Raw genomic sequence first — 68,637 nt, forward strand, 5'->3', positions numbered from 1 at the left:
TGCATTGTGTGCCCACCACCCACAGTCAAATCATCCTCCATCACCATATATTTAGCCCCCTCGCCCCTTTATTACACCCTACTCCCTTCCCTCTGGTACCCACCATACAGTTGTCTGTGTCTGAGTTTCAATTTTATATCCCACATATAAGAATCATATGGTTCTTAGTTTTTTCTGACTGACTTATTTTGCTTAGCCTAGTATTCTTAAGGTCCATCCATGTTATCACTAATGGCAATATTTCATCTTTTCTTATGGCTAAGTAGTATTCCATCGTATAATATGTAGCACATCTTCTTTATCCAATCATCTATCAGAGGTCACTGCAGTGGTTTCTATGTCTTGGCCACCATGTATAATACTGCAATGAACATAGGGGTGCATATATCTTTGCAAATAAATATCTTCAAATTTTTCAGGTAGATACCCAGAAGAGGGATTACTGGGTCATATAGTAATTCTATTCTTAATTTTCTGAAGAGCCTCCATACTGTTTTCCATAGAGGCTGTACCAGTTTACATTCCTACTAGCAGTGAATGAGGGTTCCTTTTTCTCTACAACCTCTCCAATACTTATTACTTGTCTTACTGGTAATAGCCATTCCAACATGTGTGAGGTGGTGTCTCATTGTAGTTTTGATTTGCATTTACCTAATAGTTAGTGAAGTTGAACATCTTTTCATATATCTGTTGGCCACTGTCTTCTTGGAAGTGTCTATTCAGCTCTCCTGCCCATTTTTTAATTGGACTATTTATTTGTTTGGTGTTGCGTTGCAAGAGTTCTTTATATATTTTGGATATTAACCGCCCCCTTAAAAAAATTTTTTTTTCTTTACTGATTTGAGAGAGAGGAAGGGAGAGGGGGAGAGATAGAAATATCGATGAGTGAGAACATTGATTGGCCGCCTCCTGCATGCCCCGAGCTGTTGTTTGCAAATACCTTCTCCCATTCGGTTGTTTGTCTTTTAGTTCTGTTGGCAGTTTCTTTTGCTATGCAGAAGCTTTTTGAGACTAAGTTTTTGTTTTTGTTTTTTTAAATAAGAAAACCCACTCATTAGTTTAAAAAAGTTCTCTGTACTTTGACCATTACTGCCAGTCTCAGCTTCAGTGAAGTGCAGAGCAAGTAACCACTGGAGAACACGTTACCCTTCCCTCCAATTTTGGGGAGATCTGTGAAGAGCTAGCCTCACCATTTACCTTAATGGACAACGCATAGAGATGGTTCAGCATAACATGATTGGGCTCGGGGAGCAAGGCTGGGTCACACTAAGAGAGAAGAAAAAAAAGTCACTGAATGCGGTAAAATGCACAGTCTTAAAACCAAGCAGTTTACTCTTCTTCCAAGCCCTTTGGGATTGTTGAGAAACTCAAAACTGGTATGTATTGTTTCTTTTAAATACTGCACTCACCCTTGTATATATTAATAATGCATTCTCATTTCAGGAAAATTCTGAGTCCAGTGCAGAAACCCTATGCTTCAGCATCTATTCCTCTTCCTAAATAGAGCTAAGACAAAAATCTTGCCCACAACACATATAGAAGATTCGGGTTAAGAGGTAACAGCAATCTAAAAGGGAATCAAGTGAATTGACTAGAGACGTAAATTATACGGGGAAAAAACCCATAACCCTTATACTTCTTTTCTATATCCTCAAATGATAAATACTCTTTATCTTATGTTGGAATATAAGTCCCTAAAACTGGTTCTAGTAATCCATATTTCTGGGCCTGAATTATTTGGAGCAGAAGACAACTATAAATTTTGATATCAGTACCTGGAAAAATCACAACTCAGCCCTAGTTTTTAAAAAAGAATCGGTAATAATAATTTATATATATATATATATATATATATACACACATACATACATATACATATATACATGATACCTATATCTATATCTATAACAATATGAAAAGATTAGATTTCTTCTTTCTTTCTCTCTACATATATATATATATATATATATATATATACACACATATGTGTGTGTGTATGTATATTATTTATACTCTCAACACACCTTTGTAATGATCCCAACCTCTAGGATTACTAAACTTTAGCTCAAATGGTCTGAGTGACCCCAAGATGCCCCAGCAATGCTCTCAGGATACTCACAGAAATATTAGTGTCTTTGTTAAGAATAACTTGGAGAAGGTGAGGAGGCAAGATGGGTGGGGATTTGAATCTCTCCTCAGATCGAAACACATACATTTCTTGACCATAAGGCCCTGGGGGTGAGCTGGAAAGGTCTGGAAGACATTTATACAAATACAAGTGAAAGTTAGAGAACTAGTAAAAATACATGAAAAAAATGTCATTAACATGGCAGCTAATAATAAATACATAGAAGCCATGGATCATGAACTTGTGACGTGTTGGGCTACAGCTGTAAGGCAGACAAAAACATCTAAGTTATCCTGAACATATATCAGGAAGTTCCTCAACATGGCAACATGATACGGAGGACAGAGGCGTGAGGGGTAAAAGATGTAGATTTTGGGAAGGAGTACTCCATTTATCAGTTGTGTGACGTGGACAAATCGGGCCACTATGGTCAGTTTCCTCATTCATAAAATAAAAAGAATCTCTGCTCTATTTCACAATATTTTTCAAGGAATCAAATAAGATAACAGATGTGACAATGCCCTGTAAACTGTTAAACAATATGACAAGATTAGATTTCTTTTTTCCACCTAAGCAACAAACAAGATTATAAACTCTAAGATTTATAACTCTAAGATTACTTATACAACCATGTCTACAACAATGAGTACAAGCTTACTAATAATATAGTAGTCATTAGGAAAATGCAAATAAAAACCATAATATACCACTCAGTTAGATGGCTATAATAAAAAGGACTGGCAATAACAATAATTGTTGGCAAGTATGCGGAGAAACTAGAACCTCTGTACTATTCCCACTGCTGGAGGGTATGTGAAATGGTGCAGCTGCTTTGAAGAATAGTTTGGCAGTTCCTTCAAAAGTTAAACATAACGTTAACAATATGACCCAGAAATTACATTTGTTGGTATATAACCAAGAGAAATGAAAACATATGTCCACACAAAATGTTGAACACAAATGTTCAAAACAGCATCATTTATAATAAACAAAACCAGTAGCAATCAGCTAATGATGGATTAATAATATAGTATATCCATATAGAATTTTATTCAGCTATAAAAAAGAATAAAATACTGATGCATATTATAACATGGATGACCATATTAAGTGAAAGAAGCCAGACACAAAACGAAAAAATGAGCCCTGGCCGGTCTGGCTCAGGGCGGCCTGTATGGTCATGCGGGTGGCAGCCACTCGATGTGTCCCTTTCACATCGATGTTTCCCTCTCTCTCTCTCTTCCTCTCTCTCCCTCCCACTCTATCTGAACAAAAAATGGAAAAAATGTTCTCGGGTGAGGATAAAAAACAGACAAAAAAACGGAAAAATGTATGCAGACAATAGAAGTAAATATACAAAAATGAAGAGAACTATAACTTTTTGCTTAACAAATTTTAATAGTTTTTAATAGTCTCTAGTAAAAAAGATTTTAGTAATCACTTCAGTATAAGAACTCAGATTTCGCCCTGGCCGGTTTGGCTCAGCGGTTGGAGCGTTGGCCGGCGGTACAGAGAGACCCGGGTTCGGTTCCCGCTAAGGGCATGTTCCTCGGTTGCAGTTTGTTCCTGGCCCTGGTTGGTCGTGCGGGTGGCAGCCACTCGATGTGTCCCTTCACGTCGATGTTTCTCTCTCTCTCTCTCTCTCTCTCTCTCCCACTCTATCTGAACAAAAAATGGAAAAAATGTCCTCGGGTGAGGATAAAAAAAAAAAAAAAAGAACTCAGATTTCAGTTGAATATATGAGGTACAAGAGAAGAGTAGCAGTAATACTGCTATATTAAATAACATCTTAAAAATATATAAAACTTGAAATTACTCAAAATACTGTTACTTTGTCATGTGATTCACAAAACACCCCTAGGAAGTATTTAGAAAGTTTTTATTTCCTTTTCATCCAAAATTTTAAAAAACAAATTGGTTAAGTGATTTGCCCAAAGTCATATTACCAAGATGGTCATTGAGTGCAGATTAAAACCCACTGTCTGCTAATTCCTAATAAAATGCATTCTAAACCTTACCTCAGTGGATCAGGAAATTGGGTAAAAGAGGGAAGAAAGACATAGCAAAAGTATGGTAGTCCTCTCTCTACATAATTATGATTATATATCTATTATTTATTGGCTGCTTTGTCAGAATCATGTAATATACAAATTTCATCACATGTGGCCTCATGATTTAGTTCAGTATTTTTAAACCTCTTTTATTCACTGCCCCACCAGCCAAGAAGAATGTCCAGCTTTACTTTCTGAGCTTATAGATTGAAAACAGTATTTTTACAATTTTCCTAAACAGACAGTTATACTATTGATTATTCTTTTAGGAATTGCTTCTTTTAGTAAGCAACTCTTCGTGTCCTGAGATTCTAACATGCCCCATTTAAGGTACTGTGTCTTCTCGGCTGAGAATCATTGACAGTCTAAGCCTCCAATTTTACTGAACTGAGAACCAAAAAGGTTGAAGGACTTGTCCACCGTAGCAAAGCTAAGTGGCAGAGACAGGCTTTGAACCCACAAGGGAGAAGTGTGAGCACTAGGAACACTGTGCACACAGTTCTGTAGACAGTCACAGCCTTTACTGTAAAGTAAGAAAACGGTAACTGTGAGTGTGGTTAGCAAAGCACTCTTTCTGGTGCTGCAGCAAATGTACATGGAGATGAAGGCCTTGGAAAAAGTAATATTGGGAGAAACTAAAGGATACAGGCCTTTTATTCGCTCATGGAATTTTTTTTTTTAATTAAAAACTTCAGTTAGAATACACACAAAAGAACTGTGGGGTTCTGTAACCCCTCTTTCCCCAAAGACTGCCATACCTGTAGGATCCTATACCACTGTAGACTGTAGGCAAACCAGACAACATCTAGCCTCTGGGGGATGATGTCACCAAATGTCAATGGAAAACTTAAAATATTATTAAAAATAGCTTTCTAAACTATAGGCCATAGCCCATTAGTGGCTTAAAAAAGAAAGGATAAAACAAAAAATAGAGTGCATCACATGTAATAAAGGCAAACACTGTTCTCTAAGACTTGTGTTACAGTTGTGTGTGTGTGTGTGCGTGTGTGTATTGGGTTACAATGTAAAACAAAAGTCTTACCTTAGATCCTGGATAAAGTTTAAAATCAAATACTCTAAACTGAGATTTGTTTTAGTTTCAGAGAAGGAGACCTAAATGCTTACAGAATTATACAGGGTGGGGCAAAAAGTATGTTTACAATGGTTTGTATGGAAAATAATTAATAAATAATACAAGAATAAACTCTGTTTCATGTACTCAAAGCTATAAACCCATTTTTGCCTCACCCTGTATTTAATTCAGAAGATTCCCAAAGAGAAAATGAAAAAAGCAAATGAAACCAACTCTTGGGAAGGAACATACATTGTAAGAAAAATACATCAAGAAAGAGCAAATACTACAAAAATTACCTCGACAGGACATCTCCGAGCTTTCCATTGAATCTAGTTTTAAAGCATCAAACACCTCAAAATCAGACTTTTTGACATGGATCAAATTGTTAATCGTGCCAAGCTGGCTGGTAACCACAGGCTGAAACAGTGAATGGAAAAAAATGTATGAGTTCCTGTTTCAAATCCATCTCATCCACTCAAACGATCCTCTTTTTAAAAATGATCATACCCACCACCTCCATCTTTTATCAACAGAAAAACCCTCCAGAGCAAGAGAGTTGCTGCCCATCAGTCCTAATAGCAATGAAGTTTGACACCAAGGGGAATATAGCTAGAAGACTGTTAAGTCAGTGGCTGCCCTAGGAGATCAAGACCTTACCTCTGACGGATCATGAACCCACTGTCCATCCACAAAGAACTTGTACTGGTGTTCTCCCTCAGGGAGGTCCAGGATGGCCACAAAGTCATTATGGCTACAGAAGAAAACAAAAAGTTAAACAGGCCAAGTTCCCATCAGAAGATGGAATGTAAATGTCAAAACCATGAGGCAATCAAAATATCATACCAATTATTTCCCACATTGCTAAGTGAACATAGCCACTGAAGTAACAAATAATTTATAAACTCAGTTTGCTTTCCTATATCATGTTTGGCATGTATTTGCCAGCCCCTCTCAATAACTTTAGTTCTTAACTAATGTTTGGAAAATAATAATAAAAATGTTAATCTCCCAAATGGTTCATCTTAGTACAATTATTTTGCTTTAGCAGAACAGATCCCTCATAAATGCAAATAAGATAGCAGGTAGATGCAGGATACAGAAGTGGCTCAAGGTACCCTTGCCATATTTTGGTGAGCATCTTCTGAAAATTACATACTAATAGATAAGCCTTTCTGATAACCAGTTAATTCATTATTGCTCTGCACGCAACAAATAACATTACTACCTAGAATTTCACAATGTGATTTGTTTTGGTGCAGAAGTCAGAGGAACTGGACTCAGCTAGTTATAGAACACTTCTTACAACCAAAGAAAGGACTTAATTAACACAGTCCTACAGAATGTATCCACAAAGCTATAAATCCCTCTGCGTAGTAAAACACTCAAGTGGTAAAACACCTCTGACTCACTATGAGGTTAAAAAAAGTCACAGATATATAGTAGTCGCTGGTCACACAAAATGTTCAAGAGACCCTAGCACGTGGAGAGGAATAGTCCAGCCAGGTCTCTACTCCTGGATTCTACAGACTCAATCAAGACACTTGTCTTCACCTCTTAATCAGTGGAATCTTGGTGCTCCAATTGTTGAAGGACCCAGAGATGAAGACCTCCTTGCCTCCTTCAGACCAGCGGATAACAGTGGGTCGGGCCTGCTGTGTGGGCTTTACGGAGTCCTCCAAATCCTGCTGCCATGATACAAACTCTTTGTCCCCAGGGAGCTGTAAGAAGGATTAGGTCATCCCTAAATTGTGACCCAGGAATTCGTAAAGGTCAATCTCCTTCCTAGAGCTAGGTATCTGCTAAGGATCAATAAACCCTGAAATTAGCAACTAAATCAGGTTTTGAACACACTATCGGAAAATAACTCAGCTAGGACCCAAATGGTCAAATGGTTTATGCTTAAGGGCTGCCCAGATCACATCCTAACCTCCAAGTCCATTTCCTCTTATCACATTAACTCACCCAGGCAACTATGATATGCTTCTGAGTGCCCCTTAAGATGAAAAAGTGTGAAAACAAAGTATGATTCTATAAAAAATAATTAAGCTAGCCATGTATTTTTCACATGCAAGTATGAAGAGCTTTCAATTATAAGTTGTAATAGAAGATAGAGATACTGAAATTCATAAATAATTCATAAACTCCATTTTAGCTAATAGGTTACTAAGGGTATTAAAAATATAAAAACCAGATCACTGGTTTCTTAAATTTTGAGAAGTGGTTATTTGCTCACCTATGTCAGGTTTATACTAATTATTTTAGGAGGAGGAATGAAAATTCTGGAGGCTCAAGGAACAACAGGCCAAAAACACAGCTTCCTTCAACAAAAGCAGTTCCAATATCAAATGAGGTCTGTAGGATTCTGAAAAACATTGACCTCTTACTTAGTTTCTTTTTACTACCATGTTGGGAAATTTTCCTGAGACTGAAGAAAGAGTCTGACAACATCATTACATCAAGAGTTTATTAAGGGAACTTACATGAGACTCATCTTGGGCTTCAGCAAGATAATGTGGATATACTCCAAGCCCTGTAGCAGGTACTAAAGAACTATATAGAACAGAGCAGAATGGATAGGGGTACTGGGACAAGAGCTGCCCCAGATAAGGGGAATAGCCTTAGTGCCTGCCAGGAGATGGGCAGGGCAAGGGCCAGTTCCAGGAACCAGCACATCTGGGGCATAGGGGAGGGATTGATCAGTCTCTGAGGGGAAGTAATCTCTGTTCTGGCTGGGATCTACCTGGATGTAGGTAGACAGTCAGGCAGAGGTCATGTCTTGGAATAGTCTCTCTACATACCATCCTTTAGAAGAAGAGTTGGCAAACTATTGCCAGTGAGCCAGATGCTTTTAAAAATAAAGTTTTACTGGAAAATAGCACACTTATTCATATACTTAGTATCTACAGCTATTTTCACACTACAGTAGCAGAAATGGGTAGTTGTGAGAGATGATATGGTCTTCAAAGTCTAAAATATTTACTATCTGGCCCTTTACAGAAAGTATGCTGAGCCCCAATTTACATTGGCTTAAATGATGTTGGTAAATAGGTAAATAAGACTGTACAATATCAAGTCAAAAGATTATCAAATAGCCCTTGCAGGGTAGTTCAATTGGTTGGGCATTGTCCCATGCACCTAAAGGTTGCCTGTTCGATTCCTGGTCAGGGCACATGACTTGGTTCGATCCTGAGTCGGGGTTTGTGCAAGAGGTAATCAATCGATGTTTCTCTCTCCCTCTCCCTTCTGCTCTCTCTAGAACCAATAAAAACATATTTTAAAAAAGATTATCAAATAATGTGGGTTTTTTTTTTTTTTTTTAAAGGACTAACTTATTCATTTGGACTTTATTTCAAAATGGCTGGGCTAGTCTACCTTCCATACTACCTCTCGATATTCCTCAAAACTGCACTGAGACACCAGTAACAGCATAATCTGAAGAAAACAGAGAAACAGAATTGAAGGGACTTTCACATTATATATGTGGCTTAAGAGAAAACCTAATCTCCATATTCTTAAAGCAATGCACTCTTGTCTGACAGGCTGCATCAGAATTACAAAAGTTCTACATATGCCTACAAATAATCCTCAGATTCTGATTCAGATATAGGGCCTGGGAATCTCTTTAAGTTTCACATATAATAATGCTATGACATGTTAAACAAAGGAAAAAAACCTCATCTTTAGAGATATGTCCTAAAATATTTAGATAAAATAATATATAGCATGTCTGGAATTTGCTTCAAAATAATTGGTGGGGAGAGTGAATTGGTATAAATGATATAAATGCAGTCATGATTTTATCATTCTTTTTTTTTTTTTTTAATCCTCACTCGAGGGTATTTTTCCATTTATCTGCAGAAGGGGTGGGGGGACATTGATGTGAGAGAGACACATCAATTGGCGGCCTCTCGCATGATTCCAACTAGGGCCAGGGACTGAACCGCAACTGAGGTACGTGACCTTGACTGGAATTGAACTTGCGACTCTTGGTCTGAGGGCCAACACTCCAACCGCTGAGCCAAACCAGCCAGGGCTGATCTGATCATTCTTTAAACTGGGTGACAGGTATTTAACAGTTCATTACACTGTTCTTTCTACACTTTGAAACATGGAAAATGCATGAAGTTTTTAAACAAATCTTAAGTGATTATAATGTGCAAACAGAATTGAGAACTGAAAAAGGTTGGCATTCAAAGCAATGTAGGCCCCACTACCACTGTTTCTATCAGTTACTGTTGCAATTTAGGGTTTTCGATTTAGAGTACGAAAGCTACAAACTATTAATATGCCTAGCTTTGGAAGAAAGCCCTTTCACTTATGACATGACATTTCTGTGGTAAACATGAGTGCAGCTGACTAGCAGAAAGACTGTTTACACCAAGTTAAATAGTCAGCAAAGTCATCAGGAAAAGAGATAAAACAATTAGAATTCCATTTGGAAATATTTAAGTAAAACATTGAGGGAAGAAGTAGAGACAATAGTTTGAGAACTATAAAATCTTAGATTTGGAAGAGACCTTAGGAGTGATCTGAACCAATTTTCTTATTTCACAAATGGCAAGACTGCGGTAAGGGAAAGAATGATCTAAAATAGGCTCCATTTCAGACAAAGCAACCTGGCTTTTATCCAGGACACCAATGACCCCGGTCACAGTTTGACAAATACCCTGTTCTTAAATCCTGAGTCATCAATGAAGCACAATGGTAAAAATACAGTGAGGAAGATCACCTTGAGAAAGCCTCCAAGTAAATTCAGATGGCTGGAGGGACAGCTCAAATGATGAGGAAAAAGTCCTGAAGTGGGAGAAGAAAGGAACAGAGAGGAAACCCCAAGAAATGGTCCTTTTAATCACCCTCACTCCTCCTTTCTCTGATTATGTTCTCAGCTGGGATCCAAGAAAATAACCAAATCCCATGTGCTGCCTACGTGGCAAATCATTCCCTGTGAACTTCGTTGAAGAGAGAAGAAACATCACACACCCTCAAACCTCCTCAAGCCCTCCGTTTTTCTACTTCCTCCCCGTGGGCCTTAATGCGCGTGACGCTGACAGCTCTAAACGTGATTAGGGACATTTGGGTGGTAATCACATGGCCTTCGACTCCATCTGTCACTTTGGTGGAGTGAACACAAGTGGCTGCTTTCCCGAAAGTCTCTGGAACCGAGAGCAAGGTCTTCGGAGCGACTGCGGGTGGTCGTTTTTAGCCAAGAGAACCTCATGCAGGACTACCGGGAAACGGAGAAACCCTGGAATGCTTTGCTCTGCCGGCCGTGAAAGAGCATAACCTCGGCCACCACAGCCACAGAGTCTGGGACAGAAACACCAGCGACGTCCTTTATCGAGCCCCACGGCTAGGGGAAAGTATTCAGATAAGCAAGTGGATGCTGCTCGCAGCCAAGCCACAGGGAAAAGGATCAGAAGCGCTGCGCTCCAAGAGGGGCGAAAATGATACCAGTTGTCAGGAAAAACATCCCTTTGCCCACCTCGGGGCACGAGTGAGAAACCGTGACATTTCCCACCAGCGCTTACAACTTACATACCCATCCACACTCTAGGAGAGGACGCCCTGCCTGCTAGAACCAAAGATTCTGGGCGGGTGGGGGTCCCCTTGTCCTCATCCTGAGAATGTGGCCAACCAACTGGGCGGAAAACAGGAACTCTCAATTCTCTTTGGAGGCAGTTCTGCAAGAGGAATCGCCATCCAGCATCTCGGTTCCCGAGAAATCCCGTTACCCGAAGAAACCGTAACCTAGGTCGGTGTGATAAGAAGTGAGAGCGGGAGGCGGAGACCTGACACCCAGGCCGCGGCAGAACCGCCAGCCCCGGGGGCGTGGGACGCTCACCTTGGAGTCCGGCAGGCTGAAGACGCCGGGGTCCTCAGTGCTGCCCACCATGATCTTGTGCTCCTTGCCCAGGCCGTGGCCGCCGGCGCCCTCCGCGCGCGCAGCCCTGGCGCCGTGCCGCTCCCCGGCCGCCCGGTCGCTGGCGGTGTTTCCCATGGCTGTAGTTCGAGTCGGGGGCCACCTGCCGTGGGGAACACCACCGGGCGAGGAACGCCCGGGTGGCCGCGTCAGGGCACCTCCGGCCCCGCCCCTTCGCCTGGGGACCCCGTTAAGGGAATCCCCGCCGCAGGGAAGCCGTCTCTGGCGTCCCTTCCCTCCCGGGCCTCCAGGAACGCCCGGGAGCCCCCGCACCCCTCGCCGTCCGCAGCTCAGGAAACCCGCTTTCGGGAACTCCCCTGCGTCCCCGCGCTCACGCCCGCACCCCGATCACCTCCCGCGCTGCGCTCCCTCCTTCCTGGCCGCCGGCGCGCCGGTTGTTCTAAGGATAAGGCCTCCAATAAAGTTATTGAAATTGAGGCTGCGCCCCGGTAGCGACCCAGGTTTCCTCCTAAAATGGATACAAGGCCGGCGGTGCGCGCCACGTTCCCTGCGGCCGCGCTGCGCTGCTCCCCGGCCCACCGGCCTCTCTAGCCGCCACCGCCTCGATGGTGCACAGTCGCGCGCGGCCTCCTGGGCGCCGCTGGGGCTGGACCGGGCCACCCGCCTTTGGGACTGCAGCGGGGAACGGGTCGCTGAGCCCTCCGGCCTGCCGTGCGGAGGACACGGCCCCCGAATGACACTAGGGCCGCCACCCTGTCGCCGTATCCGGAGGAACGATGCTTTCTTCCCAGCCCCCTCACCTGGCCCGATTTGCCAAAACCGTTTCTTTGTCATAGGCGACCGGAGAGGTGGGTTCCCAGAAGGAATGAGAAATCGGACTTCCCACGGATCGCTCAGGAACCAGCCTGGAGAGCAGAGTCCCTGAGGTCGAGTGGTGGGAATGAAGACAAAGACACGGGTATGGGATGGGGAAGACTGTCCTCAGCAGGATCAGCCTCAATATGCTTTATTATATGTCTTTTCTACCTTACAGCAAAAGCTTAGTCATATAAGCAAAGGGAAACTTTTTGATATAATGCCCAGGGCTACAACAATGCTATATAGAGTTTGTTTGCCCTGCAGTTAACAGGAACACCCTGTCTGTTCCTCAGACATCGCAAGTATTTCATGGTACATTGGGTCACACTGAGCCCCAAGCTGTACAAACACAATCCAAGCCTACTTCCTTGAGATTGAGGGAGAGGTCCAGTCTCTGACTCTAGCCCTCCAGGCTCGGTGGACTTTGTCAGACCCGTAGCTGGCTCCACACTGAAGGTATGCCATATGGAACAGTCAGCGGGACTGGGGGCCCAAGGAAGGAGTGATTAGGAGAAAACCTTAACAAATTATTAAAATTTCAGTCTGGAGAGTAGGAGAAAGCTTTTCCAAGCTAAGAAACAGTGTATGCAATGAGCAACCCTAGAAGGAATGAAATGGAAGAAAGAGCAACAACAAAAGCAACAGAAGGACTACTGAGCAGAAAAGGGCCAAGACAGACCTGGGTTTGGGACAAATATGTCCTGGCTTTTTACTGATAATGAATAATGTTTGTGGAGAACAGGGTCTACATGCTAACCTGACAAGCTCCGGGAAGGCCTGAATGGTGGCCTTGCAAACTCAAAGACCTAAAGTAACACAAAGGATGGTGTGGAATTGAACCTTTTTAAACTAAAAGCAGTTTGTGGCTGGTGGTCATGTTGTGGGCTGGCATCTTCCCTGACAAAGGTCAATCTTTACCTTAGCTGAGCCTGTCTGTTGTGTTTTTGCATCTATCATAACCTATCTTTGGAATGTCAAAGAAATTTTTCTTTTTCTGGATCACTCAAAGCACAGGGACCACTGTGAGGAGACAAAAATCCCCTCATTGTTATTGAGTTAATGATTGACTGTTAACTATACTGTACCCACATATGTACAAGATGTATGTGTCTATCATTTTACTTTTCACCCAATCCCAGAAGTCCCGCCCCCTCTTTGCTTTCTCCCACTTCCCTAATCTAGTACCAATGTGTTAGGACTCACACAGACAATATAATTCCTAATAGCCATTTTGCAAGCCTCTCCACCACAGGAGAATTAGCCGGACAAGAAATGCAACTGGACACCAGGAACAAAAGAAGCACCCAATTGCACATCACATTCCTCAAGACCCAACCTCCTGCCCAAACCCACCAACCAAGACACCAAAACCCACTAACTGACAAAAGCTTCCTGCCAGTAGATGCATATCAAGATGAAACTCCAGCTCCTAGGGGCTGCCATCATAGACCCAATACTCTATGGCTCAGTGATATGAAGCCCTTCCCTTTGGATATACCCATTTCCCAGCCCCTTTTCTTCAAATAAACCCAATTTTTCTTTATTCACCATCTGAGATTACTATTTAGCATGCCCGCCTCATGGAACCACTGACTTTCACCTTTCACAATGTTGACAGTTTGGGCTCAAATAAACTCACAAAAATTCTTCACAGGTTTGAATGTTTCTTTAATTGACATATTTAACAATTCATATTTTGTATTTTAATTATATGGGTATCTCCTTCCCTACTAGCAACCCTTGTTGCTCAACATGTGTTATACAGACCAGCAGCACTGGTTCACCTGGGGGCTTGTTCCAAATGTTACGGGACAATGAAAAGCTAAAAAAATTCTGGGGCAAGTGGAATAGGGAAACCGAGAAAGGAAAATTAAACAATAGAGAATGCAGGAGAGAAGAGAGAAGGAAAGGTGGAGAGGAAGAGGAGAAATTCTAATTCAACTTCTTACTAACCAGAGACTACTTAATGGAAATCATCCTGGTGCTATTAAAACAGCAGGGGCGGGGGGTGAGGAGGTTGGGGGGGGGGTGGAGGAGTGCAGTTTTACCTCATCCCACTGTTTAAACAGAAAAGCCAGCAGTCTCAGGATTTAATTGCCAGGTGCTTCTCCTAAATTCTGGAAAAGCCATTACAAAGAAAAAGAGTTAGACTTCATAGTTAATCTGTACCGGGATATCTAGCAGAGGAATTTTTAAAAAGAATTTATAGAGCCATGGCCGGTTTGGCTTAGCGGTTAGAGTGTCGGCCTGCTGTCCCGAGAGACCCCGGTTCAGTTCCTGCTAGGGGCATGTACCTTGGTTGCAGTTTGTCCCTGGCCCTGGTTGGTCGTGCGGGTGGCAGCCACTCGATGTGTCCCTTTCACGTCGATGTTTCTCTCTCTCCCTCCCACTCTATCTGAACAAAAAATGGAAAAATGTCCTCCAGTTAGGATTAAAAAAAAACTCACCCAAGGATATTTTTCCATTAATTTTTTTTTTTTTTTTTCAGATAGAGTGGGAGGGAGGGAGAGAGAAAGAGAGAAACATCGATGTGAGAGAGACACATCAACTGGTTGCCTCTTGCAAGATCCTAACAGGGGCTGGGGATCGAACCTACAACCCAGGTACATGCCCCTGATTGGGAATCAAATCTGTGACCCTTTGGTTCACAGACGGATGCTCTAACAGCTGAGCCAAACCTGGCAGGGCAAAAAGTTCATTTGCATACTAAGTTGAAAACCTACCCACTAAAGCCCAACAAATTCACTGTTCCCCCTTTTATCTGTGCTCTGCTCCTAATAAACTCAATTGTTTTCTGGCTCTTAACCAAAGACAGTTTGCATTAAAAAAGGCACATTTTAATAGCAACCTTTTGCTTACCCCTCGTTACCCCCCACCCCGCCTTCCTTTCATCCTTTCCATAGGACTCTGAAGCAAGGTCCTTGAAAGAATAACACACTAAAGCTTAGCTTGTGTACTATTCAGAACTCCAGGGTGGGTTTCTCATGCCAAATGATATGTCTCTGGTATTTTCCTTACAGTGGTCAAATCAACATAGGAGAAGCAAATCAAGTATGCTAGCCAATGCAAAACTTATTAAGAAGATAAACTTTTTTGTAAAGCTAAATAGAAATTATTTTGGATTATCTGATTTGGGGGTATTAAACAGAAACTTTCATGGCCAAAAGCTTTTCTGAAAGAAAGGGTTTATTGAGTCCAATGCTAGCCAGTAAAGGACCAGGTCCTGGGGCATGCCATCTGAACCACCAGCAGTAGGGCTAGGTGGAAAGCACAGACATGTTCATGCTACTGGAGTTGATGGGGTCCTTTATACCTCAAGTTTGGGGAAGAAAGATATAAGTTTTTTGAAAAAATTTACACTGTTATAGATAAAGGGGGTGGGAAAAGGTGAAGGGGGTAGTTCTGGGATAGGTGTATAGTCTGTAGGGAAGAAGTGTTTGCTTTTTAGAACCGGTTGTGGGCAACAGTCCAGAAAAATGATGCGTAGCAACATGTGAAGATGCAGGTGGTCAGTTGTACCTGGTGTTTGACTACTGGCTATTCTTTTTTTTTAATCCTCACCCAAGGACATTTTTCCATATTTTGTTCAGATAGAGTGGGAGGAAGAGAGAGAGAAAGAGAAACATCGACGTGAAAGGGACACATCGAGTGGTTGCCACCCGCACGACCCAACCAGGGCCGGGGACAAACTGCAACTGAGGTACGCGTCCTTAGTGGGAACCGAACCTGGGTCTCTCTGGACCTCAGGCCGACGCTCCAACCGCTGAGCCAAACCGGCCAGGGCTACTGGCTATACTTTTTAGATAATTGTGGAAAAAGTCACCTAGAAGTTAATTCAAAGTTCCAATATTCATTCAGGAATGTGGCAGTTTTTAATGGTTTTACCCTGTAGTTGTTGACTGATTATCTTTTCTTGTCTCTTCCTTCCAACCGCCAGCCTGGTTAATTTAATTTAGGACAGCTCATATTTTTTTCTTGTTATAGGATTATCCATGACACTATTCAACTCTAATGGCATTTATAAGATAGTCCACAATTAATAATGAAAGTAAACTCTGCATATTGTGTGTTTAGAAATAAGACAAAAATAATTTGACCCTGTAGGGAAGATTAATTGCTGCTCTGTAGTCCCAAATTGTTTTTTCCTTAAACACAGGAACTACTATGTAAAGAAACAACATCTCTTAACCAATACCAGTATAATAGTTTTCTTTGCTGTGCAGAAGTCTTTTACTTTGATGTAGTCTCACTTGTTTATTTTTGCGTTTGTTGCCTTTGTTTTTAGTGTCGAATCTAAAAAAATCATCACCAAGATCAGTGTCAAGGGGTTTATCCCCTATGTTTTCTTCCAGGAGTTTTATTGTTTCAGATCTTACGTTCAAATCTTTAATCCATTTTGAGTTAGTTTTTGTGAGTGGTATAAGATAGGGGTCCAGTTTCATTATTTTGCAGATAGATATTCAGTTTTTCCAGCACCACTTATTAAAAAAGTCTCCTTTCCCCATTTTGTGTTTTTTTTTTTTTTTATCCTCACCCAAGGACATTTTTTGATATTTTGTTCAGATAGAGTGGGAGGGAGAGAGAGAGAGAGAGAGAAACATCGACATGAAAGGGACACATCGAGTGGTTGCCACCCACACAACCCAAGCAGGGCCGGGGACAAACTGCAACCGAGGTACGTGCCCTTAGTGGGAACCGAACCCGGGTCTCTCCAGACCGCAGGCCAGTGCTCTAACCGCTGAGCCAAACTGGCCAGGGCCCCATTTTGTGTTCTTTTTAATCTTTTCAAAAATTAGTTGACTCTATGTGTGTGGATTTATTTTTGAGCTCTCCACTCTCTTCCATTGGTCTGTATGTTTTTTTTTTTTCTTTATTGATTTTAGAGGGAGAGGGGGAGAGACAGAGAAACATCGATGAGAGAGAACATCGATTGGCCCCCTTTTGCATGTCCCCCACTGGGGACCGGGCCCACAACCTGGGCATGACCAGGAATCAAACCGGTGACCTCTTGGTACATGGGTCGACACTCAACCACTGAGCCACACCGCCTGGGCTGTCTGTTTTTTTTTGTTTTTTTTAATAAAAAAAAAATGTTTTCTTTTATTGATTTTAGAGAGTGAGGAAGTGAGAGGGAGAGAGCGATAGAAACAGAAACATCGATGAGAGATAACATTAGTTGGCTGCTTTCACATGCCCCCTCACCAGGGATCAGACCCACAACCTGGGCATGTGCCCTGACCGGGAATCAAACTGGCGACCTCTTGATGCATGGGTCGATGCTCAGCCACTGAGCCACATTGGCTGGGCCTCATTGGTTTTAATTTTTATTTTTTCTGATAATTAGTGACTGACATTGAGCATCTTTTTGTATGTGTCCTCTTTGGAGAAATGTCTGTTCAGGTCCTTTGCCCATTTTTAAGTTGGATTGTTTGTTTTGTTTGATGTTGAGTTTTATAAGTTCTTTATAAAGTTTAGATATTAACCCCTTATCTGGTGTATCAGTGAATATGTTCTTCCATTGAGTGGGTTGTCTTTTCTTTTTGTTAATGGTTTTCTTTGCTGTGCAAAAACTTTCTAGTTTGAAGTAGTTCCATTTGTTTATTTTTTTCCTTTGTTTCCCTTGTCTGAGGAGATATATCAGAAAAAATACTACTACAAGAAATGTCCGACATTTTGCTGTCTATGTTTTCTTTTAGGATTTTTATGGTTTTGAGTCTAACATTTAAATCTTTAATCTAGTTTGAGTTTATTCTTGTATATGGTGTAAGGAGGTGGTCTGCTTTTCTTTTTTACATGTATCTGTTCAGTTTTCCCAGCACCTTTTATTTAATAGACTATCTTTATCCCATTGCATGTTTTTGGCCTACTATTAATTGACTATAAAGGTGTGGGTTTATTTCTGGCCTCTCTATTCTGTTCCATTGATCTACATGTCTGTTTTTATATCAGTACCATGCTGTTTTGATTACTACTGCCTTATAGTATAGTTTGATATCAGGTAGCATGATTCTTCCAACTTTGTTCTTCTTTTTCAAGTTTGCTGTGGCTATTCAGGGCCTTTTGTGGTTCTATATAAATTATTGGAATATTTGTTCCAGTTCTGTGAAATATGCCATTGGTATTTTGATAGGAATTGCATTGAATGTATAGATTGCTTTGGGTAGTATGGATATTTTAATGATGTTAATTCTTCCTATCCATGAACACAGTATATGTTTCCACTTATTTGTATCTTCTTCAGTTTCTTTTTTCAGTGTCATAATTTTCCACAGACAGGTCTAGTGAAACTGAAGTAGTAATAATAATAATAATAATAATAATAATAATAAAACTCCCAACAAACAAAAGTCTTAGACTCTATGGCTTCACAGGTGAATTTTGCCAAACATTCAAAGAAGAACTAACACCTGTTTCTCTCAAATTATTCCAAAGAATTCAGGAGTAGGGAAGACTCGCAAATTCTTTACCAGGCCAGCATAATCCTAATTCCAAAACCAGATAAAGACACTACAAAAAAAGAAAATTGTAGGCCAATATCCCAGATGAACGAAGATGCTAAAACCCTCAACAAAATATTAGCAAATTGTATTCAGCAATACATTAAAAAGATTCTACACCACGATCAAGTGGGATTTATTCTGGGGATGTAAGGTTGGTACAATATCTGCAAATCAATAAATGTGATACACCACATATACAAAATGAAAGATAAAAACCACACGATCATATCAATAGATGCAGAAAAAGCATTTGATAAAAGCCAGCACTCACTTAGGATAAAAATTTGCAACAAAGTAGGAATGGTAGGAATATACCTCAACATAATTAAGGCCATATATGACAAACACACAGCTAACATCATAGTCAATAGGCAAACACTACAAATATTTCACTTAGGATTGGGAACAAGTCACGGGTGTCTTCTTTTACCACTCTTATTCAACATAGTACTGGAAGTTCTAGCTACAGCAGTCAGACAAGAAGAAGAAATAAAATGCATCAAAATTGGAAAAGAAGAAGTAAAACCGTCATTATTACAGATGACATGATAGTGTATATAGAGAACCCTAAAGAGTCCAGCAAAATATTATTAGAACTGATAAATGAATTCAGTAGCTGGATATATATATATTGCATTTTTATTTTTAAAATTAAAAAAAAAATTTTCTTTATTGATTTTAGAGGAGAGGAAGTGAGAGGGAGAGAGACATAGAAACATCAGTGAGAGAGAACATTGATTGGCTGCCTCGTGCATGTCCCCCACTGGGGATCATGTCCACAACCTGGGTATGTGTCCGACTGGGAATCAAATCAGCAACCTCTTGGTGCATGGGTTGACCCTCAACCAGTGAGCCACACAGGCTGGGCCAGTTGCATTGTTATACACCAATAATGAACTATTAGAAGGGGAAACTAAGAAAACAATCTCATTCACAATTACTTCAAGAATAAAATACCTAGAAATAAATTTAACCAAGGATGTAAAATACCTGTACTCAGAAATTTGTTATTTCTTTAATGTTTCCTTAATGTCCTTTTTATGTTCCAGGGTGCCATCCAGGATACATTACATTTAGATGTCAGTTCTCCTTCAACTCCTCTAGACTATGACAGTTTCTTAGAGTTTCCTTATTTTTGATGATCTTGACAGTTTTGAGATGAGTAGCTATTTTATAAAATATTCCTTAGCTTGGGTTTGTCTGATGTTCTAATGTTCTTCTCATGGTTAGACTGGGTTATGGATTTTAGGAGGAAGACCACAGAGGTAAAGTATCTTTCTCATCACATCATATCAAGGATATATACTATCAACATGATTTAACTGTTTTTGTTTATTAATTCTCACCCAAGGATATTTTTTTCATTGATTTTTAGAGAGAGTAGGAGAGAGGGAAGGAGGGCAGGGGTTGGGGTGGGTGGGGGAGAGAGAGAGAGACAGACAGAGAGAGAGAGATTGGGAGGGAGAGAAATAAAATGCATCCGAATGAGAGGCACATAGGTTGCCTCCCACACATGCTCAGACTGGGGCCAGAGATCCAACCTGAAACCTAAGTATGTGCCCTTGACCGGGAATTAAACCTGCAACCCTTCCTTCCTGTGATGCTCTAACCATTGAGCACACTGGCCAGGGCTGACTTCACTGTTTTGTTTTTAATCCTCACCTGAGGACATTTTTGCATTTATCTTCAGATATAGTGGGAGGGAGAGAGGGAGAAAGAGAGAGAGAAACATTGATGTGAGAGAGACACATAGAATTGTTGCCACCCACATAACCCCAGCGGAGGCCGGGGACAAACTGCAACCGAGGTATGTGCCCTTAGCAGGAACTGAACCTGGGACTCTCCGGTCTGCAGGCTGACATTCTAACCACTGAACCAAATCGGCCAGGGCAGTTTACTGTTGGTGTTAATCATTTTTATTTTTTATTTTATATTTGTTACAGATGTTTCTCCTTTTTTACCCCATTGACACCCTCCTCCCATCCCCGTCCCCGGCTTTGTTGTCCAGTCCATTGGTTATGTGTACATGCATATAAGTTCTGTGGTTTATCTCTCCCCGCCCCGCCCTGCTCTTCTGAGGGTTGTCAGTCTGTACCTACTTCCATGTTTCTGGATTTACCCTATTCCTCAGACTGTTATGTTCATTATATTCCACAAATAAGTGAGATCATGTAGTATTTGTCTTTTTCTGCTTGGCTTGTTTCACTTAGGATAATACTTTCCAGGTCCCTCCATGTCGTCTCAAAGGATAAGAGATCTTTCTTTCTTACAGCTGCGTAGTGCTCTATTGTGTGTATGTACCACAGCTTCTTTATCCATTCATCTACTGATGGACACTTGGGCTGTTTCCAGATCTTAGCTATTGTAAATAGTGCTGCTACAAACATGGGGTACATATGTTCTTTCTGATTGGTGTTTCAGGCTTGTTAGGGTATATTCCTAGAAGTGGGATCACTGGGTCAAATGGAAGTTCAATTTTTAATTTTTTGAGGTAACACCATATTGTTTTCCATAGTGGCTGCACCAGTCTGCATTCCCACCAGCAGTGTACTAGAGTCCCCTTTTCTCCACACCCTCGCTAACACTTGTTGTTTGATGATTTGTTGATGGCGGCCATTCTGACAGGTGTGAGGTGATACCTCGTTGTTGTTTTAATTTGCACCTCTCTGATGATTAGTGATGTTAAGCATTTCTTCATATGTCTCTTGGCCATTTGTATGTCCTGTTTGGAGAGGTGTCTATTCAGCTCCTCTGCCCATTTTTTAATTGGGTTCTTTGTCTTCCTTTTGTTGAGTTGTATAAGTACTCTATATATTTTGGAAATTAACCCCTTATCTGATGTATCATTGGCAATGATGTTCTCTCTTACAGTGGGTTGCCTTTCCAATTTGATGATTGTTTCTTTTGCTGTGCAGTAGCTTTTTAGTTTGATGTAGTCCCATGTGTTCATTTATTCCTTTGTTTCTGTTGCCTTAGGTGATGTATCAGTGAAAATTCTGCTGCATATGATGTCTGAAATTTTGTTGCTTACATTTTCTTCTAGAATTTTTATGGATTCACGGGTCACATTTAAGTCTTATATTCATTTTGAGTTTATTTTTGTGTACGGCATAAATTGATGGTCTAGTTTCACTTTTTTACATGTAGCTGTCCAATTTTCCCAACACCATTTATTAAAGAGGCTGTCTTTACTCCATTGTATGCTCTTGCCTCCTTTGTCAAATATTAATTGAGCATAGTGTCTTTGGTCCATTTCTGGGTTCTCTATTCTGTTACACTGGTCTATATGCCTGTTACTGTGCCAGTACCAGGTAGTTTTGACTACAGTCACTTTGTACTATAACCTGGTATCTGGTATTGTGATCCCACCTACTTTGTCCTTCTTTTTCAAGATTGCTATGGCTATTCGGGGTCTTTTTTTGGTTCCAGATGAACTTTTGAAGTATTTGTTCTAGTTCTGTGAAATATGTCATTGGTATTTTGATGGGGATTGCAATGAATCTATAGATTGCTTTGGGTAATATAGACATTTTAATGATGTTAATTCTTCCAATCCATGAACAAGGTATGTGCTTCCACTTTTTTATATCTTCCTCTATTTCTTTTTCAATGACCTGTAGTTTTCTGCGAATAGGTTCTTTATTTCTTTGGTTAAGTGTATTCCTAGGTATCTTAATTTATTTAGCCACGATGGTAAATGGGATTGTTTTTTCAGTTTCTCTTTCTGTGAATTCATCATTGGTGTAAAGAATGTCATCAATTTCTTTCTTTTTTTTTTTTTTTTATAATGCAAAAACAGGTTTATTTGTACATACACTAATGAAGGAAAGCCATCTTCTGTCAAATGGAGACAATTAAGATTCTTAAGTAGCTGATTTTGGGACCTACTACAATGGAAGACCTGCTTTGTTGCCTTCAGACGTCTGTCTCTTTACCTGACACTTGAGCATGCTTTTTAAAAGGGTCTTCCTCCTGGGCCTGCTGTTCTAATCTCTTATGATATGCAAGCTGTTGTTCCAGGTAGTTTGTGTTCCTCTTCTGTTTATCCAGGTACTTTCCCATGAAGTGTAAGAGATCGGTTTCCTCGTTGGCAGAAGCCATGGTCTTCAGGTTTTGCAGGAGGTTGGTTAACTTGTTCTCCAACTCCAGAGCAGACTCTAGAGCTTGTATTCCAGTTCCCCAGTTATCTGTGTCAGGCCTCTTTATCACCGGAAGACAGATTTTACTCTCCCGTTTTCTTAGATATCTTAGGAATTGCTTTGCATGTTCCCTCTTCACCTCAGCTTGGTCTTCAAAGAATGTGGCAAAAAGAGGTGCTCCCATGTCTTGGTTGTAATAACAGGCCATAGATAAATAAGCATCACTGATGTGCAGCTCATAAGATGCCACATGATTAATAGCAACCCTACAGTCTTCAGAGAGGAGGTTGTGCCTCGGGGAGGCCATCTCAGCGTCAGAGAAAACCAGGCAGAAGCAGTGCTCGATTTCTTGATGTTAATTTTGTGCCCTGCTACTTTGCCAAATTTATTTATTAAGTCTAGTAGATTTTTGATGGAGTCTTTAGGGTTGTCTATGTATAATATCATGTCATCTACAAATAATGACAGTTTCACTCCCTCCTTTCCAATTTGGATCCCTTTTATTTTTTCTTCCTGTCTGATTGCTGTGGCTAAGAATTCCAGTACTATGTTAAATAAGAGTAGTGAAAGTGGGCAACCTTGTCTTGTTTCTGTTCTTAAGGGAAATGCTTTTAGTTTCTGCCCATTGAGAATAATGTTGGCTGTAGGTCTTTCATATGTGGCCTTTATTATGTTAAGATATGATCCCTCTATTCCCACATTGCTGAGCATTTTTATCAGAAATGGATGCTGGATTTTGTCAAATGCTTTTTCAGCATCTATTGATATGATCATGTGGTTTTTATTCTTCATTTTGTTTATGTGGTGTACCACATTTATTGATTTGCGAATATTGTACCAGCCTTGCATCTCTGCTATGAATCCTATTTGGTCATGGTGAGTAATTTTTTTGATGTATTGCTGGATTCTATTTGCTAGTATTTTGTTCAGGATTTTGGCATCTATGATCATCAGGGATATTGGCCTGTAGTTTTCTTTCTTTGTAGTGTCTTTTTCTGGATTTGGAATTAGAATTATGCTGGCCTCATAAAACGAGTTTGGAAGTCTTCCTTCTTCTTGAATTTTTTGAAATAGTTTGAGGAGAATGGGTATTAGTTCTTTGAATGTTGGTAAAACTCCCCCATGAAGCCATCCGGGCCTGGGCTTTTGTTTGCTGGGAGAGTCTTGATTACCTCTTCAATTTCCTTAATTGTTATTGGTCTGTTCAAGTTTTCTATCTCCTCCCAATCCAGTTTGGGAGACTCTGTGTTTCTAGAAATTTGTCCATTTCACTTAGATTGTCGAATTTGTTGCCATGTAATTGTTCATAGTAGGTGTTAACGATCTTTTGTATTTCTGTGGTGTCTTTTTTTTTTTTTTTTAATCCTCACCTGAGGACATTTTTCCATTTTTTGTTCAGGTAGAGTGGGAGGGAGAGAGAGGAACAGAGAGAGAGAAACATCGATGTGAAGGGACACATCGAGTGGTTGCCACCCGCACAACCGACCAGGGCCGGGGACAAACTGCAACCGAGGTACGTGCCCTTAGCGGGAACCGAACCCAGGTCTCTCAGGACCGCAGGCCGACGCTCTAACCGCTGAGCCAAACCGGCCAGGGTATCTGTGGTGTCTTTTATTTTTGATTTTGTGTATTTGGGTTCTCTCTCTTTGTTTCTTGGTGAGTCTAGCTAAAAGTCTAACAATCTTGTTTATCATTTTGAAAAACCAGCTCTTGGTTTCATTGATCTTTTGAATTGTTTTTTTGGTCTCTATGTCTTTGATTTCTGCTCTGATCTTTACTATTTCCTTCCTTCTACTTGCTCTGGGGTTTTCTTTTTGTTTGCTTTCTAATTCTTTAAGTTGTGAGGTTAGACAGTGAATTAGAAATTTTTTTTTGTTTCTTGAGGTAGACCTGTAGTGCTATGAACTTGCCTTTCAGAACTGCTTTTGCTGCGTCCCATAGATTTTTTGTTGTTGTGTGTTCATTTTCATTGATTTCCAGGAAGTTTTTAATTTCTTTCTTGATCTCCATGGTAACCCATTGATTGTTCAATAACATGCTATTTTGCCTCCATGTGTTCAAATGTCTTTGCATGTTCTTGTTGCAATTGATTTCTAGTTTCATGCCGTTGTGATCTGAGAAGATGCTTGATATGATTTCAATCTTCTTGAACTTGTAGAGATTTAGTTTGTGTCCTATTATGTGGTCTATCTTTGAGAATGTCCCATGTGCACTTGAGAAGAATGTGAATTCTGTAGTTTTGGTGTGTAATTCTCTGTAGATATCTATTAAATCCATTTGGTCTAGTGCTTCATTTAGAGTCTCTGTGTCCTTGCTAATTTTTTGTCTAGAAGATCTATCCAGTGGTGTCAGCGGGGTGTTGAAGTCCCCTGCTATGATTGTATTGCTGTTGATTTCTCCTTTGAAGTCCTCCAGAAGATATTTAATATATTTTGGTGCTCCTATATTGGGTGCATATATGTTTATCAAGGTTATATCTTCCTGTTGGATAGATCCTTTCAATATTATGTAGTGACCTTCTTTGTCTCTGGTTATGGCCCTCATTTTGAAATCTATTTGATCAAATATGGGTATTGCTAGCCCAGCTTTTTTTTCCTTTCCGTTTGCTTGGAAGATTTTTTTCCATCCCTTCACTTTCAACCTATGTGAGTCTTTTGTTGTGAGGTGGGTCTCTTGTAAACAACCTATATGTGAGTCATGCTTTCTTATCCAATTAGCTACTCTGTGTCTTTTAATTGGAGCATTTAGTCCATTTACATTTATGGTGATTATTGATATGTACTTATTTATTGCCATTTTTGTTTAGTTTGGTTCTATTTTTCTTCCTATTTCTTCTACTAATTACAGCAGTCCTTTTAGCATATCTTGCAGTGCTGGTTTGGGGTTAATATATTCCCTTAGCCTTTTTTTTTTGTCTGGAAAGCTCTTTATTTGATCTTATTTTGAATGATAGCCTTGCTGGGTAGAGTAGTCTTGGATTCAGATCCTTGTTTTTCATGACCTTGATTACTTCGTGCCATTCCATTCTGACCTGTAGTGTTTCTTTAGAGATGTCAGCTGATAGCCTTATGGGGTTTCTTTTGTAGGTAACCTATTGCTTATCTCTTGGTGCTTTTAGGATTCTCTCTTTGTCTTTAATTTTTGGCATTTTAATTACTATGTGTCTTGCTGTGGGCTTGTTTGGGTTCTTTTTACTTGGGGCTCTCTGTGCTACTTGAACTTTAATGCCTTCTTCCTTCACCAAATTAGGGAAGTTTTCTGTCACTATTTCTTCAAATATATTCTCTAACCCTTTCTCATTTTCTTCCTCTTCGGGGACTCCTATGATGTGAATATTATTACGTTTCAAGTTGTCCCAGAGTTCTCTTAAGCTGTCTTTTTGTTTTTTAATCATTTTTTCCTTTTGGTTTTCTGATTGGTTGATTTTTTTCTACCCTATCTTCTAATTCACTGATCCAGTCCTCAGCTTCCTCTACTCTGCTGCTTAGACCTTCTAATGTGTTCTTTAGTTCTGATATGTCATTCTTGTTTTTCTCTTGGTGGTTTTTAATTTCCAATTGGTTGATTTTCAACATCTCTATGCCCTTACTGTTGAGCTTCCTCAAGATCATGGCTGTGAATTCTAGCTCTGTTATCTTGCTTAACTGCTCATTTATCTCATCTTTGGTAGAGGTCTCTTGTTCTTTCATTTGGCTTTAGTTTCTGTGTTTCACCATTTTGGCTATCACAGTGGGCTTTGGAGCCTGCCAAATTTTCCCTGTGGGTGTTGGTGTTGTGCTGTTTGTGGCTCCCTCTACTGGGTTTGGATGAGAGACGGAGGACCCATGTTAAATACCATTGTCAAGTCTTACTTTCCTGGTTGGAGTTGCTAGCCCAGGAATGATATAGTTATGCTCTAGCTTTTTGCCTGGAGGCTATCAGTAGGGGTTACTTGAAGAGCCTTGGGTTCTCAGTTGAATGAAAAACTCCCTCAGGTGCTCAGTGTAAGAGGATTTCCCTAGGGTGGGGCAGATGCTGGTTGTTAGTGAGCCTCAATTTGCATTTCAATGGCCCACCTGGGTGGGGTTGAATCTCCAAGGGAGGGGCAGCTGCCTCTCCCCAGAGCCCTGGGAAGGAGTAAATTGGCCGCTGTCCTGTGTGGCTGCAACTCAGCAAAAGCTCTGGGCACTCTCCAAATCCTAAGTGTCCCCACACAGTTCCAGTCCAGTCCACCCTCCCTCTGCTGGAGCCCAAGGTGTGTGGCTGTGGCTATTTTAGCATCTGTCTCGGCTCTGTGCTGTGGAGCCCCTTGGGAGTGTAACCCGAGGGTGCTGCTCACAGCTAAGGCCACTGCTGTCTGTGGGCTCTCAGTCCCCCTCTTGCACCTCCACAATCCTACTAGGATAGAGTCAGTGTCCCTGATGATATGATCTTTGCAAGTTGCTTTTCTGTTGCTTTTTCCCGTCGATTTGTCTTTATTTTAGTTTTAATTCCAGTTTGGTCCTGGGAGACAGTCTGTGTAGCTTCCATTCACTCTGCCGCCATTTTGGAAACTGTTGATGTTAATCTTGATCACCCAGCTGAAGTAGTATTTGTCAGATTTCTCCACTGTAAAATTATTTTTCTCCTTCTCCATGTTGTTTTCTTTGGTAGGAAGTCATTACATACTTTGTTTAAGGCAGAGTATCTACATAAATTATTTGGAATTCTGTGCAGGATATCTGTGTATTCTTCCCCTCTTATTAATTTATTCAATCATTTATATCAATACGGACTCATGGGTATTTTTATATTTTATGTTATAATCCAATACCAGGTAATTTATTTTATTGTTCAAATTGTTACATCTTTGATTACCGGGTCCACCTTCAGTTGACTCCTATGTGTCTTTGACATACCCCAATCAGTTTGTTTTATGAGCACATCCATACTTTTTGGCACTATACAGATGCATTGTATTGTATAATTTAGTTGAGAAAATGATATAACCTTTTAATATAATTACAAAAGCAAGATATGATACATTGATTAATGTTAGTACTTATTTATCTGTTACTATAGGTTTGTACCTTGAATTGTTTTGAGTTCAACTTCCTATTCATATCTTACTTTTAGCTTAGTTTAGAAGTTAACCAATGATTTTTTTTGTAACTTTGCATATTATAAGGAGAATGAGACAGTCAATGAATTTAGAATGAAAAAATTCTTAAGAAAACTAGAGTACTTGTTGCTGATAATTAGGAATTATATTAGGAAAGGATTGTTAATTCAAAAACTTACCCACAAGATGAGGTAAATTTATATGTTGAAAGAAAGAAATAAAAAATAGCAAGCAACCTTCATTTACTTTTGAACTAATCTGCAGATTAAAAGATACTAGGTCCATTTTAATAGATTATAAATCCCCAGCATCATAAGGATTAGGGAAGGAAAAAGGCCTAAGGAGTAATATTGGTTGTCAGTTCTCTGATTCTCAAGAGGCATTTCCATAGGTACATTAGGCCAAAGGACAGGAAATTGTCCAAATAGTTATATGATTAGGAAGAAGTTGTAGTCTCACATTTCTGGTTCTCTTATGTATATTTATATTGGGAAAGATAATAATTTATAATGTTCTTTCAGTTTTTTGAGTTTATCATTTTGCTGAGTAATAGGCATCAATTCCAAAATGTATTGCACAACAGCTATTTTATTTATTTATTTATTTATTTATTTATTTATTTATTCCAGCTGTTTATTCTGTTTTTTAAAAACCTGAAAATAGCCCTGGCTGGTTTGGCTCAGTGGTTAGAGCATCGGCCTGCGGTCCAGAGAGACCTGGGTTCGGTTCCTGCTAAGGGCATGTACCTTGGCTGCAGTTTGTCCCCGGCCCTGGTTGGTCATGTGGGTGGCAGCCACTTGATGTGTCCCTTTCACGTCAATGTTTCTCTCTCTCTCTGTCTTCCTCTCTCTTCTTCCCGCTCTATCTGAAGAAAAAATTGAACAATGTCCTCAGGTGAGGATAAAAATAATAAAAAATTACAAATAAAAATAAAAAATCTGAAAATAGTAGATAAAATGAGAGAACATGCAGAATCCTCCTCATAGGTCCAGGAAGCAGTGTGAAATGAAGAGATGGCGAAGTCCCCACAGATTCAGACATTAAGTTTAACATGGACACTGCCAGTCTTTCTACATCAGAATCATCGCTTAGGAATTAGAATTCTGGTGAGGGTCTCCATCTGGTGGTTATACTCCTCTAGGACTAGCCAAGGTGAGACAGTGTCTTCCGCAAATAAACCTTCCTGTGAATTGCCGTCCTCCCTTTTGAAGCTCCAGTCTCCATCCTCTTCCTTAGCCCAGGATGTCATATATGGCTCAATTGCCTGACTGCCTTTGGGACTCATATTTTTATGGGGCTCTCATACATATGAAATTAAATGTTTTCTCCTGTTACTCTGTCTCTTTTGTCAGTTGAATTGTTGGACCAGCCAAAGAACACATTCTGTGCTGGTTGCGTCTCTCTGTTAGGTGGCTCTTCTTTGCACAGTGGCTCAGATTCGGGCACCTTTCATCTAGCTCAATACTTGTCTTTGTCTTTGGAGCTTTCTGCACTCAGGGATAACATGGGAAGGGGAGTTGGGGTACCACACAAGGGACGGGTTCCCACAACAGCTATTTATGAACATATACCTGCTAGTATATACAGTACCTTAATTCATAAAACCAAGTGTGCCTGACAGCTAACACTTAATTAACTTCTCTGTGAGATAAAAACACAACAACACTTCTACAGATGAGAAAACAGAATCAACGGTGACACTGGGACATAAGTCAGGGTCCTCTGTTTTTCAGAACTACACTGTATGATATAAGGAAAAACTGTTATAAGCAGAATGCCCTTATATTTATTTTTTCTTTACAATTAAATTTTTGGGGTGACATTGGTTAATAAAATTACATAGATTTCAAGTGTACAATTCTATGATACAGCATCTGTATATTGCATTGTGTGCCCACCACCCGAAGTCAAATTTCTCCCATCACCATATATTTGACCCCTTTTACTCTTTGCTACCTGCCCACCTCCTTTCCCTCTGAATGTCCCTATATGTTAATAGCAATTCTAATTTAATACAAAAATAACCTCTTCAAATTTTACTTATTTTACAAATTTTATTTATTAGTTAGACTTTATATGTAAGAAGGATTGGAGGGGAGAAAGCACGAGTGCGGGGCGGGGAGGGGGGGAGTAAGTAAAATCACATTTGTGGGCCACACTACAACAGTAGACAGCTACTTAGCATATTTCCTAAGGTAAAGGTCTTGTTGGATTCTAATATGAGAACTAAGAGATCAAAAAAGATAGGACAGCTGATTTAAAATCTCAAGTTCTTCAACCATGTTGAGTCTTCTGACAAATGCTAGATTATTAGAATGACCCATGAGCCTAGAAAGTTGAAGGTAGTTTCTTCATTGAGATAATAAAGACCTTTTGCTGGGGAAAAGAGTTGAAATGGCCAAGTATCAGATATACTAGTGAATAGCTAGTGAGACAAAATGTTTATGTATATGTCTTAGGTATATACAACTGTTACAAGACCATTACTTCTCTCATCCCACAGGAAAAATACAGTACTATTACAATATTATTTTATTACAATATTAAAAACAAAAGATTGAGCTTCTAATAAAAAAATCCCATCAGAAGTCAATTTCTTATACAGATACTGACTTATGTTCCCCACCATAATATGTGATAACAACAAACATTTATTAAGCATCTATCATGTGTTAAGAACTCTGGTAAGGATATAAAGAGATGAATAAGATATTATCTGAGCTCATAGTCTAGGGATTGCCAGAAAGAAAACATGATGGGTCATAAGAAGAAGGAAGATAAGTCAATATGAATGAAAAGCTGGAATTTCACTGTAGGGAAAAGAGGAAAGAAGATTATTGCTTTGGAAAGAGAATTACAAGTAGATTTCTGGGCAGTGTGAAACTAAGAGTTGTTCAATCTTGTCAGATTCTGAAGGCATCTCTAGATCCAGCTCCCAAAAGAAAACTGGGGCAATGACAATGGAACAGCTAAAAATAGGTCATAATTATAGCAAAGAGAACAATGGCCAGCATAAACCTGCCTATTGTTATTGTTGAAGTCATGGAATTGCTGCTTTCAACTACTCTTGTCATCATAGGCTTCCTGATACGATCATCTGTGGTGAGGATAGCTTTTCGAGCTCCATCCCACTTTCCAGGACCCTGTAGACGATACTGGACTGGAGTACAGGGTCCCAACAATAACTGTAATGCCAATTTGGGGTCGGTGAAGGCCAGAGACAGCAAATTGGGCCTGACACCCACCAGATCAGCAAGCTCTTCCATCACATCGAAATAGTCTCCCTGAATAGTATGGCGCTGGCTCTCCACATACCTGTAGCAGAGAAGACAAAAGCCATGGTTTATCAACAATTTAATCAGTTGATCAGTCAATTAATCAGTGCTTTCTAAATATCTGTTATTGGCTCAATATTGGTCTAGGAGCTATGGAAAACAGAGAAGAAAGAAAAACAGTATCTCTGTCCTTAAGAATTTTATAATCTATTAGAGGAGATAAGATAGATATACACGAAACATAGAATATAAGACTTTTGGCAAGTCATGTGGTTTCAGACTGCTAAATAGAAATGTAGAAGAGGGTAGTTAAAATAGAGCTGTAATAAGTCCTTGAAGGGTGTAGAAGATATAGATAAACTGAGAAAAAAGAGGAAAGTATTACAAGTCAGGGGAATAGCAGAGTGAAGGAATAAAGCAGAAACAAGTGTAGAATGTGAGTATAAAATATCTGTAGGTGCTACCTACAGTACAGGAGGAGTGCTGTGGAAAACAGGGTGGATATAGAGAGGTAAGTATAGCAGATCCAGATACAGAGGACTCTGATTTTATTGGAAAGAGAATCCATTACAAAAATTCTCAGGTTTGGGACCTTCAACTGTTTTATGAAGGCAGTGGTAGTGGGGTCCACAGAGCATGACTTTGGAGGGCCAATGTTAATTCTGAATCTTGAAAGGAGGGGAAAGGATGACTTATTCCACAAGAGGAAGCGACCCTCCAAATGGAGCCAGATGGAATGATTACACTGAGTGCAAATTTGAAAAGCTCAAAGGACCTGGCTGGTGTGGTTCAGTGGTTGAGCATCGACCCATGCACCAAGAGGTCGCTGGTTCAATTCCCTGTCAGGGCATATGCCCAGGTTGTGGGCCCAAACCCCAGTGAGGGGCATGCAGGAGGCAGCCAATGGATATTCTCTCTCATCGATGTTTCTGTCTCTCTCTCCCTCTCCCTTCCTCTCTCTCTAAAATCAATAAAGAAAAAAAATATATATATATACATATAATTTATATATATACACACATATATATGTATATATATAAAGAAAAGCTAAAAGGGCTTTTTAGAGGGAAAATGTGATAATGACGATGCCTGTGTGGAAGGAGTGAGATTTAGAGAGCTAGCTGGTAACTTTCTTTTTCTGACTTTCTATAATTAAAACAAAACTAAGAGCAGTGGGACAGAAAGCAAGTAAGAGAAAAAGCCAAGTCAGATTTTGAAGTTAGATGGGCGTTTTAAAAGAATCCAAAAACAAAGACAGGAAAAAATAGTAGAAAATAAATTTGAGGTAGAACCGATGAAATGAAATGCCACAGGAACGGACAGATTCTGGAGCTCAGAAGAGAAGAAGACAGGAAAGAAGGCGAGAGCTCTCCCTTATGGATGTTACGTTGGCTTAAAGGTTTATAAATATGCATTTAACCTATAGTACTGGGTCACAAGCTGTAGTATTCCAGAAGCTTTCACAAAGAGATTCACTAGTATCTGCCTTGTAGGGTTATTATGAGGAATAAATAAACTCATACATATAAACCATTTAGTGTACATAGTGGGCCCTCAAATAAAGGGTAAATTATATCCTTAGGGACTGCTCAGTCAGGTGGCCAGACAAAAATAAGTCAAAGTATAGGGAAGAGAAAAGTTGAAATAGGATATTTTAGTGCCAGAAACACAAGGAAAGAAAGCACTCGAAGAAGGATGAGATGTTTAAAAGTGTCAAACGCAGAGAGGAAGGAAAAGGAAGTTGGTCATGGGTAACCTTCAGGAGAGCAGTAGTAGGATTACAACGCAGGGACCTTCAGAGGGAGAAAGGGTGAGGATTTAGAGCATATAATGCAGAATATTTATTGCAGTAGTTTGGCAGTGAAAGGAAAGGAAAACAGAGTACCTGGAAAAGGTAGCAAGGTTAAATAAAAACTCCCTTTCTCCTCCTCCAAGGTAGGGAAGAGTTATGTAGTATAACCAATTGAAGAAAACCACGTCTTTAGGCCTGGAATGAATATACCTCTGACTTTAAACATGATTTTAGGAACTTACCATCAATTTCCACTTTGTCCAAATAAAAATCAACCAGTGAATAAGCTCAGTTCTGAAATTCAGATTGCTAAATTACTGTGTCCACCAAAGCACCATGCAGCTGGCTGATGCTCCCACCTTTCCAAATCACACAGACTATTCATACCCTGAGCCACTGTGATCTGAGTGTGCTGTCACATGACAGCCACAAAGTGGCCTCTGCAGATTTCTAAACCTACTTGGAAATTTGGAACTTGACCATATCTACTGCTCAATTGTTACTCATTTTTTTCTCTGGCAGCGTGACCAGTCCTTTAAGTAATCATTACAAAAACCATCTGCCTGATTTTCAATCCATGAGCTTTTTCCTACTTGGCTTTTCTTTTAAGCCCTCAACAGGATTGTAATATATATTTTTTTCTTTATTGATTTTTTTCTTTATCCTTACCCGAGGACATTTTTCCATTTTTTGTTCAGATAGAGTGGGAGGGAGAAAGGGAGAGAGGGAGAGAGAGAGAGAGAGAGAGAAACATCGACATGAAAGGGACACATCGAGTGGCTGCCACCCGCATGACCCAACCAGGGCTGGGGACAGACCACAACTGAGGTATGTGCACATAGCGGGAACCTAACCCGGGTCTCTATGGACCACAGGCCGATGCCCTAACCACTAAGCCAAACCGGCCAGGGCTCTTTATTGATTTTTTAGAGAGAGAGAGAAGAAGGGAGAGGAAGAGAGAGATAGCAACATCAATCCCTCAACAGGATGTTAAACACTTTCCTTAGCTTGTCTCTCCCATCCATATCCAAACCACTTGGTACTATTGCTTCATCCTATGGTCACAAACTTTTATTACTTTTCCTTCAATATACAATCTAAATCCTTAAACTAACACAATGAAGATAAATATAGTACAATGTTGTTATTAAGTAAAAAGATTAAGCACATACTTTCCTGGGAGAATTTCTCACCTTTTTTGCATCTTCTCTTTCTCCTTAATTATTTCTGTCATCATTTCATTTTGTGAGGGCAATGTCTTTAGCCCTAAAGAGAAAAAACAAAAATGTAAGAGTAAAGCTATCTCAGTAGGAACAATAATCCTATTAACAGTTACTATGTTATGGAGAATTCAAAGAAACAAGGGTAGTTTTCTGTACTCAAGGAGGTTCCACTTTCACTTGATCACCTTATCCTACCACCACCACAATATAATGATATTAACAGCAGTGGCTTTCTCTATTCCACTTTGTCTTTGGAAGGTATTTCTCCTAATTCTGCCTTCCAACCAATACCGGATTCCTCCCTAACATAATTCTTTCTTTCTTTCTTTCCTTCCTTCCTTCCTTCCTTCCTTCCTTCCTTCCTTCCTTCCTTCCTTCCTTCCTTTCTTTCTTTCTTTCTTTCTTCCTTTCTTTCTCTCTTCCTTTCCTTTCCTTTCCTTCCTTCCTTCCTTCCTTCCTTCCTTCCTTCCTTCCTTCCTTCCTTCCTTCCTTCCTTCCTTTCCTTCTTCCCTTCCTTCCCTCCCTCCCTCCCTCCCTCCCTCCCTCCCTCCCTCCCTCCCTCCCTCCCTTCCTTCCTTCCTTCCTTCCTTCCTTCCTTCCTTCCTTCCTTCCTTCCTTCCTTCCTTCCTTCCTCTTTCTTTCCTTTCTTTCTCTCTCTTTCTCTCTTTCTTTCTCTCTTTCTGTCTCTTTCTCTCTCTCTCTTTCTCTTTCTTAAATTGAAAAGATAAACGGGTTCAGTGTAGAAGTGGTAAATGGTGAAGAAGTAACTAGTAAGATAAGGGTTAGTTTGACCAGGTTTGTTTGTACAGATTTCCCAGCCCCAAATTCCCTGTTTCTGGTGATAAGAATGTTTTCCTTCCTCTTGGTACAGTGAGGATACCATTCACGTGGGAGTTTTGTGAAGTATTTCAGAGAAGAAGGGCAAGAACAGAGGGTCAGAGTGATCTTCCTGCTTTTGCCTGTTTTTCAAATTCCTTCAACTGCAGATATTCAATATGCCATGGTGCCATATTTTAGAGTAGCAGGTCCTGAACCTCATTATAACCAACAGTGTTCCCATTCCTTATGTCCTTGCCAATGCCTATTATCTATTATTCGAATTCTTTTTTATGTTTTTATTGATTTTTAGAGAGAGAGAAAAGGAGAGGGAGAGAGAGAGAGAAACATCGATGAGAGAGAAACATCAATGGCTTGCCTCCTGCATGTCCCCTGTAAAGATTGACCCTGAAACCTAGGCATATACTCTGCCCAGGAAATGAACTGGTGACCTCTTGGTGCATGGGTGGAGGCTCATTCACTGAGCCACACCGGCTGGGAATATTTTACTAATTCTTTTTTGTTATCTTCACCTGAGGACATTTTTACATTTATCTTCAGACTGGGAGGGAGAGAGGAAGAGAGAGAGAGAAACATTGATGTGAGAGAGACACGTTGACTGGTTGCCACCCACACAACTCCAACAGGGACCGAGGATGAAGTGCAGCCAAGATACATGCCCTTAGTGGGAACCGAACCCGGGACTCTTTGGTCCGCGGGCCAATGCTCTAACTGCTGAGCCAAACTGACCAGGGCTCTTTAAAAAGTTTTTAAAATTATTATTATTATTTTTAATCCTCACCCGAGAACATTTTTCCATTTTTTGTTTAGATAGAGTGGGAGGAAGAGAGAGAGAGAGAAACATCGAGGTGAAAGGGACACATCAAGTAGCTGCCTCCCGCACGACCCAACCAGGGACGGGGACAAACTGCAACCGAGGTACATGCCCTTAGCGGGAAATGAACAGGGGTCTCTCTGGACTACAAGCTGACACTCTAACCGCTGAGCCAAACCACCCAGGGCAAAAATTTTTTTTAATTATTATTTTTTGTTATAGATATCCTTTTTTCCCCATTGACATCCTCCACTCCGCTCCTGTTCACCCCCCGCCCCAGAATTGTTGAGTGCGTCCATTGGTTATGCATATATGCATATAAGTTCTTTGGTTTATCTCTTCCCGCTCTCCCACCCCACCTCCCTCTGAGGTTTGTCAGTCTGTTCCCTACTTTCATGTCTCTGGGTCTATTTTGTTCATCAGCTTATTTTATTATATTCCTCAAATAAGTGCGATCATGTGATAATTTGTCTTTCTCCAACTGGCTTATTTCGCTTAGCATAATACTCGCCAGGTCCCTCCATGTCGTCTCAAAGGGTAAAAGACCTTTCTTCCTTACAGCTGCATAATGATTCCCTTGTGTACATGTACCACAGCTTTTTATCCACTCATCTTGTTTCTCCTTTTAATGCACTCCAGTTGCACTTTTAAAGCATATCTTTGGCTGTACTCCGACCAGTTTAGAGAACAACTGTAAGTTCTAGGAATTATAATTTTTTAATAATTCTAGATATAAGGAAGCCCTTTGAAAGCCACATCATTCTGCTGACTCACATTGAGCCGACTATCCCAAACCCTGAAGTTTTTTTTCTCAAGGCTACGTTTTCCTAGAAGTGAGAATTTGAGAGGTTGAATCTTACATACTGTCTCAGCTATTTAAAAGCAAGAGCATACCCTTTGCATCCATGCAACAGCATGGATGGACCTGGAAAGTACTATGTTAAGTAAAATATGCCAGTCAGAAAAAGGCAAATACCATATGATCCCATTACTATGTGGAATCTAATGAACAAAATGGAACCAGAAGCATGGATACATGGGACAGACTGACTGATGCCCAACAGGAGGGAGGTGGGGGTGACTGGATAAAGAAGGTGAAGGGATTAGCTAAAGAAATATATGCATATCCCATGGACACTGACAATAATATGGTGAGGGCCAAGGAGGGGGAGGCAGGGGTGAGTGGAATGGGCAAAGGGTGGGGAAATATTGTGTCAACATTAAAATTTTTAAATAAAAAATAAACAGAATAAAAGAGAGAGAAAAAATAAATAAAAATAAAAGCAAGAACATAAACATAATTAAACATACCAGTGAGTAATTAAGTAGTCAACTTGCATAGTTACTTACCTTTAAATACTTGAGTGGCCCAGCGACCCTGGAGTTCTGAAATGGGCATAATTGCACCCAAGGGCTGGACCAAGCCTATAATTGCAAGAGTTGGCTTTTCCAAGTTAGGAGGAAAGACCCTTTTATACAGGGATACCTTGTTTTTTACTACTTTGACAGAATCTTCTAGGAAAGGAAAAGCAAAGGTATAGCCTGTGGCAAAGATAACAGCATCGATGTCATTCTCTCTGGAGCCATCTTCAAATATGGCAGCTGTCTCTGTGAATTCCTTCACATTTCCTTTCACCTTCACCAAGCCAGAAATGATACGATTTGGCAGGTCATCATTCACTGTTGGATGCTGACTCAGAGCTCTGTGAGTGGTGATCAAAACCAAAAAGAAGGAGAAATGGGGGCAGGGAGAAAGAGAGAAATCAGTAACATGTAAAATCCTACTTTGATGGAGGTGGTTAAACAATATGCCAATGGTCTCTCTCTTGGTCTATCCTTGGAGTTTGGGAAAGGTCCAATGTACACTGGCACTGATCAGGATCTCAGAGCAGAAGTTGGACCCTGGATGGCACTGAAAGGACAGATGTTGGGGAAGTGAAGGAGGAATGGTTTTACTTGGAGAGTGCATGTATGGTTTCTCAAGGAATAGTAATGTTCTCAGTGATATAATAAGGCCACAGGCCAGGAGTTTTTATCCATATGGCAAGAGCTATAGAGAACTGGACTATCAGCATTCTGCTGAGTCTCATTTCCAGTTTCAAAGACCCAAGGGCTAGGCCATCATTTTCCAAATTGTATAATAAATTACATATGCATAGTAACTTATAGTTATAAATTGATTTTACATACACTAATTTAGTTGAGTCTCACACAAACCCAATGAGTAAAGCAGAACAGCTGTCATTATCCAGGTTTTATTGACGAGGAAACTGAGGTTTAAAGAAGTTAAGTGGCTTGCCCAAGGTGACACAGCCTAGGATTTTAGAATTTATATCAAAATGGTTTTCTATGAAATTTCTTGGGATCCTCTGGGCCTGGTAAGTAGTGTTCCCTAAGGATAGCATAGGATAAGGGTGCCAAAAAATAAGCAGGGTTTTCAGTGTCTTGGAACTTTCTAAAAAGCAGTCTGAACCCCTGGCTCTGAGAATTCTCACCCATCTTGTTCAGACAGAGCTGACCTAGCCTCAGGAACATACTGTTTAAGTAACTATTACTGGTTTGTTGCATTTAGTAATGCTTTGACTTTTAGGTACAGATTTTGTTCTTATTCCTACCTCATGATTTCATCTTTTTCTCCCAACATTCTTGTTTTCACTAACAGTACCACCATCCACATAATTACCTAAGCCACAAAACAGTGCATCTTACATCTGGTCACCAAGTCTTTTCCTTTTCTCTTCGTAACATCCCCAGAATAGTTAAATCTATTTTCCATCTCACCTGGACTCTTATAGTTGTCTTTAGGGCCTCCTGCTCCACCCCTCCTCCATCTATCTTCTACATCATTTTTGGAGTGGTTCTAAAATGCATTTATTATTATGTCACTCACTTGCTTAACATCTCGCAATTCATCTGGACTGCCCTTCATTCCAAACTTTTTATTTAGCAAAGCCTACAGAGGTTTTCATGAACCTTCCCAGTGAGCCTGGAGACATACTCGGTCACTCTTCCATCTTTCCCCGATGGTCCAGCCAAACCAGACTAAATGCCGATCCCAGAGCATATTCTTATGCTATTCCAAGATCTTAAGTTATAATTAGAATGCTACTTCCTTACCCTATTTGCTTGACTATCTCCTATTATTTCGTATTCAATTTATTTTATAATCACCAAAGTTATGGATGCTACAATTTCCATAATTTGGGTGAAATAAATAGATGAAAGGTTGTTAGGGAACAGATCCTCAAAATAGCACCCCTCTGATTAATGTCAAAAGAAAGAAAAATCTTTAGAGGCGAAATCTGGTCGATACCACCTTATCCAAGTGATCAAATTGAACATTGTTAATATGGAATAAACTGCTATCATGTGTCTCCTGATGTGATCTACCAATAAGGCACAACATAACCTATGAGTATTTGTGCCAAAAATGTTTAACCTGAATATAATAAAGGAAGAAAAACTATGCCAGTCCATGCAGACTTTCTGCAAAACAATTAGCTTGAGTTTTGTTTTGTTTTAAAGGAGAATTATTTCAGATTAAGAGAAATTAAAGAGGCATGGCAGCTAAATGTAATGTTGTAATACCTGACAGGATCTTGGATTTTAAAATAAAAAAGCTAGCCTGGCCAGTATGGCTCAGTGGATTGAGCATCATCCCATGAGCTGAGAGGTCCTGGTTCGATTCCTGGTCAGGGTACATGGCAGGGTTGCGGGCTCAATCCCCAGTAGGGGACGTGCAGGAGGCAGCCAATCGATGTTTCTCTCTCACATCAATGTTTCTATCTGTCTCTCCCTTTCTCTCTCTCTAAAAGATCACTTAACACATATTTTTTTTAAAAAAACCTCCTGTGTGAAAAAAATAAAAAAGCTATAAAATCTATATTATTGGAGCAACTTGGTAAAGTTGAATATATTAGATAATGGTATTTTATCAATGTCAAATTTTCCAAGTGTGATAATTGTATTATGTTTATGTAGTAAAATGCTCCTTTTCTCAGACAATATATGTTGAATAATTTAGGGTAAACTTTTTTTAAATATGCTTTTACTGATTTTTTTAGAGAAAGATACAGAAACATTGATGTGACAGAGATACATCAATCAGTCTCTCCTGCACGCCCCCTACTGGGGATCAAGCCTGCAACCTGAGCATGTGCCCTGACTGGGATTTGAACCAGGACCTCTCAGTCCATGGGATGACGCTCAATCCACTGAGCCACACTGACCAGGCTAAGGTAAAGTGTCTTAATGGCTGCAACTTACTATTGAAGTGGTTCAGAAGAAAATATATATGTATGATATACATGTATGGATCTATCTTTGGAGAGTGCAAAAGAGAAAAAGCAAATATAGTGAACTATTAATAATAGAGGAATCTAAGTGAAGGGTATATGGGTGTTTACTGTACTTACTATTTTGTATGAAGTAAATCTGAACATTGAAAAAAATGAAATGTTGGAGGAAAAAGCATTTAAAATCAGCCTCTAGAAATGTTTTTACAGTCTTCCTCCTTGGCTGTGTAAAGATTCCCATTCTTCATGCATTTCTTTACCTCATTCTATTGTTTGTCTTATTGTTAGAATATTTAAGGTAAAATCCACTTCTTGAATCTGCCATTTATTTCTTGTGTCCTCTGGGGATAGTTTCTCTAAGTGTCACTTTTTATGTCTGTAAAATGGAGGGAAAACGAAGTCTGTAGGGCTGTTATGAGGGTTAAATGAGGTAATGCATGTAACTCATTTAGTACTGTGTTTGTCTTAAATTAAGTCCTCAAAAAGGTAAGGTGTTATTATCTGTATTAGTATTATTATATCCTTAATCTCTATATGCTCATGCCCAGTATAATGCTTGGCTCATAAAAGGTGCTCAATGTTTGTTGGATGAATGAATGATACACTGCCCTCTACTACCATTTTGTTGTTGGACAGCACATGAAAAGAACTAGTACCACCCTGGCCAGTGTGGCTCAGTTGGTTGGAGCGTCCTCCTGTACACCAAAAGGTGGTGGGTTTGATTCCCGGTCAGGGCACATACCCAGGTTGCAGGTTCATTCCTTCTCTGGGGCTCGTGTGGGGGTAACCAATCAATGTGTCTCTCTCACTTGATGTTCTTCTCTCTCTCTCTCTCTCCTCTCTCTCCCTTTCTCTCTCTAAAAATCAATAATAATAATAATAATAACAAAAGAATTGGTTCCTTGGGATATGATCAGATGGTTAATGCCAAGGAGAATGATAGAACAAAGATTACTGATTAGTAGATCTTGGGCAAGGTAGAAATCTGATCTCAGATTCTGTGGATTTTCTTAATGTGTACAGGTAGCTCTACTTTTAGCCTATGTGAACAGTCCTTATTTTTGTGCTTTGGCTATTACCTCCCCAATCCCATCCTGAGAACATACCTGTGTTTAGGCTTTAGGCCATACATTTCGTGGTCAAACCTTTGGTTCATCCTCATTTCCAAATATTTGTTTACTAATGATTGACTACAAAACTTGTTCAAAAAATGTTTAAGCCGAGAATTGATCAACACATCAAAAGGATATCCATAGTCTGATACACGATTCACAATCCAAGACCCTCTCCTGGTGCTGAGGAAAACCTGGGGTGTGGGAAAAAATTGTTTGCTTTTACCATTCTCTGGTTCATACTCCTTTAAAAGTACCCCGTTTTCTTCAAGAGTAAGTTTAAACTCATTAGTCTGGCTTTTCAGTGCCTGCACAACCTTTTTTTTTATTTTTTATTTCCTGCTATTTTCCTTGTCGGACACTAAGCTTACAATTAAATTGGTGTATTCACTGACCAAGAATATGTCTTGCTCTTAGTCACCAATGCATTTCTGCTTAATGTCATTATGCCTCCCTGAAAAGCCCCTATCCTCTTAATTTTCCAAAGCCTACTCATTTTTAAGATCCAGGTCAAGTCTGCCTCTTCCATGAAGACATTGCTGACTGTTCTGGCTGACAATTTTCTCTCCATCCTCAGAATTATCTAGCACTTACCATCTGTTCGACCCATTTAAAACCATGGAATGATAAAGCCGAAAGCAACTGGAAATCATTTAACCCAAACTCCTCAGTCTCTTTTGCCTTTGACATTGTTTACGTTATTACAAAAAAACCTGTTATCTATAATTTTTATTAATATTAAACTTTTTTCCCCTTTCAACTGTGTAAAGTGCTTAATTAGGACAGCCCTTAAGGTCACCATCGGTGAAAATATATGTGTGAAGTTAAACGGTCTTTTTTCTGGCCCTCCAAGTGTTTTCCCTCAGAGAGAAGGTATAGCATACACATCATCATCACTTCCATTTATTGAGTGTTATGACCCGTACATCACTGTGCTACGTCCTTTATCTGTATCTTATTTAATCAACACAACAACTTCTTGAGGTAGGTATTATTATCCCCATTTTATGGGTGAGAGGCATGGAGAAGATGCATAACTTGCCTCAGATCATACAGCTAGTAAGTGGCAGAGCTGACTTTCCAACCCAGGCCTGACTCATGCCGAAGTCTGTACTTGTGAAATGTTTCATTGATTATTTAATGGAAAAACTGAAGATTGCTAGTAGAATAACAGGAAACTTGTCAGTCTTTTTATGTCCTCTGTCAGCTGAAGTCCATGTTCAGAGCTGATAAAAGTTTGATATTGAATTACCAGGCAAAAGTATCCCTTTCTCTACATTACACAATTCTCTAGAGATAGTTTCTAGTTGTAAGGTATTTAAGTACATTACTTTATGCTCTTTAGTCTTAGCTGTAAGTGAAAAGGGAACCTGTCTGCACTTAGGGATAATCATGCATTTCACACACATTCTCACCGACAGTGACCTGGACTTAATGCTATCACAATGAAGCACTTTTACATATCACAATGGAAAGAGCAAGTATGGTCGAAGGAATCAAATAGTTTTGTGTACAGTCTGTGTAACTTTTGTTATATAAGTATATGAGTAATGTAAATGCTCAGGGCCTCAATGAAAAGGTTTCCTACGTATAAAACAGTGACAATAATACATATAGCACGAAGTTTTTGTAAGAAACAGTATTTTTGTAAAGGGTGTGACCTACAGTAAATACTCAATAAATGTTTAATGGCTATCACCATACTTATTTCAGTTTTCCATCTATCCCTTGTTTTAAGTAAACAGCATATTTACAAATTTGGATTTATAAGAATCAAATATAAGGAAAATTGTTCTACAAGAAAGGAATGTTTTCTCTTTACAAAGCATTATAGCTCAAGATTCTTTTTTTTTTTTTTTTATCCTCACCCAAGGACATTTTTCCATTTTTTGTTCAGATAGAGCGGGAGGGAGAGAGAGAGAAACATCGATGTGAAGGGACACATCGAGTGGCTGCCACCCGCATGACCAACCAGGGCTGGGGACAAACTGCAACCGAGGTACGTGCCCTTAGCGGGAACCAAACCCGGGTCTCTCTGGACCACAGGCCGACGCTCCAACCGCTGCGCCAAACCGGCCAGGGCTAGCTCAAGATTCTTACACCAAAATGTTCTTGATACACCGAAATGTATAGGTTCATTGTAAATGTTTGATTTACAAGCCACCTCTGATAAGTACAATTTAATATATAAAGCAAAAAGTCAGAACCTAGCAATTGAGTTTCTTCAGCTTGCTTCAGTTGTGTGACAGTGCTGTCCCTGCTAGGCCGACATTGTTTTGCTATGTGTTTTCCCAGGCTCACTCAGACACAGCTACTGTATCTCCTCCCAGTCTGGATGTTTTGTTCCTTGGCAATCTTTATAACTGACCATTTGACAGGTCAATGATATTAAAGAAGGCTCATGCCTTGGGTCCCCACCACATACCTTGCACACTCTTTTTATCGTAACACCCACACACATTTTTACCCTTTATTTATATAGCTATCTCCTGATAAATGCGTGGTGAATTAATTCAGGGAGCGTCTGAAATCACTTTTGTGGTAACAGATGGGGAGAGGACTGAGAAGAAGTGTTATTGAATGGAGTTTCTGAGTAAAGGTCATTTAACAAAGTTGTGGCATTAAGCTTCTATTTTTAGAAAACACTTTTAAAATGTAGGTGTGGAGAAGCACAGCTTAATTAAAGTTACTGAAGAACAACCAGACATTTAACTACTGTGGACAGTTATGATTCAATGAAGACATGAATAACAAAATATAAAAATGACATGTCTTTTTTCTAAGTATTTATAATGAAGACACTTTCTTCCTAGTTCAAAATTTATGCAACAAAACAAACAAACAAAAAACCCTCAAGGACGCAGAAGTTGCTTTAGAGAAAAATATCATTCTGTTACCTAACTGCATGCAAAGGCTGGGCGAGCTGCCTGCTGGTGCTGCAGTGTGGACACTTTCAGAGTGCTAAGCATGCTGTCTTTGGAAAGATTAGACTACTTCTTTTTTCCATTTGGGGAATAAAGAGGAAAATTCCCCCACCATCCTATGAGTGAAAAGCTTTCAATGACCCAGTGTGCGTTCCTTCACATAAGACCATAGCGCTTCCACTGGCCAACAGAAGAGCCACACTTTGAGTGCTGCATTCTGACAAGCTCGCCCAATCAATTATTTGGTCTTCTTCAAAGCCAGAGGCACACTCTGAAAAGACAGCTGATTGGGATTCTGAGAACAGTCTGTGCTCATGACCTAATTCCTTCGTGTGAGGCCAAGTGGATGTAGGGAATCGAACTGGCAACCTTGGCTCCATCATATATCATCAATCATAAAGTTGCCAAGTGAGGCAATGAAACCAAGCCCTACATTTGCCATCAGCACTGATGAGCAGTGTGCAGGTGTCCGTACTCTCTGTTGAGTCCACCTGCAGCTTTCTTGGTGAAGCAAAGTAAATAATTTGCTAATTCAAACCTGCTTGGCTGTGTGGCTAATCTCCACAGCCAAATCTCCTCCAGAATTTCCAATGCCAATTATAATGACTCTCTTTCCAGTGAAACTCTCTGGATTCTTATAATCTCGGCTATGGAAGTACTGTCCTTTGAATGTCTTAATTCCTGCAAGAGAAGGGGAAATAATTATCAGGTGATAGCTTATCTAATATCATTTAACAAATACTTTTTTTTTTGCAGTGTGTGGAGTTTACACATATACTCTCCATATGTTCTCCCTTTACTCAGCTGCATCCTTGCCTTTCTGAACATTTTTGCCTATTTTTTCCCCCATAGTGTCAGGGCAGAACCTTTTGCCTCCCTCATCGTAAACAGTCTGCTTCACTCAGGATCTGTATTTTGGACTTGTAGACTCAAGCATACAAATGGTTTCAAAAAAACCTCCATTCTCTTTTGTCTGTTCATCCTCTTTAAATACCTACTCCCATTTCAATTGGAGTATATATTTTTATAAACTCTAAAATATACATAGAGTGCTCTTGGGCCTAAAAATTTAGGCTCGAAACTGTAATAAATTTTCTCCTTAAGCTTTATTTTCTTCCTTATAAACTCAATATTTCTATTTGTTTCCTTGATTGCTGAAAATCCTTATTCAACCTAGTGCACATCAATTCCACATTTTTTCTTGTGATCCTTAGAAAAACTAAAGTCATTGTGAAACTAAATACAGAGCCCTCTAACTTTCCTCTAGTCTCCAAAATCACCATTATCTCTACCTCCCAATGTTTCAGGGGAACATGCAAAATTAGGATAAGCCTTGTTTCATCCCAAGATAGGAATCACTCAGACTGAAACCCCTCATTCCTCCGGATCAGGTATGGTTCAAGGGTCTTTCTTCCAGGTAGGCTACTCACCAGGGAAGCTTTCCAAGGGTAAGTGAGCATCGGTATGATGGCCAGTACAAACCATGACTCCATCGAAGACATTCATCTCCTTTTTCCCTTCAGATTCTGTGACCACCTCCCATTGGCCTGAAGTGGAGAAATCAGGCCGCTTTTTCACACTGCACACAGTAGTCTGAAAAGAAAAGGGATAGCCACAGGAGATGGTAACCACAGCCTCTACAGTGGACATATTTCGTGACATGAACCTTCTTGCAGAGTGTGATGCAAAGGGCTGATATCATGCAAGAGGGCTCATTCAGGGATATTTGATTTCCATATTCCACAAATAACATTTTTGTGAGATGCAGTCAGAGTGAGAAAACTTTTATGAGATAGGCTAAATAAAATAGAATTGGCAGGTTAATGATGTACTCTTGTCTGCTTCTAGAAAGTGCAAATAACTAGTTCTCTTGGATCATGCTCTAAGGCAGTGATTTTCAACTAGTGTGCTGCAAGAACTTTTTTTATTCCTCACCTGAGGATATTTTTCTACTTATTATCAGATAGAGTGGTAGGGACGGAGGGAGAGAGAGAGAGAGAGAAACATTGATGTAATAGAGTAACATCCACTGGTTGCCAACCACATGACCTCACCAGGGCCAGCAATGAACCGCAACCGAGGTACGTGCCCTTGACCAGAATTGAACCTGCGACTCACTGGTCTGCAGGCCGACGCTCTAACCACTGAGTCAAACCAGCCAGGGCTGCAAGAATTTTTAAAACATGCAATACCTGACTGTTTGGTCAGGGGGCACTGAACACTTTTTCCTTAGATTGCCAAATAAAAAAATGACAACAGCCAACACAACAATATCCATTTGGTGTGAATGAATCAAAATTATACCTTTTTTTTTTTTTTTTTTTTTTTTTTTTTGTCGGATAGGCAAAAAATATATTTTTTGGTGTGCTGCAGAATTTTAGTAATTAGTTTATATGTGCCATGAGATGAAAAAGGTTGAAAATCACTACCCTAAGGCAATGTAACTCTTGAATGAAGCTTAGGCTTCTCCTGTGCTTCTAAGATACTCTATGCATGAAATACCTATTCCTCCCTTTACCCCCAAACATCCTGAGACCTTCTGATGTTTTCTTACCTCAAGTTCTGTTCTCATTATCTAACCTTAAACATGTGACTGAGCTATAGGGCTCCCTTTCCTAGTAGAGAAACATCTCAGTGGCTTATTTACATAAAAAAGTTTTATGTAAATGACCCTCTCTTTGGCTCTCATAAATGCCTATTTCACAAGTAACTATAAAAGAGGAAGCTGCGAGATGGGTTAGTCAGTGGTATGATTTTTAGTTTAAAAAAAAAAATGTATATGGGCTACACTACACAGCCTAAGAAAACATTAAAAATGTGTTCCCTTCTGGCTGGTTTGGCTCACTGGTTAGAGCGTCAGCCCACAGACCAAAGAGTTACAGGTTTGATTCTGGCTGAGGGCATGTACCTCGGTTGTAGTTTGTCCCCAGCCCTGGTTGGGGTCCTGTGGGAGGCAACCGGTGGATGTGTCCCTCTCATCCTCGGGTGAGGATTAAAAAAAGAACATGTTCCTATGTGCTTCTACAATCTATGACCATAATATCTTGGTGGACTAATAGAGACACCACACCTTTATCTTCTAGCCAACCGGCACCATTTATAGTTCTTGCTTTTACACAGACTGGTGCCTCTGTCTGGATCATCCTTTTTTACCTTCCTCATTTGGCTGATTCCTGCTGGCCTTTCAACCTTTACTTTAGATATCATCTCTTCTAGGAAAACTTCCCTGGTGCCTGATGCCTCATGCCCAGATGGGTTAAGCATCCCTCCCCTGAGCTAAAATATATAAATCTCTGTAGCATTTATCACCCTTGTGAAAAAAACAAACAAACAAACAAACAAACAAACAACCAGAAACTTCATTCAAAATGAAGTGGAAAGAGCAGGAGGGGAGCTCTCAAGCCCTATGTCAATCACGAAGCACAGCAGGGAGAACTCTTTGTATAAGTACCACGTGGTAACTGATTGCACCATTGCAGCTCCTGGGAGAACTCTTTGTAACTGCCCTCCCAACTTCTTCTTTCCCTCTATAAAAGAGTTCCTTCTCCTTTTCTTTAGCAGACTTGCATTTGTCACCCCCACCCCCACCCCCGGCGGCCCTCGGTTACATGTTCTGGATTGCAATTCTTTGTTGTACCTGATTAAACCAATTATGCTGGAGAAATATCTGCCTGACTTTTTGTTTAAGGTCAAGATTTTTATTTTATTTTATTTTTTTAAATTGGTTTCTCTCTCTCTCTCTCTCTCTCTCTCTCTCTCTCTCTTAGAAAGAGAGAGAGAAACATCCTGAGAAACATCCATCAACTGCCTCTTGCACGCCCCCTACCGGGGATTGAGCACTAGGAATGGAACTGGGACCTCTCAGTCCCAAGGAGGATGGATGCTCAATCTACTGAGCCACACCAGCAGGGCAACACTTTTAATTTTTATTACTTATATTTATAATAAAATTTTTCTTCATTTTCCTATCTTCTTTGTTTTGTTTTGTTTTTGTATTTGTATCTTCACCACTTAGAATGGTAACAAACTTGTTCAATAAGTGTTTGAACAAGTGAAGAGAAGTACTACTGGGATGGAAATGACTTACCTTGGAAGCTTTCACTGACTATTACTGTTTTATTATTGTTTTTAAACAAAAAGGCATGAATTAAGGTGGTCTATAGATGCAAATTACCAGATATAAGTTAATAAGTACTGGGGATGTAATGTACTACATGTAACTATAGTTAACACTGTTGTATGGAACATTTGAAAGTTGTTCAAAGAGTAGATCATAAGAGTTTTCATCGTAAGGGGAAAAAAAAGGTAGAAGATTCAGGTTTTTTGCCAGGTGTCAAATATATGTTCTTTTATAGCATGGCTAAAAATGATAGTAAAGTATGAAAGACTTTACAGTGGGGGAAAAAAAAACATTGAAGTAATCTAGTACAATCATCTTGTTCTTATTATTAATTAATTTTTGTTAAAGATGTTTCTCATTTCCCCCCCCACTGATTCCCCCCTCCCCGCCCTGTCCCCAGCTTTGTTGTCCAAGTCCATTGTTCATAAACACATGCATATAAGTTCTGTGGTTTATATCTCACCAACCACCCCCTCTTCTGGGGACTGTCAGTCTGTACCCCACTTCCACGTCTCTGGGACTACCCCATTCCTCAGACTGTTATGTTCATTATATTCCACAAATAAGTGAGATCATATGATATTTGTCTTTCTCTGTTTGGCTTGTTTTGCTTAGGATAATACTTTGCAGGCCCCTCCATGTTGTCTCAAAACATAAAATAACTTTCTTTTCTTACAGCTGCATAGTACTCCATTGTGTATATGTACCACCGCTTTTTTATCCATTCATCTACTGATGGACATTTGGGCTGCTTCCAGATCTTAGCTATTGTAAATAGTGCTGCTACAAACATGGGGGTACATGTATTCTTTCTGATAGGTGTTTCAGGCTTCTTAGGGTATATTCCTAGAAGTGGGATCACTAGGTCAAACGGATGTTCAATTTTTAATTTTTTGAGGTAACACCATAGTGTTTTCCATAGTGGCTGCACCAGTCTGCATTCCCACTAGCAGTGTACTAGAGTCCCCTTTTCTCCACACCCTTGCCAACACTTGTGGTTTGATGATTTGTTGATGGCGGCCATTCTGACAGGTGTGAGGTGATACCTCATTGTTTTAACTTGCATCTCTCTGATGGTTAGTGATGTTGAGCATTTCTTCATATGTCTCTTAGCCATTTGTATGTCCTGTTTGGAGAGGTGTCTATTTAGTTCGTCTGCCCATTTTTAAATGGGGTTCTTTGTTTTCCTTTTGTTGAGTTGTATGAGCACTCTATATATTTTGGAAATTAACCCCTTAACTGATATATCATTGGAAATTATGCTCTCCCATACTGTCGGTTGTCTTTCCATTTTTATGACTGTATCTTTTGCTGTGCAGAAGCTTTTGAGTTTGATGTAGTCCCATGTATTCATTTTCTCCTTTGTTCTATTGCCTTAGGTGATGTATCAGTGAAAATTCTGCTGGGTATGATGTCTGATATTTTGTTGCCTACATTTTCTTCTAGGATTTTTATGGATTCATGAGTCACATTTAAGTCTTTTATCCATTTTGAGTTTATTCTTGTGTATGGTGTAAGTTGATGGTCTAGTTTCATTTTTTTTCCATGTAGCTGTCCAATTTTCCCAACACTATTTATTAAACAGGCTGTCTTGACTCCACTGTATGCTCTTGCCACCTTTGTCAAATATTAATTGAGCATATTGCCTTGGGTCAATTTCTGTGTTCTCTATTCTGTTCCACTGGTCTATATGTTGTTCTTGTGCTGGTACCAGGCTGTTTTGAGTACAGTGGCTTTGTAGTATAACCTGAAATCTGGTAATGTGATCCCTCCAACTTTGTTCTTCTTTTTCAAGATTGCTGTGGCTACTCAGGGTCTTTTTTGGTTCCATATGAACTTTTGAAGTATTTGTTCTAGTTCTGTGAAGTATGTCATTGGTATTTTGATGGGGATTCCACTGAATCTATAGATTGCTTTGGGTAGTATGGACATTTTAATATTGTTGATTCTTACAACCCATGAACAAGGTATGTGCTTCCACTTTTTTATATCTTTCTCTATTTCTTTTTCAGTGACCTCTAGTTTTCTGTGAATAGGTCTGTTATTTCCTTGGTTAAGTTTATTCCTAGGTATCTTAATTTTTTTGCCACGATGGTAAATGGGATTGTTTTTTCAGTTTCTCTTTCTGTGAATTCATCATTGGTGTATAAGAATGCCATCGATTTCTTGATATTCATTTTGTATCCTGCTACTTTGGCAAATTCATTTAGTAAGTCGAGTAAATTTTTGATGGAGTCTTTAGGGTTTTCTACATATAGTATCATGTCATCTGCGAATAATGACAGTTTCACTTCCTCCTTTCCAATTTGTATCCTTTTAAATTTTTCTTCCTGTCTGATTGCTGTGGCTAAGACTTCCAGTACTATGTTAAATAAGAGTGGCAAAAGTGGGCATCCTCATCTTGTTCCTGTTCTTAAGGGAAATGCTTTTAGTTTTTGCCCATGGAATGTGATGTTGGCTGTAGGTCTTTCATATATGGCCTTTATTATGTTGAGATATGATCCCTCTATTCCCATATTGCTGAGCATTTTTATCAGAAATGGGTGCTGGATTTTGTTGAATGCTTTTTCAGTGTCTATTGATATGATCATATGATTTTTATCTTTCATTTTGTTTATGTGGTGTATCACTTTTATTGATTTGCGAATATTGTGCCAGCCTATTGGCCTATAGTTTTCTTTCTTTGTAGTGTCTTTCTCTGGTTTTGGAATTAGAATTATGCTGGCCTCATTAAACGAGTCTGGAAGTCTTCTTTCTTAAATTTTTTTTGAAACAGTTTGAGGAGAATGGGTATTAGTTCTTCTTTAAATGTTTGGTAAAATTCCCCCATGAAGCTGTCCGGGCCTGGGCTTTTGTTTACTAGGAGAGTCTTGATTACGTCTTCAATTTCTTTTGTTGTTATTGGTCTGTTCGAGTTTTCTATCTCTTCCCGGTTCAGTTTTTGGAGACTATGTGTTTCTAGAAATTTGTCCATTCTGCTTAGATTGTCGAATTTGTTGCCGTACAAATGTTCACAATATTTGTCAACAATCCTTTGTATTTCTGTGGTATCACTTATTATTTCTTCTCTTTCATTTCTGATTTTGTGTATTTGGGTTCTCTCTCTTTGTTTTTTGGTGAGTCTAGCTAAGGGTCCATCAATCTTGTTTATCCTTTCAAAGAACCAGCTCTTTGTTTCATTGATCCTTTGAATTGTTTTTTGGTCTCCATGTTATTTATTTCTGCTCTGATCTTTACTATTTCCTTCCTTCTACTTGCTCTGGGATTTTCTTTTTGTTTGCTTTCTAGTTCTTTATGTTGGGAGCTTAGATAGTGTATCAGAAATTTTTCTTGCTTCTTGAGGTAGGCCTGTAGTGCTATGAACTTCCCTCTCAGAACTGCTTTCGCTGCATCCCATAGATTTTGTGTTGTTGTGTTTTCATTTTCATTGGTTTCCAGGAAGTTTTTAATTTTTTCCTTGATCTCCATGGTAACCCGTTGATTGTTCAATAACATGCTATTTAGCCTCCATGTGTTCAAATGTCTTTGCATGTTCTTGTTGCAATTGATTTCTAGTTTCATGCCATTGTGATCTGAGAAGATGCTTGATATGATTTCAATCTTCTTGAACTTGTAGAGATTTAGTTTGTGTCCTGTTATGTGGTCTGTCTTTGAGAATGTCCCATGTGCACTTGAGAAGAATGTGAAATCTGTAGTTTTGGGGTGTAATTCTTTGTAGATATCTATTAAATCCATTTGATCTAGCGTTTCATTTAGAGTCTCTGTTTCCTTGCTAATTTTTTGTCTAGAAGATCTATCCAGTGATGTCAGCAGGGTATTGAAGTCCCTTGCTATGATTGTATTGCTGTCGATTTCTCCTTTGAAGTTCTCCAAAAGAATTTTAATATATGTTGGTGCTCCTATATTGGATGCATATATGTTTATCAAGGTTATATCTTCCTGTTGGATAGATCCTTTCAATATTATGTAGTGCCTTCTTTGTCTCTAGTTATTGTTTTCATTTTGAAATCTACTTTATCAGATATGAGTATTGCTACCCCAGATTTTTTTTCCTTCCCCTTTGCTTGAAAGATTTTTTTCCATCCCTTCACTTTCAATCTATGTGAGTCTTTTGTTGTGAGGTGGGTTTCTTGCAAATAACATATATGTGAGTCATACTTTCTTATCCAGTCAGCTACTCTGTGTCTTTTTATCGGAGCATTCAAACCATTCACTTTTAAGGTAATAATTGATATGTACTTATTTATTGCCATTTTTGTTTAGTGTGGTTATATTTTTCTTCCTATTTCTTCTACTAATTACAGCAGTCCTTTTAGCATATCTTGCGGTGCTGGTTTGTTGTTAATATATTCCCTTAGCATTTTTTTTTTTTTGTCTGGAAAGCTCTTTATTTGACCTTCTGTTTTGAATGATAACCTTGCTGGACAGAGTAGTCTTGGATTCAGATCCTTGTTTTTCATGGCCTTGATTACTTCATGCCACTCCCTTCTGGCCTGTAGTGTTTCTGTTGAGAAGTCAGCTGATAGCCTTATGGGGTTTCCTTTGTAGGTAACCTGTTGCTTATCTCTTGCTGCCTTTAGGATTCTCTTTGTCTTTAATTTTTGGAATTTTAATGACTATGTGTCATGGTGTGGGCCTGTTTGGGTTCTTCTTACTTGGGGTTCTCTGTGCTTCTTGAACTTGAATGCCTTCTTCCTTTACCAAGTTAGGAAAGTTTTCTGTCACTATTTCTTCAAATATATTCTCTAACCCGTGCCCATTTCCTTCCTCTTCGGGGACTCCTATGATGCGAATGTTATTACGTTTCCTGTTGTCCCACAGTTCTCTTAAGTTCCTGTTTTTTTAATAGTTTTTTTCTTTTGGTTTTCTCTGGACTGTGGGCCGACGCTTTAACCACTGACCTAAACCGGCCAGGGCTTGGTTTTCTGATTGGTTGATTTTTTTCTACCCTGTCTTCTAATTCACTGATCCAGTCCTCAGCTTCCTCTACTATGCTGATTAGTCCTTCCAATGTGTTCTTAATTTCTCCTATGTCATTCTTCATTTCACTTGGTTGGTTTTTAGTGTTTCTATATCTTTACTCATGGTGCTGATGTCCTTACTCATGGTGTTGAGTTTCCTCAAGATCATGGCTCTGAACTCTACCTCTGATAATTTGCTTAGCTGCATTTTATTGATCTCATCTTCCATAGAGTTATCTTGTTCTTTCATTTGGGATTTGTTTCTTTGTTTCACTATTTTGGCTATCTCAGTGGGTTTTGGAGCCTGCCAAATTTTCCCTGTGGTTGTTGGTGTTCTGCTGTTTGTGGCTCCCTCTACTGGGTTTGGATGAGCCTGGGTGGGTCCATGTTACATACCACTGTCAAGTCTTACTTTCCTGGGTAAATCTGCAAGCCCACGAAGGGTTCAGTTATCCTCTACCTTTTTCCTGTCAGTTACTCAGTGTAGCCCTGGTGTTCTGCATAAGAGGATTTCCAGAGGGTGGGATAGATGCTGGTTGTTAATGAGCCTCAATTTGCATTTCCTTGCCTCACCTGGGAAAGGCTGAATCTCCGATGTGGGGGCTGCTGCTTTTCCCCACAGCTCTGGGAAGGAGCACACTGGCCACCGTCCTTTGTGGCCACAACTCAGCAAAAACTCTGAGTGCCCTCCAAATCCCAGGTGTCCCCACAGAGTTCCAGCCCAATCTATCCTCCCTCTGCCGTAGCCCCCAGGTGAGTGGCTGTGGCTATTTTAGGACTCTGTCCTGGTTCTCTGGGTTGTGGAGTGGGCTTGGTCTTTATTCCCCAAGGGTGCTGCTCACAGCTAAGACTGCTGCTGTATGTGGGCTCCCAGCCCACCAACCTCTCGCACCTCCGCAGATCCTACCAGTGTCCATGGTTATATGGTCCTGTCCTGCTGCTTTTCTGTTGCTTTTTTCTGAGGATTCGTCTTTATTTTAGTTGTAATTCCCGTTTGGTCCTGGGAGATCATCTGCGTAGCTTCTATTCACTCCGCCTCCATTTTCACATCCTCTATGCCTATCTTGTGCATAGCTGGGTTGCACAGGCCTTCCTGGTGCCCCCACACCCTGCAGGTCCCGCAGGTAACTGGATCGCACAGTCTCTTTGGGAACCCAGTTCTATGCCTATGTTATGGGCTGCTGGGTTGAACAGGCCTTTCTGGTGCTTCAGCACCCCGCACATCCCGAGGGTAACTGGATGGCACTGTCCCTGCTGGGTCGCACAGGCCTCTCTGGAGCTTCAGCACCCTGCAGGTCTCACAGGTAACTGGATCGCACAGTCCCTGCTGGGTCTCATAGGCCTCCCTGGTGCCCCCGCACCATGCAGTTCCCACAGGTGGCAGGCAGCTGGATCGCACCAGTCTCTCTAGGGCTCTGGCTTCCCACTGTACTTGTGAGCTACTGGACCACACAGGCCTCTGCAGAGCCCCAGGTCCATGAATGGCGGCTGGGGAGCGCTGCTGTTCCGTGGGGCTCAACTCCTGCTCAGCTTTTGCTGTAGTTTTGGGGGATGGGTCTCAGCTGGTGGTCTGTGCTTCTGTTGCCTGGGGATGGATGTCTGCTCCCCAGCCTCTGTTGCTGGGGGTATATGTAGACTCTGATTGGGCTGCTACTATGGGGGATGGTGCTGGGCTCTGGGCTGTCCGCAGCTTCCATGACCAGCACCTTGGGAGCTCCACTACTGTGCACCGGTCTGAGTTGACACAGAGTGTCCACTGGTCCGATGGTGCCAGGTGCGCTGGTGGGCTCAGGTTGCTGGGCCCTAGCCGCTCCCACTGCCTCCTCCTAGGGAAGACCCAGGATCTTCTAAAATGGTGGGACCTCCCGCGGCGCAAGGAGAAGTGCCCTGAAGGGCCACTTACCGTGGTAGCTGGCTGCTCCTATCCACAGCACAGGAACCTTCTGCTCTGCATCTCTGCACTGCACGGGTTTGGTCCTCCACCCTCACATCCACTTACACTCTCTCGAACACTTGCTCACTTTCTCACACACTCACCCTCCCTCAGTCCTGCCCGCTGCCATCTTCAAAATTTTGTTCCCAATCATCTTGTTTTATAGAAAAGAAAATTAGGAAAAGTAGAAGTTGAGGAACTTACTTGTCTGAGGTCATGAGTTGATTAGTAATAGAACAAAGACTAGAATTCAAGTTTTTGTTGCCCAATTCAGTGTTCTTCCCTCCTCACCAGAGTTAACTTTTTTTGCTTTATCAATAAATTCTGAATAACTACTTCAATGGTTGTTGTGATTACATAAACTAATGCATTGGAAAATACTTCAAAGCCCTGGCTGGCTTGGCTCAGCGGTTGGAGCGTCGGCCTGCGGACCAGAGATTTCCAGGTTCGGTTCCCGCTAGGGGCACATACCAAAAAAAAAAAAAGAAAATACGTCAGAAAGTATAAAATGCTAAGCAATAATGGACAAGTTGTGGAACCAGAGGGTTTTAAAGTTCCCATACCTGTCAGTTCCACTCTCTAACTGGAAAACATTCCCCCTCATTTGTTTTATTGCAATCAAATAGTATAAAATGAAAGCAATGAAAACATTCTGGCAGGTGGCCTCCTGGAGCTGCAGCCAACAACATATAAAAGAGGAACCTTTCTGTGAACATTTTTTAGGCACAGAGAAGACAAAGAGTGCAGTCTCTGTCTGGATAGGATAGATACATGTGCTATCAAATCAAAATTCACATGTTAGCACTGGTAAATGAAGCCACGTTATTCATTTATTTGACAAACAACTTCAAACAAAGACACCCACACAATTCCCTACCTTGAATCGGATATACTTTAGAAGGTCAAATTCTTTGGCATACATCCTGAAATATTCCAGGACCTGGGAGTTGTGCATGTAGTTAGGAAAATGATCTGGGATGAGATAGTCACTGAAGCACATCATCTCCTTAGAAGTGTTGATGACCACTGATTTGTAAATACTGGCTCTTCCTTCTTCAGGATTATCCTGCAGTACATAAGAAGCATTCATAGCCACTTGAGAATTAACTTCATGGTTTATAAACAGCCAATAAACACTTCAAAAAGCTGTCTGAAAGAAATGCCATTTTTAAAAAAGTTGTACACACTTCCACATCTCCCCGTATTTGTGTAGTCTCTTCCCCTTGAATCTGGACTGTCTTTAAGACTTGCTTTTGACCAACAGCATGCAGTTGGAGTAATACTCAATGGCTTCCAAGAATGTCATAAGTAGCCTTGCAGCTACTGGCTAGGTCTCTTAGAAATCTTTCTCTTGTGGAAGTCAGCTACCATGTAGACAAGTCCAACTACCCTGAGGCTATCATACTGTGAGGAAGCCCAAGCTAGTCACTTGAAAAGAATGTATAAGATAAGAGAGATATCCAGCCAGCTCCCAGAAATTCTAGTTATCCCAGTTGAACTTCTAAACATGTGAGCAGAGTCTCAGTCATCACCTGGTTGCAATGGCCTGAAATTCCATGTGAGAACTGCCCATCTGAGTAATAGTCTCAACTATTATGTATTTCAAAACCTAGGTAAGTTTTGAGAGTTTCCATATACTTATGAGATTGCTCTCCAGGAATCACTGTACTAACTTAAATTCTGTCCAGTATATGTTCCCATTTTACCTCATTTTTACTACTCTAAAAGACAATTACTCAGTGTTAGCAAAAATGGGGTGAAACTGGAACTTATACTGGAGAGAGCGTGAGTTAGTAGAATGTACTTTTCCACCATCAGTCTTACCTAACATTAGTGATGAGATCAAGAATTGATTGCAATTGCCCTGGCCGGTTTTGCTCAGTGGTTAGAGCGTCGGCCTGTGGTCCAGAGAGACCCGGGTTCAGTTCCTGCTAAGAGCATGTACCTCAGTTGCAGTTTGTCCCTGGCCCTGGTTGGTCATGTGGGTGGCAGCCACTCGATGTGTCCCTTTCACGTCGATGTTTCTCTCTCTCTCTCTCCCTCCCACTCTATCTGAACAAAAAATGGAAAAATGTCCTCGGGTGAGGATTAAAAAAATTGATTGCAATTAATATTTTGAGAAGTTGTATGTAGAGTATTCCCCACCTTATTTGCTTTCTGTGGTTTCAGTTACTCACAGTCAACTGTGATCTGAAAATATTAAATGGCCAATTCCAGAAATAATTCCTAAGTTTTATATTTTGGGCCATTCTGATTAGCATGATGAAATCTTATTCTGTTCTTCTCCGACCTTCTCCCTTTGTCTAGCATATCCACACTGTATATGCTTCCTGCAGGTTAATCAGTTGTAGCCATCTTGGTTATCAGATCAACTGTCGGCAGTATCACAGTGCTTGTATTGAAGGAACCCTATTTTACTTAATAATGACCTCAAAGTGCAAGAGTAGTGATGCTGGCAATTCCAATATGCCACAGAGAAGCCATAAAATGATTCCTTTAAGTGTAAATTTGAGAGACCACATTCATATAACTTTTTTAGAGTACATTATAATTGCTCTGCTTTATTAGTTATTATTGTTAATCTCTTCTGTGCCTAATTTATAAATTAACCTTTATCATTGGTATGTATGTATAGGAAAAAAACACAGTATATAGGGTTTGGCACTATCCATGGTTTCATGCATCCACTGGGGATCCTGAAATGTATTCCCCGTGGGTAAAGGGGGATAATTATTACTAGAAAGTTTTAACAAGAAGGAGGCAAGTGGTGAATCCTACTCCTTTTTGGCAGGTGGAACAGAGAAAGAACAGAGATAAGAAAATGCAAGTGATGGTATTTGAGAAGAAAAAAAAAAACATACTGAATCCCTGAATCCTTGAGACCTGTTACAAAGAACACATATTTTTGACATAAGTATATGTATATATCATACAGATATATGATATATGATATATAATATATTATAGTAGACACAGATGTGGTCTGTCTTAACATAAGTCAGAGAGTTATGATGAAATATAACTTATAGCTTATTATTTTCAAGGAAGTAGTCTACAAAGTGTTAAAATTTGCCAAAAAAAATCCAAGTTAAGCCCTGGCTAGTGTGGTTCAGTGGTTGAAGCGTCAGCCCGCGGACCAGAGAGGCCCGGGTTTGGTTTGGGCATGTACCTTGGTTGCAGTTTGTCCCTGCCCCAGTTGGGGTCTTGTGGGTGGCGACAACTCGATATGTCTCTCACACTGATGTTTCTCTCTCTCTCTTCCCCCCTCTCCCTCCCACTCTATCTGAAGATAAATGCAAAAATGTCCTCAGGTGAGGATAAAAAAAAATTCCAAGTTAAGTCTTTAACAGAGAACAAGGTTAAAGTGCTTTGGAGATAAAAGTCAGGTACCTGATTATCAGGTAGGATGATGGACCCTGGCCTGGTGACTTCACGCCTGGTCAGTACCTGCCAAATCTGGCTAGGATGCTTACCTAACACCACATGCATGGGCATCACTCCAGGCCTACTGAATAATAACTGACATGTAGCACTTATTGTGTACATGGCACTGTTATTAATGATTGACACAAATATTCATGCACTTAATCCCCAAAATAACTCTATGAAGTGGGTACTATTATTATCTCCTTAAAGATGAAGAAACAGAGGTATAGAGAGGTTTACAAACCCAGACTATGCTGTTAACCTTTATACTAAATTGTGGCTGAATTTCAAAATTAGAATTTTCTGTTGATTATTGTATACTAATTAATAGCTTTCCAGCCCATAACAAGATGGATTATGACAGAGGTGTGGTTTGATAAGGGGGATGTGGTTTGCAATGATAAGAAAACCCAGTTGCAGGTGTCCTCCGCCTTCTTCTGAAGATAGAACTTTGATTTACAGGTTTGATTTCTTAAGTAAACATTCAAAGGAAAGAAGGCAGCCAGATTTTATATTCTACTGAAGGACTAGGATTATGAGAAAAATATCTAAAGTGAATCAGAATTCAAGAGAGAGAAAGAGACAGAGAAAGCGAGAGAAGGGAGAAAAAAAAGAAAGAAAGAATATGGTTAGAGAGTTTTTAAAGGGGGAATTCCTCCAAGGTGTGGTAAGCAGGCAATCTACATCACTTGCCTATTAATGCAGACATGGAGCAACTACTCTACATTTTCTGTTTGTTATTTTGCTCCCCACCTTGCACCACCCAGTGTAACGCTCTTCTGGATAGCAGCAAAACTCAATAAATGAAAATGATCTCTGTGCCATTTTCTTGGACATGAGTAAAGGAAAAACAAATGACACCTGTACTCCATTTTTCTGCTAGTCTAGGGAAAGAGGAACCTATATAGAAGTGATGGCGTCCTGGCCGGCTTTGCTCAGTGGTTAGAGTGTTGGCTGATGGACCAGAGAGGCCCCGGGTTCGGTTCCCACCAAGGGCATGTACCTTGGTTGCAGTTTGTCCCCGCCCCGATTGGGGTCCATGTTTTTCTCTCTCTCTCCCTCCCGCTCTATCTGAAGATAAATGCAAAAATGTCCTCGGGTGAGGATAACAAACAAAAAATAGAGGTGATGGCTGTTAAGAAGAGGTCAGCAGGCTGAATTTTAGCAGATTTAATCATGGTCAAGGCCATCATATTACCTGACAAAGATAAAATATCTCATGCATCCACTTACAGCAAGGGTTTCATGTATTATTAACCAGTAAGATTTACCTGGAACCTCCAGAGCCCTCCGATGTCATCAGTCCTTTCAAAACACACAGGCTCCAAGCCTTCTTCTAGGCAGCACTTGATAGATGTGAGCCCGCTCACGCCTCCCCCAATCACGGCAATTCTTTTGTTGGTCATGGTCTCCAGAGATCTTCACAGGCTAGGTCTAGGCAATCTGTCCTAAAGAAAGGATGACATAAGACAGAAAGCACAGATCAGTTAACACCTTTCAAGAACAGACCTTGGCCGAGGCATCCAAACATCCTGTAACAAGAAGAGTCTTGGGGGAAGCCAGATTCTGTCGTCCTTTTAGCCACAGGGAATTGCTGTGCGTGTGAAAGGGGAGCCGCGTGCCTCCGCCCTGAGGCCCAGAGCTGAGAACTGGCTGTCATACCCGGTTTCACTCCCTTTCCCACAGCACCAGGCCGCTCAGCTTCAATCTGGAAGCTACTCAGCGCTTTGGGTTGTTTTCAAAGAAATATAAAACTACGAAGGGCAAACAACAGCAGCAGCCAATGGGGAAGGGCTCTTCCGCACCTCCTCTTTCAGCCAACACCCCGCCCTCTTTGGGGGCGGAGAGGGGTGGGGGAATAAGGCATGGGCGGAACCCTCCTTTGTCAGGACAAAAATCAATCTTACACATTCTCTGTTTCTCCGCTGCAGTTGCCTGCACTCTGGAGAGAGGCCTTTTCTCCAGCCTCCCCGCCCCACCGCACCCACTGTGAGCTTCCTGGTATTTGCCTTAAAGGGACAACCTCCTACTGCTGAAGGGAAACTGTCTTGCTCCAACAGCTTAAGTGGAGAACCCTAACCTTTCAGGAGATCAGTTCAAAGAGGTCCCGGTCCCTCGTCCACCCCTCACCCTAACCCCTACTTCACAGATGGGATACTTTTTGGTTATATGTACTGGTGAAAATTTACTGTAAAATACCCACACACTGAGCTGGGTGCTGGCCTACAGTGAAGAATGGACTACGGTTACTACTTAGAGGAGCTTATAGTTTAGTGGAGAAGACCAAAACACAGTCTGATAATTTCAATAAAATAAAAATACTTCTTAAAAGTGTTTTCTCTTGCCCTGGCTGGTTTGGCTCAGGGGTTAGAGCGTCGGCCTGTGGTCCCGAGAGACCTGGGTTCGGTTCCCGCTAAGGGCACATACCTTGGTTGCAGTTTGTCGTGTGGGTGGCAACCACTTGATGTGTTCCTTTCACATGATGTTTCTCCCCCCCCCCCCCCATCTGAACAAAAACTGGAAAAAAGGTCCAAGGGTAAGGATAAAAAAAAAAGTGTTTTCTCTTACGCCATTACATGTGGACTTAAAACCACAAAATATCCACTTTTAAAATGTAACTTAAGCCCTGGCCCGTTTGGCTCAGCAGTTAGAGTGTCGGCCTATGGACCAGAGGGATCCAGGTTTGGTTCCCACTAGGGGCATGTGCCTTGGTTGCAGTTTGTCCCAGCCGGTTGGGGTTGTGTGGGTGGCAGCCAGTCCATGTGTCTCTCTTACATCGATGTTTCTCTCTCTCTCTTCCTCCCTCTCTCCCTCCCGCTCTATCTGAAGATAAATGCAAAAATTTCCTCCAGTGAGGATAAAATATATATATATATATAGGATAAACATATATCTAATGTTTTATCCTCCGGTGGAGGATAAAAATGCATATATATATAAAACTTAAAATTTTCAAATATAAAATCATACAGAAAAGGGCAATATAACGGATATAGGAATTCACTTGCTGGGTCACAATCAGGGCCCATTCCCCCCAGGAATCTATTTCGACAGGGTTGTTGGAGAGGTAGGCTGTGGCTGGTGCAATCCGGCTTTGTTCACCTTCCACTACTCCCTGAGTTAACTTTGCTCAAGATGGTTTGATACCAATAGCACTAGTCTGGGTTTTGACTTATTTGGCCTCACCTCAAAAGTATTGTTTATGGAGTGAGTAGTTATCATTTCTCAAGGGTTTACATTGTATGGTTCAAATATAAAGCAACAAAGTACAAACAACAGCAACAGCCAATGGAATCTAAAAAACAAACAAACAAACAAACAAAAACCCCTGGCCAGTTTGCCTCCGTGGTTAGAGTGTCGGTCTGCGGACCAAAAAGTCCTGGGTTCGATTCCAGTCAAGCACACGTACCTACCTTGGGTGCAATTTGTCCCTGGCCCTGGTTGGGGAAGCAGCCACTCGATGTGTCCCTTTCACATCGATGTTTTTCTCTCTCTCTCTCTCTCTCTCTCTTCCTGTCTCTCCCTCCCACTCTATCTGAACAAAAATGGAAAAATGTCCTGGGGTGAGGATAAAAAAAAATAATAAAATAAAATGTAACTTATTTTAATGCTCTATTATTTTCTGTTTTATAATTAGTTACTTAAAAAATATATGTTTATATTGATTTTTTTTTTTTTTTTTGGTACGTGCCCCTAGCTGCTAGGGCCTAGCAGGAACTGAACCTGGGTCTCTCTCGTCTGCAGGCTGATGCTCCAACCACTGAGCCAAACCAGCCAGGGCTGTTTCTATTGATTTTTTAGAGAGAGAGGAAAGAAGAGAGAGCAACATTGATGTGAGAGATTTATTGGCCGCCTCCTGCACATCCCCTACTGGAGATCAAGCCTGCAACCCGAGCATTTGCCCTGACTGGGAATTGAACTGGGACCTCTCAGTCTATGGGACAATGCTTAATCCACTGAGCCACACAGGCCAGGTGATATAATTACTTACTTTTGAATTTAGCAAATACATTTTATGTTGTTTTTTTAAATTAATTGTAAATGTTTTAAACTTTGACTCAGATTTTTTTCTCTGAAATTAAGGAGGGAATGCAAGGAAGATTACATGAAGGTGGATTGGATTAGGCTAGGTAAGCTTTTATGCTTTAGAAGGAGGGATCTGAAAGGGGGCATTTCAACGGTGTATTAACCTAGACATACAGAAATTATGGACAAGGCTTGCTTAAGGCAAAGATAGGCCTTTTACTAAAGAATTTATATGCCTGTGGTGTGCATACCCACTATGACCCGCCCAGTTAAGAATTTATGATCAGATCAGTGTGTGAGATTACTTTCCATAGAACCTGTTTTTCATCCACACATGGATATACAATTTGTTTATTCATTCTCCTATTGATGAATATGTGGGTTATATCTACTTTTTGGTATTATGAAGAAGGCTTTATATTCTTTACAAGTCATTTTTGTGGATATATGCTTTCATTTTTCTTGTGTTCTAAGAATGGAATTGCTGAGTCATAGGGTTGGTACATGTTTAACTTTGGTTGAAACTTCCAAAAAGTTTTCAAAAGAGGTATGCCATTTCATTTATTACTTCCAGCAGTTTGAAGATTCCTTGGATATTCTTTGTACACAATCATGTCATTTATGAATAAAGATAGTTTTACTATTTTTTTCCAGTTTTCAAATTTTTCTCTCCTTATTGTACTGGTTAGACCTCCCATATCATGCTAAATAGAAGTGGTGATAACAGACATCCTTGTCTTCAAGGATGCCTTCACTCACTATTTCACCATTAAAGTCTGATGTTATTTATAGGTTTTAGGTAAATAATTGTGTCAAATTGAAGAAGTTTCTTTATATCCTTAGTCAACTAAGAGTTTTTGTTATAAATGGGTATTGAATTTTATAAAATGCTTTTTTGTATCTTTTAAGATGATCATACTGTCAATATTATATTGAATGATTTTTTGATAATATTAAGCCAATGATGTCTTTCTGATATTAACTCACATGACCATGTTGTGTATAGTTCTTATATAATACTGTATTTGATTTGTTAATAATAGTTCATTTAGAATTTTTTCCATATATATTCTTAAGGTGCCGCGTCCTCTTCTAACCACGTTGTCTGACAAGGTCCGGACACGAAGAGAAAAGCTTCAAGGCATGCATCTTCTAGGAAGAGGACGTGGCATGGGAGTGGGACTAATTGGTATTACGAGAATTATACTAAGAATTGTTATTCTGATTTACCTAATGACTAACCTGGGAATAGCAAACAAAATGCTTGAAATCTTGCCATTTCGATGAAATTCTGAAGAAATGCCAGCTTCCCCTGAAACGGTCACCACTGCATGTCCGGAATATCTTAACAATTTACTAATTCAATTAGGTAAGATATTTCCCCCCGAAAGTCTTTAATAAACAAGTCATAGATGAATTGCAACAGATAGAACTAAGGGAGGCACCCTATACTCCTGTGCCTCCTCCCCAGATAGAAGGAGTATTTCACAAAGGATTCCTGACCCTCCCTTGCCCTTTACAGGAGTATACAATGAAAATAGATTAAAAATAGTTAACAAAGACAGACTACATGTCCCTTACACTAGTTTGCCTTTCATGAAACAGTTAGCATGCCAAGGTCCTCCCTGGTGCCTGCGGTCCAAAAAACAAGAATGTCCTATTCTATTTCAATTAAATATATATTATAAGAAATGTTGCCCTTATCTCCTTGGAGATCTTAAACAAAACATAGCTGATCTAGAGAAAGAGAAAAGAAATAGGGGTTAGAATAAAGTTAATCAATAACCTTAGACAAAGAATCAAAAAACCATATCTGGGTGCCAATATTTTGCTGTTACAAAAACAAGTCTCTCTATCATTCTGTTCCTTCCCTCTGTCTAATTGAAACTAACCTCCTGGGACTATGATACTTAACTTTCTGCTTCTGTAACCGCAAATGCTTAACCTATGCCAAAACAGAAAGTATATAATCACAAAGAAAATTACAATAAATCGGAACAGTGTCACACTGCCTCTGAGTCGTGTAGTCATCTGTCTCCCGGCACCGATGCCTTACCACCTTCGGGACCTCCCGGATCCTGCTGCAGCTGGACTGCGGCATTAAGGGATATTGTTCTGTAATATTTTTTTTTTCTTGAAATGTATTTGATGCTTTCGGTATCAAGGTTATACTGCCTTCTCTGAAAGATTTTCTGTAGAATTGTTCATCTTTTTTCTGAAAAGTTTGGTAGCGTTTACCAGTGTAGCCACCTGGATCTGGTGGGGGTTTTTTGTTGGAATGTTTAAGTTTTAGATTAAATTTCATTATAAGACATGGAATTATTAAGAATTTATATCTCACTCTGGCTGGTTTGGCTCAGCAGTTAGAGCATCGGCCTGCAGTCCGGAGAGACCCGGGTTCGGTTCCCGCTAAGGGCACGTACCTCGGTTGCGGTTTGCCCCTGGCCCTGGTTGGGTCGTGTCGTTGGGAGCCACTCGATGTGTCCCTTTCATGTCGATGTTTCTCTCTCTCTCTCCCTCCCTCCCACTGTATCTGAACAAAAAATGGAAAAATGAACCGAACCCGGGTCTCTCGGGACCGCAGGCCGTGGCTCCAATCGCTGAGCCAAACCGGCCAGGGCTCTTCTTTTTTTTTTTAATTTAAAAAATTTTGTTAATTCTCATCTGAAGATATTTTTTCATTGATTTTTAGATAGACTAGAAGGGAGGGAGGAAGAGAGAGAAAAATATTGATGTGAGAAACACATTGATTGGTTACCTCCTGCGCAGCCCCTAGGCTGTGAGGCAACAGGAACTCTCATTCATTGCCAGTTGGAAGGCAAAATGTTACAGCCAATTTAGAAGACACTTTGGCAGTTTCTTACAAATTATACATACTCTCATAATATATCTAGCAATTTTGATTTTTGGTATATACCCAAAAGAACTTACTAGTTTACTAGAGTCCCCTTTTACAGTTTACTAGAGTCTCCTTTTCTCCACATCCTCACCAGCAGTTATGTTTGATTTGTTGATGGTAGCCATTCTGGCAGGTGTTAAGATGATACCTCACAGTCATTTTAATTTGCATCTTTCTGATGCTTAGTGACATTGAGTATTTTTTCATATGTCTCTTGGCCATTTATATGTTCTCTTTGGAGAAGTGTCTATTCAGGCCCTCTCCCCATTTTTAAATTGGTTTATCTTCCTTTAGTTGAGTTGTATGAGTTCTTTATATATCTAGAAATTAACTCTTATCTGATGTATCATTGGCAAATATGTTCTCCCATACAGTGAAGTCCCTTTTCATTTTGATGCTGGTTTCTTTTTCTGTGGAGAAGCTTTTTAGTTTGGTGCAATCTCATTTATTAACTTTTTCCTTTGTTTCTCTTGCCCTAGGCAATGTGTTGGTGAAAATTCTGCTACGTGTGATGTCTGAGATTTTGCTGCCTACATTTTCTTCTAGGGTTTTTATGATTTCAGAGTTACATTTAAGTCTTCTATCCATTTTGAGTTTATTCTTGTGTATGGTGTAAGTTGGTGGTCTACTTCTGTGTTTTTATATGTACCTGTCCAATTTTCCCAACACTATTTATTGAAGAGATTGTCTTTACTCCATTGTATGCTCTTGCTGCCTTTATTAAATATTAATTGAGCATAATAGCTTAGGTAGATTTTTATATTCCTATATTCTCTGTTCTGTTCCATTGATCTACATGCCTGCCTTTGTGCCAGTACTAGGCTGTTCTGATTATTATGACTTTGTAGTATAATCTGATATCTGATATTGTGATCCCTCCAAATTTGTTCCTCTTTTCCAAGATTGCTGTGACTATTCAGGGTCTTTTAGGTTCCACATAAACTTTTGGAGTATTTGTTCTAGATATGTAAAACATGTCATTGGTATTTTAATAGGGATTGTGTTGAATATATAGATTGCTTTGGGTAGTATGGATAGTTTAATGACGTTGATTCTTCCAATTCACGAACATGGCATATACTTCCATGTTCTTATATCTTCGTGTATTTCTTTTTTCAGTGTCCTGTAGTTTTCTGAGAACAGGTCATTTACCTCCTTGGTTAAATTTATTCTTAGGTATCTTCACTTTTTTCTTGCAATGTAAATGGGATTTTTTTTTAAGTTTCTCTTTCTGAGTGTTCATTATTGGTATATAGAAGTTCCATATATTTCTGGATGTTAATTTAATTTAGTATACTGCTACTTTGTCAAATTCATTTATTAAATGTAGTAGTTTTTTAGTGGAGTCTTTATGGTTTTTTTATGTACAATATCATGTCATCTGCAATAATGACAGTTTCACTTTCTTCTTTCCAATTTGGATCCCCTTTAATTTTTTTCTCCTTGTCTGATTGCTGAGGCTAAGACTTCTAGTACTAAGCTGAATAAGAATGGTGAAAGTGAACATCCCTGTCTTGTTTCTGTTTTTAAGGGAAATGCATTTAGTTTTTGTCCACTGAGTATGATGTTGTTTGTAGGTTTGTCATATATGGCCTTTATTATGTTGAGGTTTGATCCCTCTGTTGCCATTTTGCTGAGAGTATTTCTCAAAAATGGGTGCTGGATTTTGCCAAATGCTGTTTCAGCATCTACTGATATGATCATATGATTTTTGGGGGGCAGAATTTTATGGTTTTATTAACACAAATACAATGTGTACACAATCTGTCTATTCATTTTCTTCGCTGCGCAGCCTGGCATTGGGATTGGTGACTCTGATGGCCAGCTGGGCTGCTCTTTCCACAGTGGCTTTGTGGTTCTTTGAGGAAACGTTGTGAGCAATCTCAGCACAGTGAGATTTGTTGCACACCAGCAGCACTTCAAGCTCCTTGAATCATCTGTGCACCCGATTGTCAATACCTCTAGGTTTTCGCCAGTTCCGCTTAATTTTGACATATCGGTCTGACTGGTGCCGGATGAAATTCTTGGTCCTCTTTTTAACAATCTTGGGTTTCTCAAGGGGTCTGAGGGCAGCCATGGTGCCAAGTAGAAGATTGCTGCCAACTCTGTAGGCAGCGCTGAGGAAGGGACTGATCATATGATTTTTATCTTTCATTTTGTTTGTGTAGTGTATCACATTTATTTGCAAATATTGTACCAGCCTTTCATCCCTGGGATAAATCCCACTTGGTCATGGTAAATAATTTTTTAATATATTGCTGGATTGCCCTGGCTGGTTTGGCTCTGCGGTTAGAGTGTCATCCTGCATTCCGGAGAGATCCAGGTTTGGTTCCCGCTAAGGGCACGTACCTCAGTGGCAGTTTGTCCCCAGCCCTGGTTGGGTCGTGCAGGAGGCAGCCACTTGATGTGTCCCTTTCACATCAATGTTTCTCTCTCTCTCTCCCTCCCACTCTATCTGAACAAAAAATTAAAAAATGTCCTCAGTGAGGATAAAAATATATATATTGCTGGATCAAATTTGCTAATATTTTGTTGAGGATTTTGGCATTTATGTTCATCAGGGATATTGACCTGTGACTTTCTTTCTTTGTAGTGTTTTAGAATTAGGACTATACTGGCCTCATAAAAAGCTTGGAAGTCTTCCTTCCCCTTGAATATTTTGGAATAGTTTGAGGAGAATAGATATTAGTTCTTTGAATGTTTGGTAAAACTACCCTGTGAAGCCATCCAGACCAGGGCTTTTGTTTGCTGGGAGTTTACTAATTACTTCTATTTTCTTAGTTGTTACTGGTCTGTTCAGGTTTTCTGACTCTTCCCGGTTGAGTTTTGAGACTGTATTATTCCAGCCCTGGCCAGTTTGGCTCAGCAGTTAGAGCATTGGCCTGCAGTCCAGAGAGACCCAGGTTCGGTTCTTGCTAAGCGCACGTACCTCGGTTGCAGTTTGTTCCCAACCCTGGTTGGGTCGTGCAAGTGGCAGCCACTCGATGTGTCCCTTTCACGTCAATGTTTCTCTCTCTCCTCCCCCCCCCCCCACTCTATCTAAACAAAAAATGGAAAAAGATCCTCGGGTGAAGATTAAAAAAAAATGGAGAGACTGTATGATTCCAGAAATTGGTCTATTTTGCCTAGGTTATCTAATTTGTTGACATATAATTGTTCAGAGTATTTTCTTACAATTCTTTGTATTTCTGTGGCGTCGTTGTTACTTCACTTCTTTTGTTTCTGATTTTATTAATTTGTGTCCTCTCTCTTTGTTTCTTGGTGAGTCTGGCTAATGGTCCATCAATT

At 40.1% G+C, this 68,637-nt stretch overlaps 3 protein-coding genes across 7 annotated transcripts in view; all 3 read right to left on the reverse strand.

The window, feature by feature from the left end:
- Window positions 1-11,660, reverse strand: part of PRKAB2 (protein kinase AMP-activated non-catalytic subunit beta 2) — an 18,980-nt gene extending 7,320 nt beyond the window's left edge. For 3 of the 4 annotated variants that reach the window (XR_004960939.1, XM_036272699.1, XM_036272701.1), the window contains exons 1-7: window positions 11,527-11,660; window positions 11,097-11,277; window positions 6,806-6,972; window positions 5,912-6,005; window positions 5,551-5,671; window positions 2,120-2,253; window positions 1,198-1,266 (exon numbers count right to left, since the gene is read on the reverse strand). Coding sequence is in view for 3 of the 4 variants with exons in the window: in XM_036272699.1 (XP_036128592.1) it covers window positions 1,198-1,266; window positions 2,120-2,253; window positions 5,551-5,671; window positions 5,912-6,005; window positions 6,806-6,972; window positions 11,097-11,252 (741 nt within the window). In the remaining variant the exon portion in view is untranslated. Of the gene's footprint in view, window positions 1-1,197; window positions 1,267-2,119; window positions 2,254-5,550; window positions 5,672-5,911; window positions 6,006-6,805; window positions 6,973-11,096; window positions 11,471-11,526 lie in introns of those variants that run through there. The other variant, XM_036272700.1, reaches the window with a different exon arrangement.
- A 10,748-nt stretch (window positions 11,661-22,408) lies between these two features.
- Window positions 22,409-22,959, reverse strand: LOC118637708 (ferritin, heavy subunit-like). The gene has a single exon (XM_036273262.1). The coding sequence runs from the start codon at window positions 22,937-22,939 to the stop codon at window positions 22,409-22,411; it is 531 nt and encodes a 176-aa protein (XP_036129155.1). The 5' UTR covers window positions 22,940-22,959.
- A 6,679-nt stretch (window positions 22,960-29,638) lies between these two features.
- Window positions 29,639-60,216, reverse strand: FMO5 (flavin containing dimethylaniline monoxygenase 5). Of its 2 annotated transcripts, none has more exons than XM_036272746.1 (9): window positions 60,087-60,216; window positions 59,696-59,867; window positions 55,876-56,064; window positions 45,415-45,577; window positions 44,523-44,665; window positions 41,055-41,254; window positions 37,004-37,356; window positions 33,973-34,045; window positions 29,639-31,027 (listed from the first exon to the last, which is right to left on the reverse strand). In XM_036272746.1, the coding sequence occupies exons 2-9, from the start codon at window positions 59,828-59,830 to the stop codon at window positions 30,682-30,684; spliced, it is 1,602 nt and encodes a 533-aa protein (XP_036128639.1). In that variant the 5' UTR covers window positions 59,831-59,867; window positions 60,087-60,216; the 3' UTR covers window positions 29,639-30,681. The 2 variants fall into 2 exon arrangements, with proteins under 2 accessions (XP_036128639.1, XP_036128638.1); XM_036272745.1 differs by having other exon boundaries at window positions 59,696-59,872.
- Window positions 60,217-68,637: the final 8,421 nt, after the last annotated feature.

The sequence above is a fragment of the Molossus molossus genome, unplaced genomic scaffold (assembly GCF_014108415.1).
Source record: "Molossus molossus isolate mMolMol1 unplaced genomic scaffold, mMolMol1.p scaffold_m16_p_20, whole genome shotgun sequence".
NCBI lineage: Eukaryota > Metazoa > Chordata > Mammalia > Chiroptera > Molossidae > Molossus > Molossus molossus.

What these genes read in the sequence shown, in the direction of transcription:
- FMO5 (XM_036272746.1), bottom strand. Translation starts at nt 59,830, where the DNA reads ATGACCAACAAAAGAATTGCCGTGATTGGGGGAGGCGTGAGCGGGCTC. An exon ending in TAAAGTATATCCGATTCAAG is followed by an intron (nt 45,578 to 55,875) that starts GTAGGGAATTGT and finishes TTTTCTTTTCAG; the next exon opens with ACTACTGTGTGCAGTGTGAA. An exon ending in TTAGCCACACAGCCAAGCAG is followed by an intron (nt 41,255 to 44,522) that starts GTTTGAATTAGC and finishes CCCACACCCCAG; the next exon opens with GTTTTCCTCAGCACCAGGAG.
- LOC118637708 (XM_036273262.1), bottom strand. Translation starts at nt 22,939, where the DNA reads ATGGCCTCCCCGAGGCACAACCTCCTCTCTGAAGACTGTAGGGTTGCT.